The 72089-nt window shown below is 36.8% G+C and overlaps 1 pseudogene; it reads left to right on the forward strand.

Moving 5' to 3' along the window:
• Positions 1-9903: 9903 nt before the first annotated feature.
• Positions 9904-14429, forward strand: LOC100354526 (ribonuclease P protein subunit p29 pseudogene; annotated as a pseudogene).
• The last annotated feature ends 57660 nt before the right edge of the window (positions 14430-72089 follow it).

A 72089-nucleotide genomic window follows, 5' to 3' on the forward strand; every position in this document is an offset into this window, starting at 1 on the left:
AATACCAATGCCATTCCACTGAGATCTAGAAAAAAATGATGCTGAAATTTATCTGGAAACACAAGAGAACCTGAAGAGCTAATACAATCTTAAACGACAAAAATGTAACTGTAGTCAAGAAATAATACAGGGCAGTTATAATCAAAAAAATCTGGCACTAGCACAAAAGCAAACATATAAATCAGTGGAACAGAATAGAAACCTCTGAAGTTGTACACATGTACAACCAACTAATCTTTGACAGATGAGCTGAAATCAACTCCTGGAGAAATGACAGTCTTTTCAACAAATGGTGAAAATTGGATCTTTGCATGCAGAAGTATGGATCAAGACTGCTGCCTTATAACTTAAACAAAAATCAATTTAAAATGGGCCAACATTTAAATCTATGACCTTATACCCTCAAATTACTAGAGAGGAAAATATCAAGGAAACTCTGCAAGACATTGGTATTGGCAAAGTCTTCTTAGAAAAGACCCCAATAGCACAGGCAATCAAAGCAAAAATAGACAAATGGGACAAATAGACATCAAGCTATGAAGCTTCTGCACTGCAAAAGAAGCACTCAACAAAGTGAAAAGACAACCAACAGAATCAGAAAAAACACTTGTAAACTATGCAACAGGTAAAGGATTAATATACAGAATCTATAGAGAGCTCAAGAAGCTCAATAACACTTAACGAGCAATCCAGTTAATAAATGGGCGAAGAACATGAGCAGGATATTTTCCAAGGAGGAAATACCAATGGTCAACAGACACATGAAAAAATGCTTGATATACTAGCCGTCAGAGAAATGCAAATAAAAACCACAATGAGCTTTTACCTTACCTCAGTTAGAATGACAATCCTACAAAAATCAACAATAAATGCTGGAGAGAATATGAGGGAAAAGAAACCTTAATCCATTGTTTGGGTGAACATAAATGAGTACAAGTATTATGGAAGACAGTATATACATATTCCTCAGAGGTCTGAAAATAGATCTACCATGTGACCTAGCAATCCCATTCCTGAGAATTTAACCAAAGGAAATGAAATGAGCGTATTAAAGAATTATTTGTACCTCCAGGTTTATTACAGTTCAATTCACAATAGTCAAGTTATGGAATCAAACGGGATTTCCATCAACTGATGACTGTATAAAGATAATATTGTGTGTGTGTGTATATATATATATATACCTTATACTACTACTTAGTCATAAAAAATGAAATCCTGCTTTTTGCTATAGAATGGAGGCAACTGGAAACTATTTTGCTTAGTGAAATAAGCCAATTTCAAAACAACAAACATGGATTCTCTGATATGTAGCAGTTAATATAAAATACCAAAAATGTATAGGAATGAAATGGTCATATTAGGAAATTATTGTCATTTTAGTCCTTGTTTATTCTCCTGTGGAACTGTAGTTTTCCTACTTTTTACTTATTGAATATTATGATTAGTGGTGAAGTAAGCCTTTGAATATAGAATGAATTAAAATTCTGTCTTTGCTGACTGGCATTTGACCTAGTGGTTAAAATTATGTCTTTGCAAAACATTTTGAAGAGAAAGGAGGAGATGGGGGACTGGGGACGAGCTCGGGACCGAGGGAAATGTGGTTGGTTGTCTTCTTGGAACTTTACCTATAAATTATTAATAAAAATTTTTAAAGGGAAAAAAATTTGAAAAAAACTCATTCTGATAATCTCTGCCTTTTGATAAATTGACTTACATTTAATGTCATTAAAGACTAGGAAAGGGGCCAGTGCTGTGACGCAGCAGGTTGAAGCCCTGGCCTCAAGAGCTGGCATCCCATGTGGGCGCTGGTTCTAGTCCCAGCAGCTCCTCTTCTAATCCAGCTCTCTGCTATGGTCTGGGATAGCAGTAAAAATATGGCCCAAGTCCTTTGGCCCCTGCACTCATGTGGGAGACCCGGGAGAAGCCTGGCTTCTGGCTTCAAATTGGTGCTGCTCCGGCTGTTGCAGCCATCTGGGTAGTGAACCAGCGGATGGAAGACCTCTCTCTCTGTCTCCACCTCTCTCTGTAGCTCTGTCTTTCAAATAAGTAAAATAAATATTTAAAAAATAAAAAAAATGAAGATAAGGAAAAATCTCTACCCTCCTGTTTGTTGTCATATTTCTTATTTCTATTTTGTTTTCTTATTACAAATCACTTCCTTAGTTTGTGCTAAATAGAATTTTTCAAATGTGTCAGTTATTATCTCATCATTTACTTACCATACTATTTTTGAGTTTTATTCCCAGTGAATTTTCTAGAATTATAATTAACATCTTAATTTATAATGACATATTTTACATTACTATTAACTTCAATTATGTGTAGAAACTTTGTTTCTATAAAACTCTTACCCAATTTGTGCTTTTATTGGCACATACATTGCATCTTTGTACATTACATGCCTATAAATGAAATGTATTATTATATTACACAGTATTCAAAAATATATTATACTTATGTTATTTGTTTATGTATTAAACTTTAGCTATTGGTGGCCTTTATTTCTCCACATTGATTCATTACCATCTATTGTCTTTTCTTTTCAATCTAAAAAGATCTCTTTATTTTCTATTAGACTACATCTGCTTTTAGACTATGTCTACTAATTGATTGTCTCAGATTTGTCTTGGAATGTTTTCATTCTCCTTAATTTTTAAAGATAACGTTGTTGGATATAGTATTCATGGTTGGTAATCTTTTCCATTTAGTACCTTGAGTATATTGTATTATACCCATCTCAATTTTATGATTTCTCTTTAAAGAGTTACTTATTTAGTTGAAAGAGTAACAGAGAGGAGACAGACAGAAAGAGAAGAGAAAGAAAGAGAGAACTTCTATTCAATGGTTCACTTCCTAAATGGCTGCCACATCCAGAAGCCAGGAACACTACATTGGTCTCCAACGTGGATAACAAGGGCCCAATCTTGTGGGCTGTCATTGGCTATCTTCTCTGGCATATTAGTAGGAAGTTGGATAGGAAGTGAAGTAGCTGGGACTCAAACTGGCACTCCAATATAAAATGCAGGTATTGTGAACAGCAGCTTAGCACACTGTACCACAATGTATCTTATTATTTTTAAGTCAGTTACTATGCTTATTAAGGATAACTTGCTAATGATTGATTCTTTTTTCTTTCAACGTGTTGATTATACTTTGTCTATATATGGATTACTTTGAGTTTTCAACTTGGTATTTGTTAAGCTTCTTATGTGTAGAGACTAAATTTGAAATTTAATCCTGAAATTTGGAAATTTCATGCATTATTTCTTCAAATACTACTTTTACTTCTGTTTCTCCTCTTCTCTCCCCCTCTATCTCTGTGTTTCTCTATGATTTCCAATATCCACATATAGACAAGCTTCATCTCCCACATGTCTGAATATAAATTCATATTTATTTATTTTCATCCTCATCTTGGATTATTTCAGTTGATCTATCTTCAAATAGGCAGATTACTACTTCTGCCTAGGATAACCTACTATTGAGCCTCTCCCAGTGTAATTTTTATTTCAGTAACTGTAATTTCATAACAGAATTCACAGAGTTCACATTTTCTGTCTCTATATTCTGTTTCGTGAGACATCAACCTTATATTTTCCTTCCCATCTTCAGATGTGGTTTCCTTAAGTTCTTAGACAGATTTAAAATAATGCACTTAAGTCTTTGTGCAGTAAATCTAACATGTGATCTTCCTTGGGGATGTTTGCCATTGATAGCTTTTTTCCCCCGGGGGCAAGGGCATTCTTGTGAACATTTTACATTTCCAGGGTTAAGGAGAGATACTTTATGAACAGTGTTTGTATTGCTCAGTTAGTTTTCTTAAATGATTATGTAATCTTTATTTGTTGTCACATGTGGACACTAAAGTCTTTACTCAGTTAGCTTACTGTTCAGCTATTAAGTAGACAGAACTTCCCTTTGCTTCTTGGACCAATAGGTCGCCCAGTCGCTGCTGAGAGTCTATGTTGGTATTTTGAGTTCCTTCAAAATACAAGTAGGCAGTTAGCAGATCATCCTTAGCTTTTCATTCCTGTGTACTTGTGAAGATCAGTTGGAGGTGGGAGCACAGAACCTTGTCAGGGCATGTGCATGCATAGAGCCCCACACAAATATATGGCTTCCATTTTCCTAAAAACATTTCAAAGCTTTTGAAACTCAATATAGACATGTTGTTCACAAGGTTTTCTGCATAAGGTTTCGTGCTAGCCTATTGTTGGTCCCAACTATTCATCTCTGCCACAGCCATGATTGCCACTGTTTGTTATTGAAATATGTTGGGGTGAGGATTGGGGGGACTGTTGTTCACAAAATCAAATGCTGATTCAGGTCAAAAAACAAGCCTTGTGACTGGGGTCATTCACAAAACTGCCATATATGTCACATAATGAAATTTTTCTGGGGAATGGACTTTGAAGAGCCAAATATATTATTCTCCATCCTGTCGCTGCCAGGTTGCTGATGTTCACTGTTAACTGTAGGCTGTTCACTTTCAAAGCTATCGTCTGGGGAGATATGGTAGAAGTGAGGATAGGCCAACCCAAAGTGGCATAAAGTTCACTGTTCCTACTATGATTCTTCCACTGTTCTTGAGTAGATTCACTCTAGGTTGCTCTATGTCTTTGGTTAATTTCCAGAGTTTGTTCTCATTGCTTTTATAAAGGACAGGTGATTTTTCAAAGGCCCTTATCCTGGTATTCATTCTTATGACAGTGGTCTATCATTTCTCAGATTGAATTAGATACATATTAATTAAAGATGCAGTAATGAAACAAGATAAATGTGGAACTGGAGGTTGAGAAAGACAATGGAAATGTAGAAGTAACAATGCAGTGTATGAGAAAGCAGGAGCTATTTATAAGTACTTTTAGTAGTAGAATTGGGTAACATACAATTTAATCAATTTTAAACAGAGTGCTATATAACTGTAAGTAATGGTTAATTGTTTCTATTTCTGACTGTGATATATAAAAAAAGTTTTAAAGATGCAGTTCATGCCCTTGTGTGGTTTTCTGATTCCAATTCCATTAAGAAAGTGATGGGGGAAAATACAAATTCATTTGAAGCTCACATATGTGTCTTTGTAAGTTCTCTGGAAGGCTGAGGTATAAGTGACTATTTATCAGTAAAATACAAAGGAAAGTTGCCTATTTCTTATTAATGGAAATTTGCTTACATGAATATGTAAATTTTATACTAAATATTTACATCATTGAATATTTCTGAATAAAGCACTTGTCAGTATATGTTTTTTAAAGGATTTATTTATTTATTTATTTGAAAATCAGAGTTACAGAGAGAGAGGAGAGGCAGAGCAAGAGAGAAAAAGGTCTTCCACCTGCTGATTGTCTCCCCAATTGGCCCTGGCAGCCGGAGCTGCACCTATTCGAAGCCAGGAGCCAAGAGCTTCTTCTGGGTCTCCCACGTTGGTGTAGGGGCCCAAGGACTTAGGCCATCTTTTACTGCTTTCCCAGGCCATATCAGAGAGCTGGATTGGAAGCAGAGTAGCTCTGGGACTCAAATAAGCACCCATATGGGATGCTGGCATTGCAGGGGGTGGCTTTACCCACTATGCCACAGCACCAGTCCCAGCATATAAGATTGACAGGAATATTAAAGACTTTTAATGTCCTATGATAAAGAAGACAAACATCCATAGTAATATTGCTATGGTTGAGATGTGAGTTTGGATGTTGAATGCTCCCCCAGAAGCCCCTGCATTTAAAGATTTGGTCTCCAAGTTTCAATGTTAATCGTATTGAAAGGGTGAAAATTTAATCCAGTTTTGGTGTCTAAATAAGTCACTTAGGAAGTGAATGGATTTTATTGGGTCCTTAGGGAGCCCTGATAATTAAATCCTGCTGGCTATACAAAGATATCACATAAATATAGGCATACACTTGCTCCTTCCTGCCGTATGATACTCTGCACAGTCTCAGGATTTACTCAGCAAGAAAACCATCACCAGATGCTGAACCAGTGGGGCCACTCAGACTCAGACTGTACATCCTCAAAACTATTGGGCAAAATGGCCTGAGAAAGCAGTGGATGATGGCCCAAGTGCTTGGCCTCCTGCACCCATGTGGAAGACCTAGAGGAAGCTCCTAGCTCCTGGCTTCAGATCCACCTAGCTTCAATCATTGTGCCAATTTAGGGAGTAAACCAGAAAATAAAGACCTGTCTTTCTGTCTCTTCCTCTCTCTGTCTTTAACTCTGCCTCTCAGGTAAATATATAAATCTTTAAAATGAGAAATATTTATGCTGTATATTCCCATTCAAAAATTTGATATTTAGTATATATTTCAAAAATTATTATATTGATTTTTATAATTATATAAGGGATATGAATCTGCAAATGTTTGTCTTCTCAGGTCTGATATTACACTATTCAGTATTTTCTCTCCACGTTATTATTTTTTGTGGAAATAATGCAAGAAAATCTCTCAGCATGCTGACTTTTCTATGATTTTTAGGAAGTCAGTAATCCCACCTACAATTTTATATAGGAGATGAGTGACACAAACTCGCTTCCTCATAAAGGAAGCAGACCACTAGCATGTTTCGAGTGTCCATTACATGAGAAAACTGCATTTTTCCTGTTTTCCAATATTAAAGTCATCAAGAAGCTTCATCATGTACTTGTTTATATATTCTCAGGTCTGAACTCTTCTATTTTCACTCACTTCTCTTCACCTCTGCCTGTAATATCCAAAGAGATAAGCCTTCTAACTTCTTTAGCCAGTACTGTCAATCTAGTATATTGCTCCAGCTAACAAATACAGATTGTAAAGACCACAGTTATTTGAGATAAATATGAACTCAGTCTGGTTATTTTATGTTCTCTGCTGCTATTTCTTTGTTAAACTTTCTCTCTCTCTCTCTCTTTCTCTCTCTCCTTTATCTTTTTTCTTTATCCCATCCTTCCACACTCTCACCCATCCTTTCCATTTTTAATGTAGGTATATATCAATATTGTCTTCAATTTTCACCTTCCTGGTTTTTTAAAGGATTCAGTGGGATTTTGCAGAGATATTTTTCGCTGCATTATTACCAGTCAGAACAAAAATAGGGAGCAAACCAAAAACGCCTCAGAACTTCAGAAGCTGGTCTTTAGAGAATTTCTCTCCTGGAGTTCACATTAGAAATGAGTGAAGGGAAGCAGGTTACTTTCTCTTTTTCCACATTAAACCTTGGTCAGCCTTAAATACACACAGAGCTTAAGTTTAAAAGCCTGGCATCTCTATCCAATTAGTGTTTATGTGAGAGAGCTTTGTAGGATGCCTCAAAGTCCCTTTATGATGATCTTAGGGTTATCTGAAAATCCTGAAGATTCTGAAGCTGCAGTTTTCCAGGAAGTAATGAAAAGTGTCTTTGTGCTAACTGGAATAGGTGCACAGAAAGGAGAGAGGGTTAACCACTTTGGGGCAGCCAAGGATGAGATTGCCTGAACTCTGCTTCTCTCAAGTGACTACAGGGACAGTTATTCTCTACAGAATTCACAAAATAGATTACAGAGTAGGAACTAGCCTCAGAAATTATTGCAGAAGTCCATCCAAATCCCACAGTGCTCTGTCAGCTGGAGCCACTTTTGCTTTGATCTTTCGAACAGAAGATCCTCTTAATCATTCAGTTAGAAATAAGACATTTTAATTATATTTAGATAACATAGATGCTTTAAGTAATTCATGAGTTGTGATGATTCTGCTTCATTAGCTATTCCTATTTTGTATTTTAACTTCATAAGAATTCTTTTATTTCAAACAACTTTCAGAATTTGAAGAAGGCAAACCAAAGTATTTAGTCAAATTAATAAACCAATCTAAATATTTTATATACTTTATTCCAAACTTATATATATATATTTAAATTTGACAACACCTTCCTTTTGCATAATCAAAGAAAGAAGACAGGGAAAAGACATATAAAGAGAAAGATACATATCACTCTCCTGTTTCCCCTGCAGCTATCATTCCCCCAAAATCTGAATAATTAATATGAAAGATTTTTCTACATTCTTTGACACCCTCTTTATACATATTGTTTGTTTTCAATGATACAGAATCATACTGAACACATCACTTTGCCACATTCCATTTTCACTTAAGGTAACATAGAATTCTACAAAACACATATTTCTAACTAACTCTATAATTTCTTTTTATTATGATACACATATATACACATATATTTATGATGCCACACATAGATATATTTACATGAACAAGAAATAGTATACTTGTGTCTTCTCTCTTTACTTTTGAAAGATTTGTTTTTTCTTTTGCTTTGGTTTTTCACTTTCTTCCTTTCTTCTTTACATTTTTACCCCCTTACTGCTCATCTTCCAGATATATAGCAGTGAAGTATAATCCTTAAATGTATCCCAATAATACCATGGTTGTTTAGGATGTAAAGCAGATGTTATTGTAGGTATTAGGTGAGGCCTTCAGAAATCTTGTTGATGAGACTCATGAATAATATATTGTTATAGTAATCTCAAGCATAAGTGGCTATAATCACAAGGATCGACACTATGCATAAGCCCAAGATCATGGGTTCTCTTTTAACAAAGGATAGCTAGTCACTCTCACTGCTAGCACAGAAAGTGATACTGTGCCCTCAATGTATCAACACTTCTCAATGGAACCATCAAGATACTGTTAAGCACATTGATTATATTTGATCCTTTTTCACCTAGAGAAGGCTATAATTTATCCTGACCAGGAAAGATATCTGCAAAAAAGTTTTAAGATTTTTTCTGTTACATGTCCACTACCAAAGGACCTCTGGGCTGCCTCTCTCATTATACAGTAGCAGGCTAGTAAAAAAAAAAAAAAAAAAACAGTAGAACTACCTATTGAAATCTTGACTGGCTAGTCAGTTAGGTACGAACACTCTATGAGATGGGAAACTTTGTTCTAGGATGTAGTATATGCAATGAGCTAACTGATGATGTATTTTTTGTTGTGTCCTAATAGCTTGAATAAAGCATCTCAAGATGTAAAGCAAAGATGTGGAGTTTGTTTCTCTCACCATTACTTCCAGTGATGCCCATGAAGAATTTGTATTTTTCCGATATCTGAAATTGTAGACGATACTGGATAAGAGATGTTGGTTCCCAGTCGAGTAAGGCTTCCACCAAAAAGTCACCAAGACTTGATTATTTGGAACTACTCATGCCAATGTAACAGGAGATAAATCAATAAGTTACTAAGGGATACTTAGCCCCAAATATCATCAAACCTAGATTTTCTTCCATAAAATAAGGGCAGAGAGTAGTACATCTGGAATTTCATAATGCACTGAAGCATCTCTTGATAATTTTGTGCTCACAATGGTAAATGGGCAATGAATGCAATCACTGAGAAATCCAAGTCAATTGAAGACTCAAGTCCTGTTGTATAAAACTTACATAATGAAACAAGGCAAGCTACTTAAAACCTGGCTAAAGGTGAGAAAACTTTAGACCAAGTCACAAGAAGGAGTTCTTAAATGTGAATTGTACCACATCATAAGCTACAACTGCAGAAACTATAGATTGCTTCATAAACCTATTGCTTTAAGTTTTTTTGAGAAAATATAATTAACCACCAATTTGAAGGAGAGTTGAAGAAAAGAATTGGACTTCATGGGGTTAATGAGCGGACTGTACCAGATACCTTATAGGTATTACTTTTGAATGTATCAGAAACCTTTTAAGTGTCATTTTTTAGCCTCATTTCTGGTTGTTGCAGCCATCTCTATAAAAGCCAGATTTTTTTTAAAAAAAAGCTTCTGCTATCTTCATACAGGTACTACCTGACAGCATCTTGCCTCAGTCTTTTACTATGGACTTTCAATTCTCATGTTAGACCTCCATGGTGAGGATATTGGTAGAATTCATTTGTTGCTCACATGTGTACAACTATGAAGAAGGGAGCTGACATCTTTTGGAGTAGGCCTTTGACTCAACAGTGTCAAGATCCTCCAAAGGATTATTCTGAGGTGAATTTCATATGGATTATTAAACAGTATCTAGAAAAAAAATGGTATTTTTCTATAACAATAACCAATTCAGTAATATGCCTTTGAATTGACCTTCGTGACAAATACACTTCAATTTTCCATCTTTTCCCCTAATCCTTATATCAAATAACCAATAAAATACAGGCAACATATGCTAAAATACTCTAGAATTGAAGTAGAAAGGATTTTTTAAAATGGTTGGATTTTGGACATCTTCCCCATGTAGAAAGATAAAGATTGAAATTTGCTTTATCAGTACATTTTTGGTGGAGTGATGATAGTGAAAAACTGTACTGGAATAAGTTTTTATGTACTTGGAAAACAGATACAGACAAACAGAATGACAGATAGAGAAATGTTACACCCACTGGTACCTTCCCCAGATGCTCAGGATCTGAGAACTCAATACAAGCCTCCCACACAGGTAGCAGCGACCCAAGTACTTGAGGCATCACCTACTGCCTCCTATGATATCCATTAGCAGGAAGGGGGATTCAGAAATGGAGGTAGGACTCAAGCCCAGGCACTCTGGTATAGGATGTAGGCATCCCAAGCAGCATCTTAACCACTGTACCTGTCCATTCAACCCCATTTTTGTACTAGCTGGCTAAATGTTTTTTCCCTGACCTCTGTTTAACAAGGGTCAATTAACTTGTTCCATATACTGCTTCTTTTTAAACAAGGAATTTCTAAAATGGAATTGTGATCAAGCTACTACTCTGTAAGACTCAATTAAGTTACTATGGCTCAAAAGCCTTAGTAACATGTCTTGACACTATCTTCAGACTTGTGCCTTTGATATACTTGCTCATATGCTCTGTTACAATCTTTCCAATCTCCATACGGACTCTCAAAATCGCTAAAATCTCATTTCCTTCTTTATTGCAATTCATTTTGCTTGGAAAGCCCTTACCATAGATCAATTATAAAAACGGCTTGGCTTCACATCTACATCCTCCTGTTTGAAGCTGTGCAAAACATCTACAAATAGTGATCATTTTGTTTCAAAATATCCAGTAGATTCACTTTTTTGTTTCAATTCCTTATGTGTTCAATGAAATCATTTAAGAAAATGTTAATGCTAATAGCCTTTCCCCTTATTTCCATATATAATATACAATTTTGTACCATGTGTTTTCAGTATGTGTGAAGAACAAGCAGTAAAAGGAAACAGAGAGAGATGAAGAGGAGAAGAGCAGGAGGAAGAGGAAGAAAAGGAGGAGGAAAAAAATTGGGAATAATACAAGTTTTTTGCAACATAATTTAAAAGAATACTGTTTTGGGGACTGCACTTTGGTGTAGCAGGTAAAGCTACAACCTGCAGTGCCCGCATCCCATATGGGCACAGGTTAGAGACCCAGCTGCTCCACTTCCAATCCAGCTCTCTGCTATAGCCTGGGAAAGCATTAGAAGATGGCCCAAATGCTTGGGCCCTTACTAAACCCATTAGGAGACCCAGAAGAAGCTCCTGGCTTCTGGCTTCAAATCGGCTCAGCTCTAGCTGTTGCTGCCATTTGGGGAGTGAATCTGCAGATGGAAGACCGCTCTGTCTCTGCCTCTGTGTAACTCTGCATTTCAAATAACTAAATAATTTTTTTAAAAAAGAAAAAAAAGAATACAGTTTTGTTTGATTTTGGAAGAAATTCTGATAAGGCTAATTCAGAATTATCTGGGAGAATAATACAAAGGCTATTTTAATAAGTAGATAAAATACGTCACTTTTATTGTAAATATTTTATCTCTTGGGTATGAATATCAGATGTTCCTTCATACCATTTAAATATTCTCTCAATCTTGCATCTGTTCTACTGCAAGGCAGATTTCAATCTATATATCATCCAAATTATCACCAAACCTCAATTATTCTCTGGATCAATTCATATGCAGTCATCCTTAAAAAACATTTGGCACAAAGTGTCTACTAACATAAAAGAGTTTTATAAAATACTTCATTCCCATTGACTCTCAGACCTTTTATTATTTATGTCCAAACCCATTAAATACTACTTAATGTAATTGTTATGCAAAATAAACAAAAGTATTTTGAATAGATAATCAAGATGATGTAATTAAGGTACTCAACTTGGGGCAAGCTACATTTGTCAAACATATCATCTTATAAAATATCTTTCTTTAATAAGTATCATCTTTGTGATATTTCTTAATCTGTTTCTGCCTCCACTTAGAATTTCATAAAAGAAGATGAGAATATGTGGGGAGCAACCCGGACTGGACTGGGTTACTGGAATTAAGACTTATTCTATGCATCTGCTCTCCCACAATATGGCGCTGGGAGAGAAGAAAACAGCTTCTACGCAGCTGCCTCTTGCCAACTTGAGTGATGACCTCCAGGAGCTGATCCTGCTCCTGATTGGAGGAGAGCAGCGTACTCGGCGTGTGGGCAGCCGAGTTGGGATTGGCGGAGGAGAACTATAAAGGAGAAGAGAGACGGCATGCACCAGGAACATCTAAGGGGAACATCTATCTGAAGGAACACCTGTGCAGCCCCCAAGAGAGCCGGCCGGCGGTGTGCCGCTCCCCCACGGAAGTGGGGAATGTGGCAGGGGGAACCGCCCTTCCACGGAGGTGGAAGGGATGGTAGCCAACCCGGGAAGAACCAGCAGCAAGCCCGGGGAGGGCCGAGCAGACAAAAGAACAGCGCAGGGTCCTGTGTCGTTCCTCCACGAAGACGGGGAGCGACAGAATAGTATATAGCTCAAGTGGTATATTAACTAGGGGAGGAAGGTATGAAACACTCTGAGTTCAGATGATAATGGTGTTCATCAGTTGCTGGAAGAAAACATAGGGGAAACACTCCAAGACACTGGTGTAGGGGATGGCTCCTTGGATAAGACCCCCCCAAAGCAACGGCAACAAAAGCAGAAATAAACAAACTATATCAAACTAAGAAGCTTTTGCACAGCAAAGGAAATAATCAACAGAGTGAAGAGTCATCCAACAGAATGGGAAAAAATATTTTCAAACCACCTATCCAACAAAGAATTAATATCCCTAATATATCAGCAGCATAAAAAACTCAACAACAACAACAACAAAAAAACAACTAATCCAGTTGCGAAATGGACAAAGGACTTCAAAAGACAATTCTCAAAACAATGGCCAACAAATACATGAAAAAATGCTCAACAACAGTTACCATCAGGGAAATGCAAATCAAAATCACAATGTGATCTCACCTCACCTGCTCAGAATGGCTAAAGGTCTCTTGGGTAGCTCAGGATTGAGTGCAAGTATCCATTCCACTGGAGATTTCCAAGAGAGTGGTTGCAATGAAGAAGAGCTGGTAAATACCATGTAGAAAGGGAGAGAGTGTACAGCAGCTGAAGGAGACGCCATCAGAGTGCACTGGAAGGGCCCCAGAGTGAAGAGTGTGATCGACTATGGCTTATGTCAGAAAGAGGAAACAGGATTTGATGTGCGGCACCTGGGAGCCCAGTGGGCTGAGGTGTTTGTGAAAGCCTTCCTGAAACAGAAACCTTCATGAGCCAGAAGGCACTAGAGAACGAGATGCAGCACAAGGCCATGGTTCTGAAGTATTTCACCTGTTAGAAACCAAAGGAGAAGGAGAAAAAAAAAAAATCCAGGGGGCCAGCGCTATGGTGTAGTAGGCTAAGCCTACACCTGTGGCATCAGCATCCCATATGTGCAATGGTCCCAACTGCTCCTCTTCTAATCCAGCTCTCTGCTATAACAATGGGAAGGCAGTGGAAGATGGACCAGGTGCTTGGGCCCTTGCCTCAACTTGGAGGACTTAGAGGAGGCTGCTGGCTCCTGGCTTCAAATCAGTCTGGCTCTGACCCATTGTAGCTATTTGAGGAGCGAACCTGTGGATGAAAGGCCTCTCTCCCTGTCTCTCCCTCTCTCTATAACTCAACCTCTCAAATAAGTAAAGAAAAATCTTGAAGAAGAAGAAGATGAAGAAGAGGAGAAGGAGGAGGAGAAGGAGGAGGAAATCCAAAGGCTTGTCTGCCAGGCTGAGGAGGGACCTGTGGTTCTTTGACATTAAACCAGAGCAGCAGAGGTAAAGTATTTATCTCCCACTACATGAACTTTGGAAACAGTATGTCCAGGACCTGTGCAATGGTCTCAAGCCAGACAGGCAGCCCCTGATGATTCAAGCCAAGCTGTTAAAGGCAGATCTTCATGGAGCTATTATTTTAGTAGCAAAACCCAAATGACCCTTGTATGTAGATGTCACAGGAATCCTTCTACAGGAAACAAAGGACCTATTTAAAATTATCACCAAAGAAGATTGCCTGACAGTTATGCCCGCAATAAACCCAGTCTTCACTGTGGAACTAGATGGTTTTATTCCCTACATTTACCGGAGCAAATTCCAGTTGCAGTCAACTGAATGATCTGCAAAGAAGTTCAAAGCAAGATGTGGACCCTTCTTTGCTACTTAAGGTGGTTGTTCAAGACAGCTGAGAATTAGAAATACCCTAAATGCCTACTTTGCAGTGAAGATATTCTGATTCTTGACTCTCTCCAGCCAGTGAAAATCAGAGTTAAGGCCATTTAATTAAGTAGCAAGGGATGCCACACAGAGTATGGAGGGAGAAAATCAGGGAACAGAAGAACTGATATTTCTAGTCAATTTTGCATTACCCCTGTGGAGAGAGAAGACTGGTTGACTGGAAGCATGGGGTTATTAGGGTCTTTCTTTCTCATACTTCCCTGCGTCTTCTAAAGAATCAATTGTTTCTGTCACAATGAAGCTTACATGTCATTACAAACAGACTGTAAAGGAAGTCTCCCTGCTGTTCTAAATGCCAGGTTGGAAGGAAAGGGCTATCCAAAGTCGCACCTGGATGGTGCTTTTTACCTGTCTTTTGGGAAGCACTTGTCTCTAGCACTGTATTTCACAGTGGTGAGGCCTGACACATTCCTTCAAACTTTGCCTGCTATTGTGCTCTCTGACCTAGCTACGGTTTACTTTGCTGTTTCAGGAAAGGTGAAAGAAAATCGGGCAGTTGTTAGGTGACTTACAGCTCATTTATTTCTGGAGTTAGATGTGAGGTGACATGGACCACACAGGCAAGATGCCAGGTCTAGTTGTGCTTATCAGTGGTTGTTCTGGTATAGACAGATGGAACCTACAACAGTGCTGTCATTCCAGAGTGTGCTAGATCCCAGAGGTGGGTTGCCTGCAGGAAAGTGACACCCTGCAATATTTTTCCAGGGTCCAGCAGCTAGGAAAGCCACAGTCCCCAGCAATGGAATCTTTTGGCATCTTGGTTGCATTATTGTTACTGGAAAATGTGACTTTTCAGTCTGATTCTAGTTCTGTGTTTCAGTGTGTCTGTAAGGCCAAAAACAGGTCAGGGACTGGCGTGAGAATAGGGAGGGCGCCAGCCTTGCACAGTCTGGGGTTAGGAGAGCTACAGGGGTTAGGATTCATGTGCTTTTCCTCTCTCTCTCTCTCTCTCTCTCTCTCTCTCCCTCTCTGTAGCTCTAACTTTCAAGTAAATAAATATATTTTTAAAAATGACTCAATGTCAGTCTGCTCTTTTGTTTTCATCATTGCTATGATTTGGATGTGGTTTGAGTTTGTGCCCCAAGGCTTCATGTGTTGGAAGTGTGGTCCCCGGTGTGGAACTGCTGGAATGTGATGTGGAACCATACAGATGTAGGGCCTATAGTGAGAAGTGATTGGGTCATTGGCAGTCTCAGGAGCGACTAAGGTTTCTTGTGGGATCATGAGTTAGTTTATATGATAAAGTGTACATAAAAAAAGCAAGAATGGACCCTCCTCAGTCTCTCTGACTTCCTGTTTTGCCATGTGACATCTCTTTCTTGTACCTACTGCTACCACAATGTGAAGCAGCCACGCTACTTGGACTTCCAGCCTTCAAAACTGTAAGCTTAATACACTTGCTTCTTTTATAAATTATTCAATCCAGGTACTTCAATATAGTCTCAGAAATTGGACTATTATTGCCATGTAGTGGAAGTTCTAAAATATATCAGTGACAATACTTAAAAAAAAAAAGTCATTCTTGCAGTCATGAAGAATAGTCATGTACATCTCCCCAACTTAACCTTCAGTAAAACACTGATTTTGAAGAAAATATAATTATGTGATGTTTATGAAATATTTAACATACTACTTCACCCTTGGTACATAATTTTTAAAATTATAAAAGTGCCTGGTATTGTTTATCATAGAAATTTATATAGGGTTTATGGTATAAAAATCCAAAGATCTGTTATGCAAATCTCAAGGAAATTTTTTTTTTAGTTTGGGGAAAAGGAACAGGTTATCTTTGCATACATTTTTTGTAGGAAACTGGACTCATAAACGTCACCATTAAGTAGAGGATCAGAAGGGCAGAGCCTGTTGCCAAGTCAAGACATTGCAATTGTAATTGCTGGTAGCACTTAACTGTCCTGGGACACTGCTTCAGATCTGACACTGCTCTTACATATCATTACCAGAACAGGTAACTACAGAAACAGTAAGGATCAGGGACCCAAGAGTATTAGCAGAGTTCTGGGCCAGGAAATTTAGAAATGCAACAGAAGTGTCCTTTTATGCCAGATTTTTTGATTTCTGCAAGACAACCAAACTTGCACTAATAGTCTGAAAATTAAGAATGCTGTAATTTAATGATCCATGAGTAAGGGGATTGATGAAAATGACAATTGCCTCAGCATATGCTGGGACAGTACAATTCTAACTTAAGTTGAGTAAATAGTAAGACTTCCAAGCAAGAAACCCAGAGGATTTTCAACTCTGACCAAAAAAAAAAAATTAATCCCTAGAAATAATTAAATTTGTATGTAATACTCTGCATAAGGACTAAGGATGGTTTTAGGTCACAGAAAATATAGAACTAACCTTGCATTTCACGTAGAAGGTCTACAATCTTCCACAAATGTGATTCTAGGCTTTCTTCTGAGTATTGATCTTTGCTTTACTGAGCTTCAGAAATTCCTCAATTAGCTTAAGACACATAAACCAGGGATACCCTGGATCATAAGTAAAGCAGAGAAAGCGAATTTGAATTGGTTTGAGTAGGAATAAGAATGGTATAAAAACTACTTGTATTCTCCATTTCAAAATAAGGATAGGGAGAATTTAGTCCTCACTAACCAAAGGTTTCCAAATATGTTCCTGGCTAAGTAGAACTATTTAATTCATAAAAATTGATATAATAAATTCTTATTGTTTATATTACCCAGCCATTAATTTCTAAGTCATAAAAAACACATATCATATAACAATTGATATACTATCTCAGGCTCAAATTTTCAGGTTAAGAAGGGATAGAACCAAAACTTGATTACACAGGAATAGATTACGAATGATTTTCTTAAGTAGAAGAAATACCTATTCTGTGTTCATAGTTACATAGATTGTTTTCTATGGTCTTTACATGAATGAGTAAAAAAATAAATTTGTCTTATTTTGTTATTATTGTTCCTTTCAATACAGTCTCATGTAGGGTCAGAATATGAGTATTGGTCTTACAATTACTAAAATTATTTTAAACCACTTTTAAAGTAAATTCTGGTATAATTTAATATGCCCAGTGTTGAATTTATTTACTAAGGCAGGAGGACACAAAATATATGAGTTCTGGGCCTGGCTGTATGAGGCAGTGGATAAAGCCATCGCCTGTGGCGCCAGCATCCCATATAGGTGCTGGTTGAGGTTTAGCTGCTCCACTTCTGATCCAGTTCTCTGCTATGGCCTGGGAAAGCAGTGGAAGATGGCCCAAGACCTTGGGCCCCTGCACTTGCATGGGAGACCTGGAAGAAGCTCCTGGATCCTGGCATCGGATTGGTACAGCTCTGGCCTTTGTGGCCATCTGGAGAGTGAACCAGGGGTTGGAAGATTTCTCTCTCTCTCTCTCTCTCTCTTTCTCTCTCTTTCTCTCTCTCTCCCTCTCTCTCTGCCTCAACCTCTCTGTAACTCTGTCTTTCAAATAAATAAATAAATCTTTTTACAAAAGAAATATGAACTTTTTAAAATATTTCATTTATCTAGAGGCTGGAGTTATGATTCAAATTATTAACTCGCCACTGTGCAACATCAGCATCCCATACTGGAGTGCTGGTTTGAGTCCTGGCTGCTCCAATTCTAATCCAGCTTCCTGCTAACACACCTGAAAAGGCAATGGATGGTGACTCCAGTACCTTGCTCCCTGCCAACCATGTGGGATTCCAGGATGCAGTTTCTGGCTCCTGGCTTTGGTCTGGCCCAGACCTGGCTTTTGCCACCAATTGAGAAGTACATTAGCAGGAAACTAAATCAGAAGTGAAACAACTGGGACTCAAATTGGGTACTCTGATAGGGGACAAAGACATCCCAAGGGACAACTTCACTGCTGCACCAAATGCCTGCTCCTTAACTCACCTTGTAAGAAAAGGAAATTTTATATGAAAGGACACATGCATGGCAATTGCAGATTTTAAGAATTCTATAAATTGTTTCCTTCTCTTTAGAAACTGAAATATAGTTTTCAAAAAACTAGAACACCTAGTAACATAAAGACTAAAATATAAGCAATAATTCACAATGTTTGTTATATACTCTTATAAACCTATGAGTGTTTTCCCTCTGTTCTACCTTATAAATAGAGATCTGTAAGTTCCATGTGTTCTGTAAGTTTTCCATGTTCTTGTTATCTCTGAATAGTACTGTGTAGTCAGTAGTCTACACAAAGACTTTGCTGTTCATCCGATATCAAGACACACTCCATTTTTATGATCATATGGGAGTTGGAATTTGTACTTCTATTTAGGACATTGGATCTCATGTGTACCTACCAGAAACTATGATGAATTAGTCCACAAATAAAAACTATAAGTAAATAGCAACAGCAGAAGCATTAGCACAACCGCTAACAATACCAAGTAGAGAGTTTCATGCAAAACATATATATATGATATAAAACATATAAATATATATAAATATACATATAAATATGATATAAAACATATATATTGATAGTAGATTGAACATGTTTATTAGTTTCCATTTCCTCCACAAAATAAATATTTTTAAATAATAAAATTTTTCATTTTCTTTCTCTTTTTCCTTCCTCATATTATTCTGATAGTAGTCATAAAGATAAAACTAATTGGTAGTAAAAATAGTAGTAGCTGGGCTGGTGCTGTGGCACAGCAGGTTAACGCCCTGGCCTGAGGTGCCGGCATCCCATATGGGTGCTGGTTCAAGTCCTGTCTGCTCCACTTCCAATCTAGCTCTCTGCTATGGCCTGGGATAGCAGTGGAAGATTGCCCAAGTCCTTGGGCCCCTGCACCTGAATGGGAGACCTGGAAGAAGCTCCTGGCTCCTGGCTTCAGATCTGTACATCTCCAGCCATTGTAGCCAATTGGGGAGTGAACCACTGGAAGGAAGACCTCTCTCTCTCTCAAATAAATAACTAAATCTTTTAAAAAAAAATTACTTTCTTGGGGAAGTTAAGACAACCAGATGTCTGCATCCCATAATAGGATTTTTGGGGTTCAGTTACTAACAGGCTTCTGATTTCATCTTTTTGCCAATTTAGACCATGGAAAGCAGCAAATGATGCCTCACGTAGTTGGGTTTTCCCATCCACATGGGAAACCTGCATTGAGCTCTTGGCTTCTGGCTTTGGATTGTTCTCCTAACTCCACTCAATGTAGGAATTTAGGGAGTGGAGCAATGGATGAGAGTTCTGTCTGTCTCTGTCTCTTTATCTCCCCTCTGCTTCTTGAATAAATTTTTTTAAAATTACTCTCTCCAAAGTACTCATCAATATTTTCAGGTTTTTTTTAATCACTGATTTCAGTTCTTCTAAAATCCACTAAATCAAGTTGCATCATCTTTGGATACATGTATTCCATTCAATCTTATTTTCCATGCCATTGAATTAATGATAATTTTAATAACACACGCATCGAAGAAGGGTCAGACTATCAATATTTGTAATGTGGATAATTTATTGTTATTTAATACTCACATTATTTGTTATTTCTGGTCTATTGCCTTATGTAAAAGCAACTTATTTAAAATTTGGAAACAATGTTATGAACTCTTCCAAAATGTTGGCAGTTTCTGAGTAATGAATGCTAGCTTTGGAGATCAGATTAATTGTGCCAACTACCAGTTGTTGAGTTTTTATTATATCATTACATTATTTTATATTAAATTCCTCCATATATGTAATTACAGGTTTTCAAAAGCTGAGCCCTGAATTCCCTTTCTTTTTTAACATTCAAAGAATTTTATTTGTATTTGTTCATGAATTTCTGACTCTCTTAACTACTTTTTTTTTGGGAGGTTTGGTGTATTTCTAATTTAATTAAGAGGAGAAGGAACAAACCTACATATGTCAAGTTTAAAAAGTAGATTATGTAAAATATAACAAACATTAGGAGATTTTTCATCTCTGCAGAAGCAAATTCCAGAACAAATGTTTGTACTTTTTAGATTTTCACATAGAACACTGATACAGATTGATCATATGGTGGGCCAGAAAATAATATTTGATATATTTCAAGATATCAAAGTCACACAGAGCATGTTCACTGACTGTATGGTAATTGATCAGAAATCAATAATAATAAGGTATTTTCAACTTTTTAAAACAAATATTTATTTTACTTATTTGAAAGTCAGAATGACAGAGAGACAGGAGAGATAGATCTTCCATCTATTAGTTTATTCCCTAAATAGTTGCAAACACTGGGGATGGTCCAGTTTAAAGCCTGGAGCCTGTAACTCCATCCAGGTCTCTCACACGGGTGGCAGGGGGCCACTTCTGCTGCCTTCCCAGATACATTAGCGGAGTGCTGGTTTGGAAGCAGAGTATCTGGGACTCTCACACGGATGCTGACATCTTAGCAGACAGTAGCTTAACACGCTGCACAACAGTGCAGGCCCCAAAATATTTACAATTTAAAATAAACTTATGGCTTGCTTAGTAACCTAAAGATCAGAGAGAAATCACAAAGGACATTAAAATAACAGTAATATTAAATATGGAATCTGCCAAAATTCGTGTGCAGAATCTAAAGCAATGCATAAAGGTAAAATTAAAGATTTAATGGTATATTAGAAGATAGTGAAGTGCGTACAAAATCAAATTTCCAAATCTGACATAACACAAATCAGAGAACTTACTGAACATCAGGTTTTAAATAATTTCTTTCTTTCTTATTTTTTAGTATTTGACAGGTAGAGTTATAGACAGTGAGAGAGAGAGAGAGAAAGAAAGGTATTCCTTCAGTTGGTTCACTCCCCAAATGGCTGCCATGACTGGCGCTGCGCCAATCTGAAGCCACGAGCCAGGTGTTTCCTCCTGGTCTCCCATGGGGTGCAGGCACCCAAGCACTTGGGCCATCCTCCACTGCCCTCCTGGGCCACAGTAGAGAGCTGGACTGGAAGAGGAGCAACTGGGACTAGAACCCGGTGCCCAGATGGGATGCTGGTGCCGCAGGTGGAGGATTAACCAAGAAAGGAGAATGTTTTGTAAGACTCTGTGTGTGTGTGTTGTGTGTGTGTGTGTAAGAGAGAGAGAGAGAGGCAGAGAGACAGAGAATGACAATTTTAGATTATTAGTATTTAAAATCAGTACTTTTCAATGGAAACAACTTGACCAAAAATCTGTCACAAAATTTTGAGACGCTTTAAAACAAAGTTTAATGAGAAAATTTTTAAAGATTTATTTATTTGAAAGGCAGAGCTACAGAAAGGCAGAGGCAAAGGGAGAGAGAGAGAGAGCTAGGTCTCCCATCTGCTGGTTCATTCCCCAAATGGCCTCAATGGCTAGGGCTGGGCAAATCTGAAGCCAGGAGCCTCAGGATCTCCCACATGGATGCAAGGGCCCAAGGACTTGACCATCTTCTACTGCTTTTCCAGGCTATAAGAGAGAGCTGGATCGGAGGTGGAGCAGCTGGGACCCGAACTGAAGCCCATCTGGGATGCCAGCACTACATGTGTCAGCTTTAACTGTTACATCACAGTACTGGCCCCAATATGGAACATTTTAAAATCTTGAAGTTAAAGTACCTCTTAATATTAAGGATTGGATATTTCTTAAATACATGTAATATTAAAATATAAAATGATATCAGAATGTATATAAAATTTTTAATAAAATATTTCAAACTGACATGAAAACAATAATATAAAGAGAAAAAGTACAAACTGAGCTTCACTTTCATGTTGCTTGGAGGGGCAATTTACTTTAACAGCCGCTGGCTGCTGGCAGTCAGCTCATTCAAGTCCTACTCCAGTTGTACTGAGCAGCCTTTTCTTCCTAAGGGCTCACACTTTCCAGGATTGGATACTCGCGTTGAGTTACTGATAGAGAAGATGGCATAGGATAATCATTTTTGTTCAACATGGGAGAACCATGATGAGTCAAAGCTCCAAATTCATTCTCTAGGTAGCATCAAGACTGAATTGTGAAGTAACTTCTCCCTCTACTCAACCTCGCTGGCTATCTTACTTTCCATGGGTATTGATCTCTAAAAATAAATCTTGCATGCTAAAATCTGTCTTAGTATTCAGTTCTAAAGAATTTGAATTGGCCGGCGCCCGCCGTGGGCCAATAGGCTAATCCTCTGCCTGCAGCGCCAGCACCCCAGGTTCTAGGCCCGGTCAGGGCACCGGATTCTGTCCCGGTTTCTCTTCTTCTAGTCCAGCTCTCTGCTGTGGCCTGGAGTGCAGTGGAGGATGGCCCAAGTGCTTGGGCCCTGCACCCACATGGGAGACCAGGAGGAAGCACCTGGCTCCTGGCTTCAGATCAGCGCGGTGCGCTGGCCACAGCACGACAGCCGCAGCGGCCATTGTGGGGTGAACCAATGAAAGAGGAAGACCTTTCTCTCTTCTCTCTCACTCTCTCTCACTGTCCACAAAAAAAAAAAAAAAAAAAAAAAAAAAAAAGAATTCAAATTACCAAAAGAGTTAGCCAAGAAAGTACTTACGTGTTTTATTTAAAGCCTTCTAGATCATTTTACACATTTTATAATGAGCATGTTTTTCCGTGTTCTTCTTTTAAATTTAATATTGTATGAGAATTACATAAGTTACATTCTTTTTATCATTATGCAACTGTCTAGAAATTATAAACAAAATTTTAAGTGGCATGTTATGCCTTATATGTGGGAACTAAAATTTAAAAACAAAAGCAAAAACAAAAAAGTAACAACTGTGTGTATCAGTATTGCTGCAAAAATAGTTTTGTGTAACTGTTTTATACCTATGTGAAATCAATGATTAAGAATCTTATACTGGTATGGTTTTAGTGATTTGTGATTACTTTAAAATTTACTGTATATGGGTGAAATGGTCATTTTTGCATTCAAATATTGCTTGTAGCCATAATCTATATTCCCACTAAACTAGGGTTTCTTTGCTTTTCATTTCTTAAACTTCTTATTCAGTGAAGTATTAATCCTTTTTACTGTAAAGTAATTTAAAATATTATCTCAAAAACTGAAGAAAGAAGAGAAAAGGAAGAAGGGAGGGAGGAAGAGAAGGTCGGGAAGGAACAAGGCAAGGAGGAAGGAAGGGAATATCTTTATATTCTTAAAATTGTATCTATAAATCATATTGAGTATGTTAAAAACTAAGTAAAATTTTTAAAAAGAATTCCATTAAAGCAACACCATATATAAATTCATTTAATGAAAATATTTTTTAAGCCAAAAGAAAATCCCCAAATTTAAAACAATTTAGTGATCATGTGCTGGTACAAGAAATCCAGTCATTTGCAACAAAATGGAGGAATCTGGAAAACATCATGCTGAGTGAAATAAGCCAGTCCCAAAGGGACAAATATCATATGTTCTCCCTGATCAGTGACAGCTAACTGAGCACCAAAAAGGAAACCTGTTGAAGTGAAATGGACACTATGAGAAACAGTGACTTGATCAGCCCTTGTCCTGACTGTCAAGGGACAACTTACTATTTTATTCCTTTTAGTATTTTTTTGTTCTATGTAATACCATTGGTTGAACTCTTTAATTAACATACAATTATTCTTAGGTGTTTAAATTTAACTGAAAAGTGATCCCTGTTAAATACAAGAGTGGGAATAAGAGAGGGAGGAGATGTACAATTTGGGACATGCTGAATCTCACTTGCCCCAAATGGTAGAGTTAGAAACATGCCAGGGGATTCCAATTCAATCCCATCAAGGTGGCATGTACCAATACCATCTCACTAGTCCAAGTGATCAGTTTCAGTTTATAATTGATCATAATGATAGGATTAAGAGTCAAAGGGATCATATAAACAAAACTAGTGCCTGCTAATACTAACTGATAGAATTAAAAAGGAGAGAACAATCCAACATGGGAAGCGGGATACACAGCAGACTCATAGAATGGCAGATGTCCTAAACAGCACTCTGGCCTCAGAATCAGATCTTAAGGCATTCGGATCTGGCTAAAAAGCCCATTAGAGTATTTCAGGCATGGAAAGCCAAGACACTATGACCAAAAAAAAAAAAAAAAAAAAAAAATGACCTAAATGAAAGATCTCTGTGAGTGAGATCCCAGTGGAAAGAATGGGCATCAAAGAAGGAGGTATCTTTCTCTGAAGGGAGGAGAAAACTTCCACTTTGACTATGGCCTTGTCTAAATCAGATTGGAGTTGGTGAGTTCAAGAGGCTTCCATAGCCTTGGCAACTCATGACAAGAGCCTCGGGTGATTACTGATGTCGTAAATAAGAGTGTCAAATAGTTAAATCAACAACAGGAGTCACTGTGCACTTACTCCCCATGTAGGATCTTCGTCCTTAATGTGTTGTATTATGTGAATTAACAGCATAACTAATACTCAAATAGTACTTTATACTTTGTGTTTCTGTGTGGGTGCAAACTGTTGAAATCTTTTCTTAGTATATACTGAATTGATCTTTTCCGTGTATAAAGATAATTGAAAATGAATCTTGATGTGAATGGGATGGGAGAGGGAGTGGGAAATGGGATGGTTGCGAATAGGAGGGAGGTTATGGGGGGAAAGCTGCTATAATTCAAAAGTTGTACTTTGGAAATTTAAATTTATTAAATAAAAGTTAAAAATAAAATAAAATAAAATAAAATTGTAATAGCAACATACATATGTATACATAGTCACATATTCATTGATATAAATATATTCATATATGGTTATATTTTTGCACACACATATGCACATACAAACACATATAAAATGCATATTTGTATTGCTTAACTTCCTATTACAATATATTTAATTATATATATAAATGTATTTGTTTTTAAATCTTATATTACTTTTATTTATTTATTTATACTGTTTCAAGAATTTTTAATTTAAAAGGCACAGAAAGGGTGAGAGAGAGATCATCTATATACAATTGCCAGGGATGGGCAGAATCCAGAAGCTTGGATCTCATCCAAGTCTCCCAAAGAGATGTCAGGGTCTAGTGCTTCCTAGGATGTGCACTAGTGGGAAGTTGGATTGGAAGTGGAGATAGGATTTGAACCCAGAGACTCTGCTATGGGAAATGTGCATGACAAGCAGAATCTTAAATATTTCACCAAATTCACTCCCAAATTATGCTGTTTTATGTTAAAATAAGATGCATCATATTCCCTTTAAAGATTTATTGATTTCTATCCACTGGCTCATTGCTCAAATGCTAACAGCTTTTGGGCAGGCTGAAGTCAGGAGCCAGGAACTTCATCCAGATCTACATAACAGGCAAGAACCCAAGTACCTGGCCCATCAACTGTTGTCTTCCAAGGTGTACATTAGCTGAAAACTAGATTGGAAGCAGAAGTGGGACTCAATTTCATATACTCCAATATGGGATGTGGATGTCTCAAGCAGCAGTTTAACCTGCTGAACCACAGCACTTGTCCCTATCATGTTCTTGTTGGGAAAAACTAATAATTATAGAGATGGCAGCTTTCCTCAAAGTGTTATATAACATTATATAATTCAGTTTTAACAATCCTCCAGACTGATAGAGATTTAAAAGATTCATACTTATGCACTCTCACAATCATTGGAGTACAATGTGATGTAGCCTGTTTACAAAATAATCTGTAGTTATTTATCATATTTTAATAAGTAAGGGATATATCTCTACTCAGAAGCTCTACTGTTAGTGATCTTGAATACCTAGTCAATTGTACAGATTAGCACAGAGGGACTAAAGCTTGGGCTTCAATTTGCAGGCTTGAGAAAGGACAGTTCTATAACTCATTATAAACACATCTTTAATATACTTAGATTCATATAAATACACATCATGTGCATTTCTAGATTAACACATATAATTTTTTTTTTTTTTTGACAGGCAGAGTGGACAGTGAGAGAGAGAGACAGAGAGAAAGGTCTTCCTTTGCCGTTGGTTCACCCTCCAATGGCCGCCGCGGCCAGTGCGCTGCGGCTTGCACACCGCGCTGATCCGATGGCAGGAGCCAGGAACCAGGTGCTTTTCCTGGTCTCCCATGGGGTGCAGGGCCCAAGCACCTGGGCCATCCTCCACTGCACTCCCTGGCCACAGCAGAGAGCTGGCCTGGAAGAGGGGCAACCGGGACAGAATCCGGCGCCCCGACCGGGACTAGAACCCGGTGTGCCGGCGCCGCTAGGTGGAGGATTAGCCTAGTGAGCCGCGGCGCCGGCCCAACACATATAATTTAATATAAGCTTCAAATAAAATTAATGCTACAGAAAACATAAATAACATAGTGATTTAAAAGAGATACAAAAAAGAGGCTGGCATTTTGGCATAGCAAGTTAAGCTGCCACCTGTGAAGCCAGCATCCCACATGAGCGTGAGTTCATGTCCTGGCTAACCTACCTCCAATTCAACTCTCTGCTAACTTGCCTGGGGAAGCCATGGAAGATGGACCAAGTGCTTGGACCGTGTCACCCATGTGGGAGGCCCCGATGAAGCACCTGGCTCCCGGTTTCAGCCTGACCCAGCCCTGACCATTGTGATCATTTGGGGAGTGAACCAGCAGATAGATCTCTCTGTCTTTCTCTCTGTCTCTCTCTCTCTCTGTCTCTCCCTCTCTCTCTATTTCTGCCTTTCAAGTAAATAAATACATCTTTTAAAAAGATTCAAAGAATTTACTGATAATGGATATAAATATTAAAACAATTATGATAATTTTTTCTTTGGAAGTGATTTTAAATTAATTTTTAAAAGTCGCCTATGAAAAAATAGAATATTTATTTTATAATTTTTTTAATTTAGGAGGTCAAGAGAAAAAGAGGGGAGACAGAGAGAGACAGAAGCTGAGAGAGAGAGAGAGAGAGAGAAGAGATAGCAGTCATACATTGATTCATACACTGAATACTCGCAGTGGCCAAAACACTGGAAGCCCAGAATTCAATCCAGTCTTCTACATGGTAAGAGTAGGTACCCAACTACTTAAACCACCACCTGCTATTTCTCAGGGTGTACTTTAGTAAGAAGCTCGAATTGGCAGCAGTGAGGCTGGGCGTGCAAGTCAGGCACTCCATAATGGGATGTGGGTTTCCCCAAGGGTGATGGATTAATTGCTAGGCCAGTTGCCTGCCCCAGGAAGCAAACTGCAATGTCCATTACTGGGTGAAAGAAGTCAATCTTAAAAGGCTACATAAAGTATTATTTCAACCATATGGCAATCTGTAAAAGGCAAATCAAGACAGTAAAAACATCAAGGCTTGTCAGAGGTTTTGTGGTAAAGAAAGATGATCAGATGGAATACAGATGGCTTTTAGGGCAGTGCAGCTACTTTGTATGATGCTATAATGGTAGATACATGTAATTATAAATTTGTCCAAACTCGCAGAATATACACCAAGAGTGAATCCTAGGGTAAAATATGGACTCTGGCTGATAATGACGTCTCCATGTAGACCCCTCGACTGTAGCAAATGCACCACTCTGGTAGAGAGTATTGATATGGAGAGGAGGGCTATGTATGGGTGAGGGTGTGTTAGAAATCTCTAGACCTTCTGGTCAGTTTTGTTGTCAACCTAAAATATCTCTAAAAATAAATCCCATTAAAATAGTATGTAATATCCTGCGGTTCTATTGCTCATGACTTTCATGGCTCTACATTTTACCAACTAACCTCTGTATTCTGGCCTTCAAAACTTTGCTTAATCTGTTCCTCAATTCCTCTCTGCCTCATGTTGTTTTACTACACTCCTTCCTTACCCAGCTCCAGCCACAATGGTCTCCTTACATTTCTTTGAAGATGTCATGTTCTCATGTTCTATTCTTCATATTGGCTCTTTTTTTCTGCCTGAAATGCTCTTTCCTCTACATAGAATTTTGTTCTGCCCAGTAGATTACTGCTCACATAGATTGTTTCCTCATCTCTGGCAATTCACCTTCAATCCATGCCTGCCCTCTCAACGCTATTTACAAGTGCAACCCCTTCCAATTCAAAGAAATCTTCCTTCCAAAAATAGAAAGAAATCCACAAAGATTGTGGAAGAAAGAAAAAGTGTTTCATGTTGATCATTCTTATTTATTGATCATAAATTTTTGGGGGGCCAGGATTTGGCACAGCAGATTAGCCTGCCACTTGCAATGTGGGCATTCCATACGAGTGCTGGCTCATGTCCTGGCTGCTCCACTTCTGATCCAGCTCCCTATAAATGACCTGGGAAAAGCAGAGGAAAATGACCCAAGTATTTGGGCCCCTGCCACCCACGTGGGAGAATCAGAAGAAACTCCTGCCTGGTTCCTGATTTCAGCCATCTGGTGATTAAACCAGCAGTGCTCTGGGGTAGGACCTGGGAGACTTAGGGAAAACCTAGCATAAGACTCTAGAAGTAGTCCCAAAAGAAACACTAATTTCACTGGCAGCCATTGGAAACATTCATTTGCAGTGAGAAGAAAGAGGCTGCAACAATTAATTATATTCATATATTTGGCTCTTAATCTAGGACCACCTAAATCCACCATTGAGTTAACTTTTATCTCTGTGATTATATTTTTATTGTATTTTATTTTTCCAGTTACTAAGATAATGCATTCTATTACAAGAAAGTTCAAAATAATGAGAAGACATAAAGACATTGAGTTTTTGTAAATGATTTATTTATTTTGAAAGTCAGAGCTACAGAGTGAGAGGGAGAGATGGAGACAGAAAAAGAGGGAGATTTTTTCATCTATTGGTAACAAAATAGTATTGTATATTTTGATACAACATGGCTGAATTATTGGATGGCAAAAAAAGTATTTTAATAAAAATTCTTTTTTAAAGACTTATTTATTTCATTTGAAAAGCAGAGTTACAGAGAGGCAGAGGCAGATACAGAGAAAGAGAGGGAGAGAGAAAGGTCTTCCATCCACTGATTCACTCCCCAGATGGCTGCGAAGGCTAGAGCTGCGCAAATCCGAAGCCAGTAGCCAGGAGCTTCTTCTGGGTCTCCCACATGGGTACAGGGGCCCACGGACTTGAGCCATCTTCCCCTGCTTTCCCAGGCCATAGCAGAGAGCTGGATCAGAACTGGAGAGGCCAAGACTTGAGCCAGTGTCCATATGGGATGCCAGCACTGCAGGAGGAGGCTTTACCCACTATGCCATGGGACCGGCCCCATTATAGATTCTCAATCATACTTAAAGTCAGTAGCTAAAGGCTTTCATTATTATATACTAAAACTCATGATGATACTATTAATAATTTTTTATTCTATCATTTTTGAACTATTGTCATCAGGCATAAGATATGATGTAATGAAGGTAACATTAAATCTTTAAATAGGTTATGGATTAAACCCACCACCACCATTCTAAGACAATAACATACCAAATATTCATCCCATTGAAAAATGAATAGCAATTATCATTGTGCAGCATTTAAGAAAGGGAAATTATTATTTGACTAGAACTTGATTTGAGTAAAAAAGTGAAATACCAAATAACAAATGAAGACTAATATTAATCTCTACAGAAATAAGTCAGTATGTGGCAAATGAGTTCATGAAAATGAGCATTTTTATGTAAATAGCAGAACTCAAGAATTTCATATACAAATTAAAGAAAAATGCATTTCTGAACATAGTATAAAGACCATTTTAAAAAATTCTTTTCCACTGCAGGTTGGAAAGATATTGAATATGACCACTGTATTTGCAAATGAGCAGATAGACACAGGAGAATGAAAACTTCATTCTATTTATATTGGTTGACTACAATTAAAACAACACTGCTGATTTTCTTTGAATTTCTTCACTGAAGTTCTTGTGATGTTAATTCTCCCACAGTAAAATATGAGCTAGTGGCGTGGGCACCAAGATGGTGGAATAGGGAGGGAGCTCACTGATAGTCCAAGAAGACGGTTAAATAACTGAGATAGTGTAGTCTCAGGGAAGAGTTAGGGAAAAAACTGCAGAGGAAACTCTCCCGGAGTTAGAGGGACACGGTGGATCTATATGGAGGACATGGGTGCCCATGGCTCAGGAGCCGAGAGTCTTCTCCTCTACACCAGCGCTGGAAAGAGAGATGAGGCAAAACCGCAGTAGCCCAAGACACTGGTGGAAAAGCAGCAGGATGAGCCAAGAGGGAATAAAACTCATCTATTTCCTACTTACAAGAAACGCATCTTTCCAATAAAGACGCATGCAGACTGAAAGTGAAAGTTAGAAAAAGATATTCCATGCCAACAGAAACCAAAAAAAGAGCTGGCATAGCCATATTAATATCAGACAAAATAAACTAACACAAAAATTGTTAAGAGAGACAAAGAGGAACACTATATAATGATTAAGGGATCAATTCAACAGGAAGATGTAACTATTATAAACGTATATGCACCTAATTACAGGGCACTGGCTTATTTAAAAGGTATGTTAAGAAACTTAAAGGGAGACTTAGACTCCAAAACAATAGTACTGGGGGACTTCAATACTCCACGCTCAAAAATAGATCAACCAGATAGAAGATCAACCAGGAAACAGCAGATTTAATCGAAACTATAGACCAAATGGATCTAACAGATATCTACAGAACGTTTCTTCCTACTCTTAAAGAATACACATTCTTCTCAGCAGTACATGGACCTACTCTAGGATTGACCACATACTAGGCCATAAAGCAAGCCTCAGTAAATTCAAAAGAACTGAAATCATGCCATGCATCTTCCCAGACCACAGTGGAATGCAGCTGGAAATTAGCAACTCAGGAATCCCTAGAGCATATGCAAACACATGGAGACTGAACAACATGCTCCAGAATGAACAGCGGGTCATAGAAGAAATCAAAACAGAAATCAACAATTTTCTGGAAGAAAATGAGGATAACAATGCAATATATCAAAATTTATGAGATACAGCAAAAGGAGTGTTAAGAGGAATGTTTATAGCAATAGGTGCCTACATCAAGAAATTGGAAAGGCAGCAAACAAATGAGCTATCAATGCATCTCAAGGATCTAGAAAAACAGCAGCAAACCAGACACAAAACAGTAGGAGAAGAGAAATAATTAAAATTAGAGAAGAAATAAACAGAATTGAATTAAAAAATATTCCAAAAGATCAGCAAAATGAAGAGCTGGTTTTTTAAAAAATAAAAAAAAATTAACACACCATGGGCCCTACTAACTAAAAAAAGAAAAGACCCAAATCAATAAAATCAGAGATGAAAAACGAATGTAACAACAGACACCACAGAAATAAAAAGAGTCATCAGAAATTACTACAATGAGTTGTATGCCAGCAAACAGGGAAATCCATAAGAAATGGATGGATTCCTGGACATAAACAACCTACCTAAATTGAACCATGAAGACATAGAAAACCTAAACAGACTCATAACTGAGTCAGAAACTGAATCAGTAATAAAGGCCTTCCCAACAAAGAAAAGCCCAGGACCAGATGGATTCACTGCTCAATTCTACCAGACATTGAAGAATAACTGGCTTCAATTCTTCTCAAACTATTCAGAACAATCAAAAAGAAGGAATCCTCCCAAATTCTTTCTATGAAGCCAGCATCACCTTAGTTCCTAAACCTGAAAAAGATGCACCAGAGAAAGAGAATTACAGACCAATTTCCCTGATGAACATAGATGCAAAAATCCTCAATAAAATTCTGGCCAATAGAATGCAACAACACATCAGAAAGATCATCCACCCAGACCAAGTAGGAATTATCCCTGATATGCAGGGATGGTTCAGTATTATAAAATCAATCAATGTGACACACCACATTAAAAAACTACAGAAGAAAAATCATATGATTATCTCAATAGATGCAGAGAAAGTATTTGATAAAATACAATACACTTTCATGATGAAAACTCTAAGCAAATTGGGTATAGAAAGAACATGCCTCAATACAATGAAAGCAATTTATGAAAAATTCATGGCCAGCATCTTATTGAATGGGGAAAAGTTGGAAGCATTTCCACTGAGATCTGGTACCAGACAGGGATGCCCATTCTCACCACTACTATTCAATATAGTACTGGACATTTTAGCCAGAGACATTAGGCAAGAAAAAGAAATTAAAGAGATAGAAATTGGGAAGGCAGAAGTTGAACTATCCCTCTTCTGCAGTTGATATGATTCTTTATTTAGGGGATCCAAAGAACTCTACTAAGAGACTATTGGAACTCATAGAAGACTTTGGCAAAGTAGCAGGATATAAAATCAATGCACAAAAATCAACAGCCTTTGTATACACAGGCAGTGCCATGGCTGAGAAAGAACTGTTAACATCAATCCCATTCACAATAGCTACAATCAAATACCTTGGAATAAACTTAACCAAGGATGTCATAGATCTCTACGATGAGAATTACAAAATCTTAAGGAAAGAAATAGAAGAGGATACCAAAAAATGGAAAAATCTTCATGCTCATGGATTGGAAGAATCAATATCATCAAAACGTCCATTCTTCCAAAAGAAATTTACAGATTCAATATGATACCAATCAAAATACCAAAGACATTCTTCTCAGATTTGGAAAAAATGATGATGAAATTCATAGAGAGGCACAGGAGACTTCGAATAGCTAAAGCAATCCTGTACAACAAAAACAAAGCCAGAGGCATCACAATACCAGATTTCAGGACATGCTACAGGGCAGTTATAATCAAAACAGCCTGGTACTGGTAAAAAAGCGGAAGAAACAGATGGATAGACCAATGGAACAGAAAAAAACACCAGAAATCAATCCAAACATCTACAGCCAACTTATATTTGATCAAGGATCTAAAACCAATTCCTGGAGCAAGGACAGTCTATTCAATAAATGGTGCTGGGAAAACTGGATTTCCACATGCAGGAGCATGAAGCAAGACCCCTACCTTACACCTTATAAAAACATCTACTCATATGGATTAATGATCTAAATCTATGACCCAACACCATCAAATTATTAGAGGACAGTGGAGAAACCCCGCAAGATATAGGCACCAGCAAAGACTTCTTGGAAAGTATCCTGGGGGCACAGGCAGTCAAAGCCAAAATTAACAATTGGGATTACATCAAATTGAGTAGTTTCTGTACTGCAAAAGAAACAGTCAGGAAAGTGAAGAGGCAACCTACAGGTTGGGAAAAAATATTTGCAAACTATGCAACAGATAAGGATTAATCAACAAAGAGATCAAGAAACTCCACAACAACAAAGCAAACAACCCACTTAAGAGATGGGCCAAAGACCTCAATAGACATTTTTCAAAATAGGAAATCCAAATGGCCAACAGACACATGTAAAAATGTTCAGGACCACTAGCAATCAGGGAAATGCAAATCAAAACCACCATGAATTTTCACCTCACCCCAGTTAGAATGGCTTACAAACAGAAATCAACCAACAACAGATGTTGGCGAAGATGTGGGGAAAAAGGGACACTAACCTACTGTTGGTGGGAATGCAAACTGGTCAAGCCACTATGGAAGTCAGTTTGGAGATTCCTCAGAAACTTGAATATAGCCCTACCATACAACTCAGCCATTCCACTCCTTGGAATTTACCCAAAGGAACTTAAATTAGTAAATAAGAGCTGTATGCACCTCGATGTTTATTGCAGCCCAATTCACAACAGCTAAGACATGGAATCAACCTAAATGCCCATCAACAGAAGACTGAATAAAGAAACAATGTTATATGTACTCTATAGAATACTATACAGCAGTAAAAAAAAAATGAAATCCAGTCATTTGCAACAAAATGGAGGAATATGGAAAACATCATGCTGAGTGAAATAAGCCAGTCCCAAATGGACAAATATCATATTTTCTCCCTGATCAGTGACAACTAATTGACCACCTAAGAGGAAACCTGTTGAAGTGAAATGGACACAATGAGAAACAGTGTCTTGATCAGCCCTTGTCCTGACTGTGTAGGAACAACTTACTATTTTATTCTTTTTAGTATTTTTCTACTTAATACCATTGGTTGAACTCTTTAATTAACATACAATTATTCACCGGCACCATGGCTCAATAGGCTAATCCTCCGCCTTGCAGCGCCGGCACACCAGGTTCTAGTCCCGGTCGGGGGGGGCACCGGATTCTCTCCCGGTTGCCCCTCTTCCAGGCCAGCTCTCTGCTGTAGCCCAGGAGTGCAGTGGAGGATGTCCCAGGTGCTTGGGCCCTGCACCCCATGGGAGACGAGGAGAAACACCTGGCTCCTGCCTTTGGATCAGCACAGCGTGCTGGCTGCAGCGCACCGGCCGCGGTGGCTATTGGAGGGTGAACCAACGGCAAAGGAAGACCTTTCTCTCTGTCTCTCTCTCTCACTGTCTACTCTGCCTGTCAAAAAAAAAACATACAATCATTCTTAGTCATTTAAATTTAATTGAAAAGTGATCCCTGTTAAATATAAGAGTGGGAATAAGAGAGGGCAGAGATGTACAGTTTGGCACATGCTCACTCGGACTTACCCCTAATGGTAGAGGTAGAAATGTGCCAGGGGATTCCAATCAATCCCATCAAGGTACATGTACCAATGTCATCTTACTTGTTAAAGTGATCAGTTTAAGTTCATAATTGATCAAAAAGATAGGATTAAGTGTCAAAGGGATTATACAAATAAGACCAGGTCTGCAAATCATAATTGATAGAATTAGAAAGGAGAGAATGATCCTACATGGGAAGCAGGATACGCAGCAGTCTTATAGAATGGCAAATGCACTAACCAGCACTCTGACCTCAGAATCAGCCCTTAAGGCATTCCGATCTGGCTAAAAAGCCCATGAGAGTTTCACAAGCCTGGAAAGCAAGACACTATCGCAAAAAAAGAAATGACCTAAATGGAAGATCTCTGTGAATGAGATCCCTGTGGAAAGAATGGGCCATCAAAGAAGGCAGTACCTTTCTGTGAAGGGAGAAGAGAATTTCCACTTTGAATATGGTCTTGTCTAAATCAGATTGGAGTTGGTGAAATCAAGAGGCTTCCATAGCCTTGTCAGCTCATGACAAGAGCCTCAGGTGATTACTGACGTCATAAATAAGAGTGTCAATTGTTAAATCAACAACGGGAGTCACTGTGCACCTGTTCTCCATGTAGGACCTCTGTCCTCAATATGTTGTGCTATGTGAATTAACGGTAAAACTACTACTCAAACAGTACTCTATACTTTGTGTGTCTTTGTGGGTGCAGTCTGTTGAAATCTTTACTTAGTATATACTAAGTTGATCTTCTCTATTTAAAGATAATTGAAAATGAATCGTGATGAATAATGGGATGGGAGAGGGAGTAGGAGATGTGATGGTTGTGGATGGGAAGGAGGTTATGGGGGAAAAGCTGCTATAATTCAAAAGTTGTATTTTGGATATTTATATTTATCAAATAAAAGTTGAAAAAATATTAGCTAGAATGGAGCTCTATCCATGTGTGACACTGTCCCTCATTACATAGCTCCTACAATATGTGAAATCTATTCTTAAAAAGATTGAGCTGCATTGTTGGTTTTTCAAAAGTAATACTGGAGTTTCTTTTAAAAGTAATAAGAAATTAACTACCTACCATGAAAAAAAAAAGGCATGGTCCCTTTAATCCAAATTTGTTTAGCTTAGAATTTCACTTGATATCTTTTTTCTCTTTGGATATAAATATAACAGTAGTACATTTAAATCATACTCTGCATAGGGTTTTTATTATAAGCTGGGTAATATTCTTAATATTTCCTCTTGATGAAAAAAAAAATCCCTAAAATATTTAACATAGGAACTAACACATAGAGTTTAAAAAGTGTTTCTTGGGGCTGCTACTATGGTGCTTTTATTCTATACTGGAATACTTGAAAATACCTGGGATCAAGTCTTGCCTACGCTGCTGATCCAATTTCCTGGTAATGTGTTTGGGAGATAACAGGTGATGGTCCAGGTAGTTGGGTCCTTGGCACCCACATTAGAAATTCAGATGGAGTTCTTGACCCCAGGTTTTGGCCTGTCCCAGCCACAACTTTTGTGGGCATTTGGGAAGTAAATTGGCAGAAAGAAGATCTCTTTGTTTCTTTTTCACTCTCAAAAAATAAACACATCCTTTAAAAAATAAGAAGAGTTTCTTAAGTAGCGATGTATTCTATAGACTAACCTGTGTCCATTTTAAAATTCAAATTTTGAAACTCTAGCCCTCAATATATTATATTGGAAGTTGGAACTTTTGGGGAAATATCTGTTTAATTGAGGTCAAAAGGTTAGGATCTTCATGATAAGATTAATGCCTTTGTGGACAGACTCCAGAGTTCTCTTTCCACCGTCTAAGCATACAGGAAACTGGTGTCTGTCTATAAACCAGAAAAAGAGCTCCATCTAGAAGACAGATATGCACCATGATCTTGGGTTTCTCATGCTCCAGAATTGAGAAATAAATACCTATTGTCTGTGTTTCTCTGAATGTGTCACATTGGTATAACAGCATGGGTTGACTGTTCATTTGGTTATAAGTTATGAGAGAATTTTAAAATGTTCACAGAAAATTAAATTAAATGATAAAACTTATTTTAGTACAAAAATTTTTGAAATTCATGACCAGCTTCTTCATAATATGCATTTCCATGAACTTTTTCAAAGCCTCTTTTATTCTTGAATTTCAAGTTTTGGCATCAAAATAAACTTGTCTTTTAATTCTATTTTCTATAAATGTTTTAATTACCTTCATATTTTTATATATTACTATATTCTGTTTGATAATAGTTTCTTGAAGATTCTCATATGCATGTTATTAAGAAGTATTTTTTATAATTTTACTTAATTATATTTTCACTAGCTTTAGTATCAAAACAATACTGACCTCATATAATTGGTAGGAAATATTCACTTCTCATCTACTTTCTTCAAGATATTTTATAGAATTGTTATTAAATTTTCCATAACATTTTTTAGAAATGACTAAAAGACCACATTGAGCTGAAGATTTCTTGGTTGGAAACCTTTTACTTATAAATTCAATTCTACAAATATTAGGTCTTCATCAAGTTCACTGAAAATTCATGTTGTAAACAAACTGTGTGATTTTAAAAATGCTTTTATAAAATATTTTACTTATTTTTAAAGTCAGAGTTACAGAAAGTGAGGGAGAGAGTGAGACATATCTTCCATCTGCTGGCTTACTCCCCAGATGGCCTCAAAGGCCAGGCCTGGGCCAGACCAAAGTCAGTAGCTTCATTTGGGTCCCCCATATGGGTGCCGGGGCTTAAGTGCTTGGGCCTTTTGCAGCTTTTCCTATGCCATTATCAGGGAGCTGGATCAGAAGTGGAGATTACGGAACTTAAACAACGCCTTCCTTCCAAATGCTTTTGCAGGGGTTGGCGCTGTGTCGTAGCTGGTAAAGCTACCACTTGCAGCTCTGGCATCGCAGTGGGTGCTGGTTCATGTCCCAACTGCTCCATTTTTGATCTAGCTGCCTACTAATGAACTTGGAAAAGCATCAGAAAGTGACTCAAGTTTTTGGGCCTGTGTACACAGTGCAAGATCTGGATGAAGTTCCTGGCTCCTAGCTTGGGCCTGACCATTGCGGCCATTTGGAGAGTGAACCAGAGTATAAACAATCTGTCTCTCCCTCTCTCTTTGTAATTCTCACTTCCAAAACAAATAAATAAAATATTTATAAAGATGCTTTTGGAGCAAATAAACTTCTCTGTTAATTCCATTTTTCCAAGACCATTTTGAAGGGCCCTCATACATATACCACAAATCAGACTATGCATTTCCTTTTTTAAGAAAAAATTTTTATTTATTTGAAAAGCAGAGTTAACAGAGAGAGAGAGAGAGAGAGAGGAAGACACAGAGAAAGAGGTCTTCCATGTCCTGGTTCATTCCCCAAAGCCAGGAGTCAGGAGCTTCTTCCAGATCTCCAGGCAGCTGGATCAGAGGTAGAGCAGCGAGTACTAGAACAGTGCTTTTGTGGGATGCCAGTCAATGGCTTTTTCTGCTACACCACAATGCTGGCTCTGACTGTATATTTCTTAATAAACATTTGTTAGGATTTTATCCATTTAATAAAATTGTTGGATTTAGGAGATTAGGATTATTTATACTATTTACTTTTTTATATTCTTTTATTGTTTGTTAGGCCTGCAAGAATGTTGATTATATTCCTGGTAGCAGTAATTTTGGCACTTCTTTCATCCCCCATGCGTCCCCTTCTCCCTCTCTCTATTTCTGCTTATTAAGTTTGATGGAAGTTTTTTTTAATTTTATTAATATTTTCATTGAATTAATTTTTTGGTTGATATTCTGTGTTGATTTTTTACTTTCCATTTCATTGATAACTAATCATATCTTAATTACTTTTTCTGCTTGTTTTGTGTTCAATATTTTTTCCAACTTACTTATGGTGGAATATTATATAATTTATTTGAAATCTGATGCCTTTTACAAATCATGTCATATTATGATTTTATTTATATTAAAGCTAAAATTAATATTTCACATATAATCAATGAACAGAATATTCTATAATATTAAAGAATATTTTAAATGATTGCATGTAGGTTGATATCTTTGTAGCATTTAAATCCATCACCTTGCTAGTTAATTTATTGAGCTCTTTATAGATTCTTGATGTTAACCCTTTATCAGTTGTGTAGTTTTCAAATATTTTCTCTTCCCTGTTGGTTGCCTTTTCACTTTGCTGATTGTTTCTTTCGCATTGCAGAAGCTTCTCATCTTGATTTTAACCGATTTTGACTTTGATTGTCTGTGCTTCTGGAGTCTTTTTCAAGGCATCCTTGCCTATGGCAACGTTGTGCATAGTTTCCCCAATGTTCTCTAATGATTTGTTGTTATCAGGATATAACTTTGATCTTTGATCCACTTTAGTGGATTTTTGTGTAAGGTATAAGGTAGGGGTCTAATCTGATATTTCTGCACATGCAACACTATTTGTTTAAGAGACTGTCTTTGGTCCAGGGATTGATTTTAGCTCCTTTGTCAAAGATAAGTTGGTTGTAGATGCATGGACTGATTTCTGAAGTTTTTATTCTTTCCATTGGTCTACAAATCTGTTTTTGTGCCAGAACCAGTCTGTTCTGATTATAATCATCTTGTAGTCTTGAAATAAGGTATTTAGATGCCTTCAGCTTTGTTTTTCTTGTATAAGATTGCTTTAGCTATTTTGGGTCTCTTGTGTTTCCATATGAATTTTAGGATCATTTTTTCTACATCTGTTAAGAACGTCATTGGTATTTTGATTGGGATTGCATTGAATCGGTAAATCACTTTTGGTAGTATGGATATTTTAATGAGGTTAATTCTTCCAATCCATGAACATGGAAGATTTTTCCATTTTTAAACATATTTTCCTATTTCCTTCTTTAACATTTTGTGATTTTCATCATAGAGACCTTTGACATTTTTGGTTAAATTTTCCAAGCTATTTGATTCTTTTTGGAGCAATTGTGAATGAGACTTATCTTAAAAGTTCTTTCATAGCCAAGACATTGTCAGTGTATACAAAGACTATTGATTTTTCCATGTTGATTTTTTGTCGCTCCACTTCACCAAACACTTTTATGAGTTCCAATAGATTCTCATTGGAATTTTTGGATCCCTTATAAAAAAGGATCATGTCATCTCCAAATAGGGATAGTTTGATTTCCTCCATTCCAATTTGTATTCTTTTGATTTCTTTTCTTGCCTGATGGCTCTCATTAAAACTTTTAGTACTATATTAAATAGCAATGTTGAGGTGGGCACTTTTGTGTAGTTAAAGATCTTAGGGGGAGTGCTTCTATCTTTTCTATGTTCAATGAGGTGCTGACCATGGGTTTCTCATAGACTGCCTTGATTGTGGTGAGGAATGTTCCTTTTATACGCAATTTTCTTAAGTTTTCATCATGAAAGGATGCTATTTTTTGTCAAATGCTGTCTCTGAATCTATTGAAATAACCATATGGTTTTTGTTCTTCAGTTTGTTAATGTGATGTGTCACATTGCTTGATTTGTGAATTTTGAACCATCCCTGTATAACAGGGATAATCCCACTTGGTCTGGGTGAATTATTTCTATTGTGTTGTTGGATTCGGTTGGCTAATATTTTGCTGAGGATTTTTGCATATATGTTCATCAGGGATATTGGTCTATAGTTCTCATTCTCTGCTAGGTCTTTTTCTGGCTTATGAATTAAGGTAATGCAGGATTCATAGAAGCAGTTTGAAGGTTTCCATCCCTTTCAATTGTTTTGAATAGCTTGAGAAGAATTGGAATTAGTTTTTTTCTTTAAATGTCTGGTAGAATTCAACAGAGAAGCCATCTGGTCCTGGGCTTTTCTTTATTGGGAGGGTCTTTATTACTAATTCAATTTCAGTCTTGGTTATCGGTCTGTTTAGGTTTTCTGTGTCTTCATGACTCAATTTTGGTAGATTGCATGTATCTAGGAATCTGTCCATTTATTTTAGGTTTCCCATTTTCTTCATATTTTTTAAATAGCCAGGCACTCTGGCATTTGAGGACAGAAACATTTAGTATAGTCTTATCTTCCTGTTGAATTGATCCCTTAATCACTACACTGCTTTGTCTGTTTTAACAATTTTTGTGTTAAATTCTATCTTGTCTGATATTAGAATGGCTACACCTTGTCTTTTTTTTTTTTTTTTTTTTTTTTTTTTTTTTTTTTGCAGAAAAGTTGTTTAGAACTTACAGGAAGGATGGGCAAATATTTTTCTCCTTTTCACTTTTCTTACTTCTTGGAGTATGACTGTAATAGTTGGAATTCTACCAGCTTCCTTTGATCACATAATACTCTGCTTAATAGGGCAGAACAGAAAGACAAAAGTCTGACTTCCTGATAAAATTCTGAAATGACCATTAGAGCTCTAGTCTTCTTTTATGCAAATTAAGCATTTTAACTTTTTAAGGCATTAATAAAATATTTTTCTGTTGTAGGCTGAAAATATAACTTGTTTTTTTTCATGTATATATTTTGGATAATTATAGTGACACTGTGGTTGGGTTTATTGTTATAAAGTATAATTGAAATAATGTATGAAATTGTATAGTCCATGGCCTGGCAAAAGATGGAGGAATTTGGAAAACATCATGCTGAGTGAATTAAGCCAGTCCCAAAGGGACAAATATCATATGTTCTCCCTGATTGGCGACAACTAACTGAGCACCAAAGGGGAAACTCGTTGAAGTGAAATGGACGCTATGAGAAACAGTGACTTGATCAGCTCTTGTCCTGACGGTTGATGTACAATGTAATACTTTATCCATTTTAGTATTTTTTTTTTGTTCTAGTACCATTGGTTGAACTCTGTAATTAACACACAATTATTCTTAGGTGTTTAAATTTTAACTGAAAAGTGATCCCTGTTAGGAATTTGGAAAGCATTATGCTAAGTGAAATAAGCCAGTCCCAAAGGGACAAATATCATATGTTCTCCTGATTGGTGACAACTAACTGAGCACCAAAAAGGAAACCTGTTAAAGTGAAATGAACACTATGAGAAACAGTGACTTGTTCAGCCCTCACCCTGCTTGTTGATGAACAACTTAATATGTTATCCCTCTTACTATATTTTTTGTTTGTTCTACTTAATACTTTTGGTTGAATACTGTAATCAATACACAATTCTTCTTAAGTGCTGAAACTTAACTGAAAAGTGATCACTGTTAAATATAAGAGTGGGAATAAGAGAGAGAAGGGATGTGCAATTCGGGACATGCTCAAGCTGACTCACCTCAAATGGTAGAGTTAGAAACACACCAGGGGATTCCAATTCAATCCCATCAAAGTGGCATGTACCAATGCCATCTCACTAGTCCCAGTGATCAATTTCTGTTCACAATTGATCATAATGATAGGACTAAGAACCAAAGGGATCACATAAACAAGACTAGTGTCTGCAAATACTAGCTGATAGAATAAAAAAGGGAGAGAACAATCCAACATGGGAAGTGAGATACACAGCAGACCCATAGAATGGCAGATGTCCTAAACAGCACTCTGGCCTCAGAATCAGCCCTTAAGGCATGCGGATCCGGCTGAAAAGCCCATGAGAGTATTTCAGGCATGGAAAGCCAAGACACTCTGGGAAAAACAAAAACAAAAACAAAAAAAACCCTAAATGAAAGATCTCCGTGAGTGAGATCCCAGTGGAAAGAACGGGTCATCAAAGAAGGAGGTACCTTTCTCTGAAGGGAGGAGAGAACTTCCACTTTGACCATGGCCTTGTCTAAATATGATCAGAGTTGGTGAACTCAGGGGGCTTCCATAGCATTGGCAGCTCATGACAAGAGCCTAGAGTGATTACTGAGGCCATAAACAAGAGTGTCAATTTGTTAAGTCAACAACAGGAGTCATTGTGCACTTACTCCTCATGTAGGATCTCTGTCCTTAGTGTGCTGTACATTGTGATTTAATGCTATAACTAGTACTCAAACAGTATTTTTTACTTTATGTTTCTGTGTGGGAGCAAACTGTTGAAATCTTTACTTAATGTATGCTCAACTGATCTTCTGTATATAAAGAGAATCGAAAATGAATCTTGAAGTGAATGGAAGGGGAGAGGGAGTAGGAAAGGGGAGGGTTGTGTGTGGGAGGTACGTTATGGGGGGGAAGCCATTGTAATCCATATACTTTGGAAATTATATTCATTAAATAAAAGTTAAAAAAAGAAATTTTTTACATATTAGCTATTTTATGCATTATAAAATAAATGTTAGAGTGGTTTCTTCCTTCAAGAACTTCATACATAGTGAAGCTTATTTTCGCTTCCTTTTTATTATCCTCAATTAATGCAGCCAATAACAATGTAATGACAAATAATTTTTTTTGACAGGCAGAGTTAGTGAGAGAGAGAGAGAGAGAGAGAGAGAGAGAGAAAGGTCTTCCCTTTCCATTGGTTCACCCCCCAAATGGCCACTGCAGCCCTGCACACTGTGCTGATCTGAAGCCAGGAGCCAGGTGCTTCCTCATGGTCTCCCATGCGGGTGACCAGGAGTGTGGTCACTTGGGCCATCCTCCACTGCCTTCCCGGGCCACAGCAGAGAGCTGGAATAATTTCACTATAAACATGCTCATCAATTAAACATGTGGTTATATCCTAATAAACTAACTATAAATTGAAAATATTTTAAGTCAAAATTCAAACATCATAGAATAGTGTGTTTTAAATATGTTCAGATTGCTTACATTAGCCTATAGTTGGAAAAAATTGTCTAAAAAAGTCTATTTTATAATAAAGTGCTGAAAATCTTACATACACACACAGATGAGTGTTTTGTAGACATTATAGGGAGCAAAAAGATGAAACATAATATTTTGAAAACACTGGCAACGAAGAACAACCTAGAGTACTGACTGTATATGCTCATGACTGGGAACTGCTACTCAATGGACATGACCAGAACAGAGTAATGTACTGCATATCTCTAGTCCAGAAAAACAAAATTCGAATTTGAAATGTGATTTCTTCTGGATGTGTATCAATTCATTCCAATATAAATTTCAAAGATATTAGTCAAATTACTTGTAAGTTAGAGACTGTCTGACTAACATTATGTAAAATACATTTTAGAATAAAGCTAACGAATATGTAGAAATCTTTTGAAGCCGTTTGATTAATTTTTTAAAATGAAATTTTGATTATTGTTTATATGCAGAGGACATCTATACTGACATAGTAGTAGATATTAATCTTTTAATGCTAAAAATACAGACTACCCAGATATTCACAGATGTAGAGTACTGTTAAAATTTTATGTAGTGTTATTTAAATGAACATGTATATATATATATATATTTGAAATTTTTGAATAAAGTATGATTCTTAAATGTCTCATAAAATTTCTTAATTTACATTGTAGTGTAACCACAAAATTTCTACAAAATGTCCCTGGAAGATGAAACCATTTGTTATATGGAGTGAAAGATGTACAAAAACCAAAAGTTATCTTTTTGGCCTACTTGAAGATAACTATTGAAATTTCACCTCTCTACCAGCTGTTTTTCTACTACATGAATCCAGTGTTATTGGCAACCTTTTTATTATGCTGCCTGTGTGATCACATACTCTAAACTGGCCAACAGAAGATATCTGAAGGTCAAACATGAGTTGTATTCTTGTGAGTAAGTGTCCATCTGCATTGGGAGTAGGCTGAGGAGCAGGGAGAATCCATAAGTCTTGTCTTTTACTCCATGTAAGGGACCAACTTGTCTTTTGAACCCATATGAATCTCAGCAGGTGCTATGTCACAGAAGTCTTCAGTGGTCACCAAAAGAGATTTAGTGATTTGTAATAGAGTACGCGTGTTCTGTTAGGGAGGCTGTCTTATCAGAGATCTTGCTTACCTAAGCTGGACATCTGCAATCACTCTCACAAGTGCTGCTACCTGTCTTACTGAAAAGTAGAGAAAGTAGAGGCATAAATTCTGTGTAATTCAGTGGCATGTAAGCTAAGACCTCAGGCAAGTCACTGCTTCTTTTGTCCTGTCCCCCACACTTGCTCAGTAATCCCAGAGTAAAACCACTCTACACTGAGAGGGCATTTTACATGCTCACCTCCCAAAATAATTACTACCAAACATGCTTTATTTTTTCTACATATTACATTTGATCCTTAACCTATTTTTTCTTTCTCATTTGTATTAATCTTAAAGTGTAGAATTGAGTCGATAAAAGACACACCTTTTAAAAATAAAAATAAAGAAAAAGTAAGATTGAAAATAATATTTTACAAACTTGGAAAGAGAAAGTGTTAATTATCCTGCACTGCAATAGCGCTTACCTTAATACTGATGTGGAGACAGATACCATATTTATCTTAAACCGCCCCAGAGCAAAGAACCTGTGAAGAAGACAGTTACCTTGAGACCATATTTATCATGTAAATAGCTCAGAAAAGGAGACTGCCAGTTACATCTTTAAAATACAAAAATGCATGCATTTCACTATTTTGTAAATGCCAGAGAGATGCAGCATCCGTTAGAGTTAACGGTGCGGCACTTTTGTGTTCAGTAGCATGAATCATTAATCATGAGACAGGCCATATTCTTGTACTGCTTCTGCTTTCATTACTTGGCCTAATTAAACAGTTCTCTGAACTGGAATCTCAGATTCCTCTGTTACAGATTATCATTAATTATGGTGAAAGTGCTCAGAGATGTTGGACTCAATTATATTCTACTCAACTCTGGCACCGTGTGATTCATTGCGCAGCCTGCTTTGCAGATGTACTCTTTTCTTATCTCGCACTCCCACTTTTGTAAATTGGGCTTTGGCAGCCAACAAACTAAGAGTTATGTGCTGCGTTTTCATTAAAAACATGTTGGAGAAGCACAGACCAATTAAGGATTCTGTATTTTATAAGGAGTGATGAGATGAACAGTGAATTCTGGGAAATTAGCTCAGTGAAGAAGCAATCTCAATTGCATTGTATTTCTGTATTGGTGCCTAGTTTTTGTTTGGGGTTCAACTGGTTAAGTTTCTGGCTTGAAACTTTTTTTAAAATTTCAATAAAATAATTTGTTACTAATCGGTGTAAAGAAACTACAATTTTGTTGGGTGCTGTTGAGAATGGAAAACATTCCCAGTGACATATGTCACACACATTATCTTTCAAAAGACAATTTCATCAGTTTTGCAGTCACTTTCCTTGTGATGTAATGAAATCTGCTCCAGCATCCTAGATCCAGGCAGACTGGGCTAATATTTTGGCAGACAAAATCAGAATACAGGAGCATGCTTTTGGTAGTGTTTGGGGTATGCATTTGGGGGAAGGGGAGTGAATGATTTGACATATGGCACATACAAATCAAATTATCCAAAGTACTTCTACTACATTTAAACTTTGTTTGTTTACAGATTCTCTTTTTTTGCTCCCCTTCCTACTTTTTCCCTTCTACCCTTCATTCCCCCATCCTTCTTTCCTTTCTTCTTGTCTTCCTCTCTCCCAGTCTCTTTCTTTTTTAATCAAAGGTTCCACTTTTTTCCAGATTATAAAGTTTATGTGCACTTCCAACGTGTGTTTTAGTAATTAAAATAGAACAAAGTTTATAACAAAATAAATTCTCCAGTTTCTTCAATTGGCTTCAAAAAACACACACACAAAAAGCAAATGTTTAAAATGAACAGTATTTCAGCATTTTATGAAAGAAACTGTGTTTATCTCATTTAAATTGAAAAATACTAAAAAAATAGAATGAGATAAATTTTAATTTGCAAGTTGTTCAGTGGGAAATTAAATAATTTTTCATGTCTCATGGATAATAATACAGAGAATTTATACAAACAAAATTTCAGTCTAAGAAATATATTCATTTTCTCTCCTTATCCTATTGTCATTTTAAATTACTACAAAAATGATCTGCAATTAGATCACTTACCCTAAAAATGGAATCCACTGTCACTCAATTTATTTCTGCTTTAATTTAAAAAATATAGCAAATTATCAATATACATAAATGAAAATATTTCAGTAAAAATGAATATTGAGAGTAATTTGTATAATGTGGAAAGTTTGTTATCACTGATAAGAAAGCATAATTATGCTTTTCTTTCAAAAAATGTCATGGGAGGATAGGATTTCACAATTTAATTTACAGGAACAAAAGAAATATTTAAGAGCTATACTTATAAACCAATCTTGTATTTAAGACTGTATTAAGCAAATGGATTAAAAACAATGTTTATTATCTTGTAAATATATTATTGCTACTAATATGTGAGGAAAATGTATAAATATAATTTGCTCAAAGTCAACATGAGGTTAAGGGTTCACTGTTCCCATATTTTTGATTCTACTTTAAAAGTATGGTACCAAATCAAATACATACAACTGCTCTGTTTGTCTCCCTTTGTTTCTCATTTGAGAGGTTAACAAAAATAGCACACAAGTAGCTCTGACCACAGTGCTACTCTCAGGAGTGAAACATGGACAACATTGTTTTGGTCCAAGTCAGCTCAGCCATCACATATCTCATGACTATTGCTAGATCTCTATTTGTATAAACATCACCTTTGTTGTATATAAAAAAATTGTCCTGATCATTTTCATAAACCTATTTTTCTACATTTTAAGGTACATACGCAATATACCTACTTGCAAGAGCAGGACAAAATATAAGAGAAAAGTACATCCTTTCCTTTCTCATTTTTATTTTGCTCTAGAAGTTTCTATTTTTATTTTTCCTAAGTGAACATTATTTTTTATGCATTTCCATTGACTATATGTCCACTTCTCCCAAATGCAGGTCAGGAAGAGAATACAATTAAAACCATGTGGAGAAAAAATAGTTCTAGATGTAAGCCTTTTGGCTTAACAGTTTGTAGGTTTTCATATCCTGCAGTAGTTTCAGGTTTTAATATATATGAAAATCAGTGGTCTTGTATCTATGCATATGTGTCGTCTATAATATAATTTTGACAGATGGTGAGCTGGATAAATCTAGTCCCTGACTATAGAAAACCGTGGCTTGACTTGCACTCTACCAAAACTTGTTTAAAAAGGCATTCACATGTATTTATTTTTTAAATAAAGATTCAGTTTTTGGCCTGCCCTTTTTTCTCATTGAGATGCTGGCATCCTCATCTTTGATAGTCCCATATACACATTTTACCTGAGCTGTTGTGATTTTTTTACAGGATTATTCCATGCATAATGCTGATGACTATACTCTTCTACATCTCCTCCTTATTAAAAATAAATATGTTACCTTGCCCCTGATTGCACCATCTAAAATTCTGACAACAATATCTTACTTAAAAAAATACAAACCTAGAAACCAGGAAGCAGTTTCTCCCACGAGCAGCTCCAGACAGACTGCTCATTGAAAATGTAATACACTGCTGCTGTGTCACAGGTCAGCTGGCAAATGGCAATCTGAATTTTAAAAGGAATATGAATAAAATTCTGTTTTATTTTGAAAATGAACTTTCTGCCCTCCATCATGAATCCAATATATGTCTTAATCTTCTATGCTCTTGAAGCCTGCGGCTCCTGGCTGAGTCCTTTGACTCCTGAACCTAATAAGGAAATAGGTTGTTTTCTCATCCTCGTCTCATTTTTAGAAGGGCTGAAACAAACAGTCCCCTATTTCAAATGTAATTGACAAAGCATAAAAACATGTATGTTATATAATTTTAGGTTTACAACCAAGCTCAGCACTGGGATGTTTTATTTTTAAATTTGATTAAGATGTTATACCTTTGGAAATGTGCTGTCAAGATTTGAAATCAAAATTTCCAAGTGTACAGTGCATGTTTACCTTGGAACTGTACATGGGAAGCTGATAAAGGAGAGAGTGGATAATGGTGCACTTCAATTGGGAACATTTTCATTTAACCTGGACATTATTTATGACTGTTCAGAGAGATGTATAGGCAGAATTTCTAAAATGTATTTATGGCTATTGTTGCTGCTTAAAAATCAGCTGGGTGTGTGCCACATCCATGTCTACATTTGCTGTTTTTCCTAAATAGAAGTTAGTTCATTATGCTCAGATATTTTTAAACTTATTATTTCCACATTCATTTAAATTCATGACTTCTAATTAGAAAATAAAATGATCTTCTTTTCAGGAAAATAGGATTTTGATTTTTAAGTGTGTTTGGCCTTTTTTTTTACTTAAAAATCCTGGAAATGTGGCATGATTACTCTTCTCTTTTTTTATAAAATAATTATAGAAACTACTTTTAAAAAAGAGAAGTGGTAGAATATGAAACACTTAAAATAAGTGCAATTAGGCATGCTATGCTACTATCGTTTCTTATAATCATATTTGTATAGCATCATCACAACCTAACTGATTAGTCCAAGAAAATAAGTGCTGACATTTCAATGAGTGTGTGTGTGCATGTTGTGTGTGTGAGAGACACGAAGACAGAGAGAGAGGCACACCTACACTTAAGCAAAGGGTGATTTCAATGATTGTATTTTGTTTAATCTAAAATTGTCAAATGTTTTTCAGAATATAATTACATTTTAAATTTCTTTTGCTATTATATGTCCATTGTAAGCTTACAGCAATTATTGTATTTAAATAATTCTTTATTAATTACAAGAAATGCAAGAAACTTTATCTTTTATTTCATATAAAGTATACAAAATTCAGGTATTTTATATATACAGATTAAGGAACATAGTGATACTTCACACCCTTCTGCTCATGCTCACACAATTCCTCCTCTTTCTTCTCCCACTCTCTTTCTTAATTTTTATAATGATCTAATTTTAGTTTACTTTGTACTCATAAGATTAACCCTACACTAAGTAAAGAGTACAACAAATAGAAGAAAAAAACACTGTTCCTCAACAGTAGAGACAAGGGCTGTGAACAATCATCAAAGCTCAAGATATTAATTTCTATCCCATACATTACATTCTTGATACTTTATTAGTTACCACAAATCAGGGAAAATGAGATATTTGTCTTTTTATGTCTGACTTATTTTACTAAGTATAATGGTTTCCAGTTGCATATATTTTGATACAAAAGATGGGATTTTATTCTTTTTTATAGCTGAGTAGTATTCCACAGTGTGTGTGTGTGTGTGTGTGTGTGTGTGTATATATATATATATATATAGTAATTTCTTTACCCAGACTTTAGTTAATAGACATCTGGGTTGATTACATATCTTAGCTATTGTGAATTGAGTTGCAATAAACATGGGGGTACAGATTACTCTTCCATCTGCTGACTTCATTTCCCTTGGGTAAATTCCCAGCAGTTGGATTGCGGGGTCATATGATAGATCTTTTTCAAGCTTTTTGAATTATCAGAATACCCTCTTCTAAAATGGCAGTAATAATTTGCATTCTCACCTATGGTGGATTAGGGTACCTTTTTCCCCCACATACTCACCAATATTTGCTGTTTGTTGATTTCTGTATGAGAGTCATTCTAACTGTAGTGAAGTGAAACCTCATTGTGGTTTTGATTTGCATTTCCCTGAAGGCTAGTGATTCTGAGCACTTTTTCATGTGTCTGTTGGCAATTTCAATTTTCTCTTTCGAAAAATGCCTGTTCAGGTCCTTGGTTCATTTTTGTTTGTTTTGTTGTTGTTGAGTTTCTTGAGCTCTTTAGTTATTCTGGGTATTAATCCTTTATCAGTTGCATAGTTTGCAAATATTTTCTCCCATTCTGTCCGTTGCCTGTTCATTTTCTGAGTATTTCTTTCGTAGCACAGATGCTTCTCAGCATGATGTAATCCCATTTGTCAAATTTGGCTTTGATTATCTGTGCTTATGGGGTCTTTTCCAAGAAGTCTTTGCCTATGCCAGTGTATTGTGTAATTTCCCCAAGGTTCACCTTTCCTAAATTGATGATACAGGTAGTAGATTTACATTGTTCATCCATTTGAGTTGATTTTTATATAAGATGTAAGGCAGAGGTCTTGTTTCATTCCTTTGCATACAGAGATCCATTTTTTCCAGAACGTTTTGATGAAGAGACTGTCCTTTCTCCAGAGATTTATTTTAGGTCCTTTGTCAAAGATTAGTTGATTGTAGATAGGTGGATTGATTTCTGGAGTTTATATTCTGTTCCATAGTCTACATGTCTATTTTTGTGCCAGTACCAGGCTGTTTTGATTATACCTTCCCTGTAGTATGTCTTGAAATCTGGTATTGAAAAGCCTCTATCTTTGTTTGTGTTATATAAGACTATTTTAACTATTCAGGGTGTCTTTTGTTTCCATCTTTTTTGTGGATCTGAGAAGTATGCATTGAATCTGTAAATTGCTTTCAGTAGTATGGTTATTGTGATGATATTAATTCTTTCAATATGGAATATTTTCCTATTTTTGTGTTTTCTCCTTTTTTTTTCTTTAATATTTTGCAGTTTTCATTGTAGAGATCTTTCACATTCTTGAATTTATCTTACAAATTCTTTCTTAGCTGTAGCATTGTCTGTGTATACAAAGACTACTGATTTTTGTGTGTTAATTTTATATCCTAGCAATTTACCAAACTTCTTTATGAGTTCCAATAGTTTCTTAGTGGAGTCTTTTTGTTACCCTATAAATAGAAACAACTCATTAGCAAACAGGGATAGTTTGACTTCCTTCTTTCCAATTTGTATCCCTTTGATATCTTTTTCTTGTCTAATATAGATATTAAATATGTATTTATATTTATATAATATATATTTTTATATATTTATAAAATATATAAATATTTATATATTAAATGGCAATTTAATATATATGTCTAATTTAATATATAAATGTCTAATATATATATTGAATATATATTTAATATATAAATGTCTAATATATATATTAAATATATATTTAATTTATATAATATATTTTTATATATTTATAAAATATATTAATATTTATATATTAAATGGCAATGGTGAAAGTGGGCATCCCTGTCTGGTTCCAGATCTTAGTAGGAATGCTTCCAATTTCTGTGGGTTTGTCACAAGCTGCCTCATTGTGTTGAGAAATGTTCATTCTATACCCAATTCACTTAATGTTTTTATCATGAAAAGATGTTGTACTTTATCAAAAGTTTTCTCTGCATCTATTTAGATAATCATATGGATTTTATTCTTCAGTTTGTTAATGTGATGTATCATCTACTGATTTGTGAATGTTGAACCATCCTTGTATATCAGGGATAAATCTCAGTTGGTTCAGTTAAATTATCTTTCTGATGTGTTGTTGGATTCTATTACACAGTATTTTATTGAGGATTTTGGGATCTATGTTCATCAGGGACATTGGCCTACAGTTGTTTTTCTCTCTTGCATCTTTTACTGATTTAGGAAGCTTGGAGATACTGGCTTCATAGAAGGAGTTTAGAATAATTCCCTCTCTTTCAAAAGTTCTGAATAGCTTGAGAAGTATTAGAGTTAGTTCTCCTTTAAAAGTCTGATAGAATTCAACAGTGAATCTATCCAGTCCTTGTTTTTCTTTGGAGGGTCTTTATTACTAATTTAATTTCCATCTGGGTTCTTGGTCTATTTAGGTTTTCTAGGTCATCATGACTCAATTTTGGTAGATTGTGTCTAGGAATCTATTCATTTCTTCTAGATTTTTCAATTTGGTGGCATTTAGCTCTCTGTCCTAGCCTATGATTTTTTTAAATTATGATTTATTTATTTTTAAAACAAAGCTACAGAGAGGCAGAGGCAGAGAGAAAGAGGGAGAATTCTTCCATCCGTGGTTCATTTCCCAGATGGCCTCAATGGCCAGAGGTGAGCTGATCTGAAGCCAGGAACCAGGAGCTTCTTCTGGGTCTCCTATGTGGGTGCAAGGGCCCAAGGAATTGTGCCATCTTCTATTGCTTTCCTAGGCCCCTACAGAGAAGGATTAGAAGTGGAGCATCTGGGACTTGAACCAATTGGTGCCCATATGGAAAACTGAAAATCTGGACTACAGAGTCCATATAGTGGGTGATTTCATGATATTCATTTTATTTCTTCCCTACAATTTAGCAGCCATGTTGCTTGGAAGAGATACATGTTGCTCAGCTGAAACTAATGAGAATAGTTGCATTTCCCCAAAGAATAACTGTTCAAGAACATAGGTTTATATAAATCATCTTAAAATGATACATAAACTTCTTATCTTGGTTCAGATGTGGACGTATAATAAGATTGATTAAGTAGGAATTTATTTCATGACTATCAAAATGACAAATTTTCTATCTTACTAGATATGAAGGTAGCAAAGATACTGTAGCCCACATCATGTCCGTATTCTAAGAATGAAAAGAAGGATAAAGAACAAAATGATACACGTGTCAGTGGAGTCAACCTTCCATAAAACTTCCCAGAAACCACATCCAATTCACTGAATTATGCTTGTATCTCATTGACCCAAACTACACCAATGTTCTCTTCTAGCTGCAAAGCAAGCAGAAAAAAGTGTTTTTGAGGGTCACACACCTACCATAAATAAATGTGAGAATTTACAAGTGAATAAGGAGAGAAAGGCAGGGTGCTAACAGTTATATGACACATCGATCCCTCTGTATCCACAGGGGATTTGTTCTAGGACACACACAAATTCCAAACACCACATGCACTCAAGCCCCTTAAGTACAATAGTGTCATATTTGTCAGCAAGATACTGCAATACTCCCAGATGCTTTAAATCACTTAAAGATTATTTTTAATATTTAACACAATATAAATTCTATGTAGACAGTCATTATTGTATATTTTAGAGAATAATGACAAGAAAAGGAGTGTGTTCTTGTTCAGTACTGATGTAAATGCTTAAAAATCATTTTTGATCCTCAGTTGACTGAATTAGTACATACAGAGCCTGTGGATATGGAGCAATAGCTGTATATAGTCCCTGACCTCACATGTTCATAGGAAATAGATATATTAAACATTTTTAAGAGTGGGTGTTTAGAGTACCTGTTAAAATGTTTCAGTCCAATCTCAGAGTACCCGGCTCCAATTTCTTGATGCAGGTTCTCTGTTTCAGCTTCTGGGCATTGAAGTCTCCGGGGAAAAGCAGTATTGGCTCAAGTAATTCCATGTAGAAAATCTGGATTGTGTTCCCTTCTCTTGGCTCTGGTGCCAACCCAGCCTGGGCTATTTCAGGCATTTGGGGAGTGAATCTCTCTCTCCCTCTCTCTCTCTCTTTCTCTCTCTCCCTCTCTGCCTATTTCCCTGTATCCTTATGTTGAAAAGAAATGACTCTTTGCATGATGAAATGATGAACTTCTGCCTTTAAAAAAAGAGATTATTATTCAGTATATAGAAATTCAAGACAAACTCCAGCTTGAAGAAACAATAAACTCCAATATGGAAAGGAAATTGATAACTTCTGAAAACCAATAAAGGGCTAATGTATAGACTGATACATGGTCTGAGAGAACAACAAAGGAAGATTCAAGGTAATAAGCCAAGCAATAACCTGAGGATTTCCTCAGCAGCACCCTGGGTCAGTTACTAGGAAGATGGTGAAGCAAGGTGCCTGAGGGTACCAGTGGTCAGCCTCTCCTGAGGGCTATCATGAACACTGTATTAGAAAGTTCCGGGAGCCAACTCATGGGAAATGGCCACACTGCCTTAGCCAGGAAGTGACAACTGGTCTCTGACTGCTATAGAGAACTCCAACACACTACTTTTTGCAGAACACAAACAAACCCTATCAAGCACAGAAGTTTCATGTGGTAGATAAAAAGCACCTATCACCAAACATCTGGTGTTGCAAAACAATACCTTGTTATTAAGTGAATGTAACAACCAAGGAAATACATACACACACACAAAATTACAGCAAACTGAAAAACATTGCTAATTTAGTAGCTAACTTACATATACATGATATAAAAACAGGCCATGAAAATAGAAATTCAGAAATGAAAAAATATGGGCCGGTGCTGTGGCTCACTAGGCTAATCCTTCACCTGTGGCGCGGGCACCCTGAGTTCTAGTCCCGGTTGAGGCGCCGGGTACTAGTCCCGGTTGTTCTTCTTCCAGTCCAGCTCTCTGTGTGGCCCGGGAGGGCAACGGAGGATGGCCCAAGTGCTTGGGTCCCTGCACCCACATGGGAGACCAGGAGGAAGCACCCGGCTCCTGGCTTCGGATCATTGCAGTGCCGGCCGCAGCGGCCATTAGGGAAGTGAACCAACGGAAGGAAGGAAGACCTTTCTCTCTGTCTCTCTCTCACTGTCTGTAACTCTACCTGTCAAATAAAAAAAAAGAAAAAATATGCTCATGAAACACAAATTTTAACTCTAGGAACCCTGGATAGCATCATGAATGTGGATTAGAAGAAAAGACAGTCTTCCAGAAGAACATAGGAATATGTAGAGATAAAATATCAAGTAAAGTTAGGACACATAGAGGATATACAGAGGCTTTTCAATGCACATTCAATAGGAGATTCAAAATGACAGAATGAAATGAATAAAAGGAAGAAAAAAACATAAAGGTGGTTGCCTGAGACATTCTCCCAAAACTTAACAGGATCCTTATTTTTTAAACAATTAATAAGAAACAAGCAGATTATTTTTTCAAAACCAAAGTTTTTACCACTAATATCCATCAAAATGAGAATAATTCTGGCCTCAAATTTCCAATGTATCCATATGCTGTTTCACTTCCAAAGCTATACATGGATAATACTTTTTCTATTTATGCAAGAGCACTGAAATAACTTTTTATGTACAATTGTATAGAATGTGTTTCTGCAAAAAAAAGAGGAGGAAAAAATAATACAAAATGTGTTTCAATAAAAACTAATGAGCACACACTGTTTCAATAAAAACTAGTTAATATGATTTAAATAGGAATAAACATTGATAATATTAAATAATTGCTTAAAAACTTTCAAATAAATCCCATATTATATCAACATAGGTGGTGGTTAAATAATGTTTTTAGCAAAAATCCTAGAAAAATAAAATTGTGATAAAACTTGTCTTAAGGGAAGTATGTGCGGGATTTAGGGATGGAGAATAATTTCATAGGCAAAGAGAGTTTTCTTAGGACACAAAACATATGTTCATAAAGGAAATTTATCCAAGTTAAATAGAACTAATCTTTTTTGTACACATTTAGTTTTATTGTAACAAAGTAACTTGTACACTTTTAATGTTTAAAACTGAACATCATCTTTCTTTTCCAGTGAAACAAAAAGAAAGTTTAAAAATAAACCAGAACAAAATTACAGTAGAAATTGTCAGTTCCAAATAATATCCAACAGGTTTGGCTGGTTCTTCCATCGAGTGGCAGGGCTCTGGTCATCATTATGAGAGAATTTTATTTTTAAAAGTGTCATCTTAACCTGTAAGGATGTCCATTAAACATCACAATTAAATGTGCCAAAGGAGAAGCCATGTTGTCAAAATGCCCACCTGACACACCCAAACATCTCAAACACATCCTTTGGTGACTTTCTTTTTTTTTTTTAAATATTTTTTTATTGATTTGAAAGAGCAACAGCAAGACAGGGAGAGACGGAGACAGATTTTCTATCCACTAGGTCACTCCTCAGATGCCTGCAACAGCCAGGTTTGAGTCAGGCTGAAGCCAGGAACCAAGAACTCCATCTGGTGCCTTCCCATTAGCAGGAATGCTGGACCAGAAGCAGAGTAGCCAGAGTGGAACCAGTGCTCCTACATGGGATGCTGCACTGCAACGTCAGGTCCTCATTGCTTTTTATAACTCACTTCATTAACAAAGGGTCTGAGCTGGCGGTGGCTTTCTACAACACCATTTTTAAGGTTTCTTTTTTTCCTTTTTTTAAACAATAGAAAGTAGACAGATATATGTTGGTAAATGCTAAGTGTCCATATTAACATAGAGACACAGTGTAATCTCTGAGCCCAATATACAGAAAAAGGATGAGAAAAGCTAGAATTCTATGCACTATTATGCAGGGACCTGGCACCCTCTAGCTTCCAGCAGAGCCAAGAGAGCAGATTTTCTTTTCTCCCACAGAGCATGGTGGTGTTGATTCCATACAGTTTCTGTCAAGACAAGAAGGAATAAAAATGAATTTGGAGCAGAAAGGGATAGAGATTCTTTTTCCATTGTATCTGCTTAAGGTGTTTTCCCCATGATAAGGTGAGAACCATGGTGTAGAGAAAAGAGACCTCAAAAATAGGGAGACTGAGCATAAGAGAGGAAAAAATAAAAATAAGAAGATGACAACTTGCTCCCAATGACTGGAGAAAATTCAAAAAAGAAAGTTGTAATCCATCAGTGTTTTCTATTAGTCATTTTCTCCTTCATTCTCCTCTCCTTTTTTCCCTTCATCATCCTCCTAATCTTCCCCTCATCCTCATCCCCTTCTTCATCAATTTCTTCCAATCCTTCTTCTTCTTCTTCTTCTTTGTCATCATCATCATCATCATCATCATCATCCATATCAGGAACCAAGCAGTACTGTAACGGGTTTGGGCCAATATCATCCTTGATGTCATCTCCTACTCATCTGTACCTGCATCAGAATGGTCAGTAAACCAGGTGAAGAAACTCTCTGGCTTCTCATGCTGCCTCTTCTTACTGGCTTTGTTCTGTGTTTCTCAAATCCTTTCCGGATTTCCATTTACTTTCAGTGGACTTTGAAGATGGACCACCACCCTCATTTAGAAGAAATTCTTTTGAGAGAACTTTATTTTAAAAGTATGAATTTTCATCAAAATAAAAATCTATTCCCTAACCTGATTTTTTTTTTTTAATTTTTTGACAGGCAGAGTGGACAGTGAGAGAGAGAGACAGAGAGAAAGGTCTTCCTTTTGCCGTTGGTTCACCCTCCAATGGCCGCCACGGCCAGCGCACCGCTCTGATCCGTTGGCAGGAGCCAGGTGCTTCTCCTGGTCTCCCATGGGGTGCAGGGCACAAGTACTTGGGCCATCCTCCACTGCACTCCCTGGCCACGGTTGCCCCTAACCTGATTTAATAGCTTCAGATTCTGTCATTTCAATCTGGTCAGATAAAGCATTTTCTTTTCATCCTTCTCCCCAAGCAGTACAGACACTTGCGGATGGTTGACAAATATTGCTACCCAAAAGTTTGGGATTTTGGCAATCATTTCTGACCTCTTCTAAAAAAATGGTTGGCAGAGTTTGTTATATTTCTGTTCTACTTTCAAAATCTCCTCACTGGCTTGTTCATTAAGTCTATCTATTTCATTTTGTACTTCATCAGTATGTCCAATTGCTTCCTGTTCCTTTTCTCCCATCAACAAACCCTGAGAGGCCCATGTGTCCGCTGGCCTCAGGCCAAGAGCTTCTCTAGGATTCTTCATTAGAGAAAGGAGTGAGGATGGGCGTTTGGAGGCCATGCTTCCACAAAACTCTGAGCCCCAGCCCAGGCAGGAGGAAGCTCTAAGAACTGGAATAGAACTGTTCTTTTAAGGGTAGTGTTATAAAGATAAGAAATCAGCTTCATAGAAGCTATTTGTAGTTTTAAGTGTCAAAGTTCTAGTATATGTAAACTTTAACAATAAGGTAAAAAGTAACGACTTGAAAATTTATAAAAATTTCTAATAGACACTTCACAAAATCAAATAATTGAATTACTGAAAACCAAAAGTGGAAATTCTCAATGTTAATATCCATCAAAAATACAAATTGGAAACACAATGTTGTGCTGATATACAATCTCCAAAGTAATTAAAATTTAATGGATTGAGAACATCATATGTTGGCAATAACATGAAACTGAAACCCTACTGGTTTAAATGCGGAAATCACTAACTAAAATTAAAATAATGACAATACCTACAAGGTGGTCAAATAGAGATGCCCAGCAGACACTTCCTTCTCTACAGAGAAGAAGCAAACCAACAAATAAGTGGCCACACCCATAGGTGAGAGACAGGAAGAAGACTGGAGCTCTGTAGGGCAATGAGAACCTAGGAGACAAGGGATGGAAGCACAGAGGGGGGAACAAACCAAACAGCAACTGGTTCCTCACCCAGTGAGCAGGAGGGGATGCCAACCACAGGGGAAATGATAGAGGCCTGCAGAGCCCATATGCATGATCACCTTGGCCGGCAATCCTAGCTACAGGGGGACACCAAAGACTAGGAGCCCAGTGAGGACCCTCGCATCCAGGTGGTAGACCCGGAAAAAGCTCCTGGCTCCTGGCCTCAGAATGCCTCAGTTATGGCTGTTGTGACCATTTGAGGAGTGAACCAGAGGACAGAAGATTTCTCCCTCTGTCTCTCCCTTTCTCTATCTGTGACTCGGCCTCTCTAATGAATGCATAAATCTTTAAAAATACCGTGTATATAGAGAAAATACAGGAAAAAGCTACTGTATCTCCTGATATTGGAGGTCACATAAATTCTGTTACCTTAGCAACAAAAGACTGAAGCCTCACAGCTAGACTGAGGGCCTGAGTGCCAAGGACCCAATCAACACCACTGAGGCCTAGGAGAGCCCTAGACCACTGTCACTGCTACCACTAAACTCAGTGAAAGAAGGTTTAGGAAGATGATACCACGGTCTCAACTAGAACTAACCCCAAAATAGCCTGTCAAACTGACACAAGAAGACACACCTTTAGAGAAAAAGGCCCTGGTGGAAGTTGAAGTGCAGTAGTTTAAGCTGTTGTTTGGGACATCCACATCCCACATTGGAATACTAATTCGAGTTCTGGTTACTATTCTTCTGATCCAGCTTTCTGCTAATGGGGTTACAAAGACAGTAGATGATGACCCAAGTACTTGTACCCCTGCCAACCATGTGGGAGACCAGGTTGGAGTTCTGGGCTCCTGTCTTGTCCTAGCCTAGCCTCAGCTATTGAGAGTATATGGAGAATGAATCAAGGGATGAATCTCTCTCTTTCTCTCACTCTCGCTCTCACTCTCTCACTCTCTCTATCTCTGCCTTTCAAGTAAATAGATATTTTTTAAAAAAAAAAAGACTTTCAATCTATGAAAGCATCTTTATAAAAAAAATGCTAGAAACAATGCATCTACCAGATGACAAAAATCAATGTAGGGGTATGGAAAAAGTATAAAGAGGTATGAAAGAAAAGCAAGACAATACATTCACCAAAATGAACAGAATAATTTTAGCATCAAAACACCCACACAAAAGGAAAATTAGGGGCTTTTGCTCTGGTGTAAGCCTCTGCCTGTGGCACTGGTATCCCATATGGGCGCCTGTTCAAGTCCTGGCTGCTCCACTTCTGATCCAGCTCTCTGCTATGGGCTGGGGAAGCAGTGAAAGGTGACTCAAATTCTTGGGCCCCTGCACTCACATGAAAGACCTGGAAGAAGCTCCTGGCTCCTGGCTGCAGATTGCCTCAGCTATGGCCGTTGCAGCCATTTGGGGAGCGAACCAGTGAATGGGAAGATTTTCTCTCTTTCCCTCCCTCTATCTGTAACTCCACCTCTTAAATAGATAAATAAGATCTTATTTTTTAAAAAGGGAAATTAATGAGATACTTGATAAAAGATGTAAAGGAATGATTATGAGAATACTCAGATTCAAGAGAATGCAGAGTTAGATGAAATTAAATAATCAATGTATGGCAAGAATGAAAAATTCAGTAGAGATTTTGAAAAGCAATCACATAGAAATCTCAGAGATAATGAATTCAGTAAGTCAAATTAAAAATACAATTGAAAGTCTCAACCACAGACTAAATCAAGCAAAAGAAAGAATAACTGAACTTGAAAATAGGTTATTTGATATTCTAGTCAGACATAAAACAAGAAAAATGAGAAGAATGAAGACAGCCTCTCTGATCTTTGGGACACCATTAAATGAATGATTATTCACATAATGGCACTTCCTGAATGAAAAGATATGAGTAGAGTCACAGAAAACCCATTCAGTGAAATAATAAAAATGTGCACTATTATATGTTATTGAAAAATGTAAAAATAAATATAATAAAAGTAATGACAGGGCTAAGCGTTGGAACTAGAAAAAGGTACAAATTGCATAAGTTTGAGTGAGAATGTAAATAGCACAATTACTTTGAAATTATTTTGCAGTGTCTCATATACATCAATGTATACATTTTTAGGCCAGAAATTACATTCCTATATATTTCTCCAACAAAATGAAATATATCACCACAGAGCTAGCAGGTATTAAAATTATGAGAGAATAGGGTTTACAACTTAATGAAAATTAACTCAAAATTTAGATAAAATGGAACAAATCCTAAAAAATACACACTATTCAACACAATCAAGCTGAAATAGTTCCCCTGAATAATCCTATACTATTAAAGAAATTAAATTTATAGTTGAAAATATTCTGACAAAGAAATCTGTAGACTGAAATATTTCATTGGTGAATTCTAACAAATATCTAAAGAATAAATGCAGCCAATTTTATAAAATATTTTCCAGAAAATATTTTTTATAATTTTTGTAATACAAGAGGAGGGAGCCTTTCTTATATAATTTTATTAGGCCAGAAATACCCTGAAACAAAAATCAAAACTATACTGATGAAAAAATTACATCCTTACACATGTAGTCAGACAAAAATCTCAACAGACTACTAACTAGTCAAATCCAACAATTAAAAATAAATCAATACAACATGACTTAAGTGTATTTATTACAGAATGCAATATTATGTTTTTAATATATTTTAGTATAATCCCCATTACCATATCAATTGATGTAGAAAAGGCATTAGACAAAATTTAATGGTCATTTTTGTTAAAACCTGCAGCAAATTAATAATATAAACTTCCTGAATCTGATAAAAGAAGCTAGGAAAAACATTACAGTGGTCAAGTACTAATAATATTAATGGCAAAGGATTGAATGCTGTCTCCCTAAGACAATGAAAAAGGCAAGATATCCACTTTCATCACTTTTGTCTAATCAAGTAGATGATCCAGCCAATTCAATATGGCAAGCAAAAGTAATAACATAATGGAAGCAAAAAAGTAAAATTTTCCCTCTTCATAGGGGACATGATTGCTGGAAAATCTCAAGGATTCTACCAAAAATTTATAGAACTAAAGAAGAGTTTAGCAAGGCCACAAGATGCAAGACACATGAACATACAAGCAAACAAAAGTTGTGTTTCTGTCTGTTGATAATATGTTGATAATAAATAATTGGAAATAGTTTTAATATTTATGATAAGTTCTAAATCATAAGATACATACCAACAAATCTAAGAAAAACATGCACAAAATCTGTATGCTGAAAACTATAAAATTCTCATAAAAAGTAATCAAAGAAAACCTTCGAAAAAGAGAAAATAATATGTTCTTGAATTAGAAAACGCAACTGACTGAACAAAAATGTCAGTTATACACATCTACAAAATTTCTGACAAACAGCCTTCAAAATTGTCAAAACAAGCAAAAACAAGGACAATCTGAGAAACTATCACAGTCAAGTGGAGCCTAAGAAGACATGACAATTGGCATCATTGGCACATCAGCTTAAGCTCTGCCTGCCATGCTGGCATCACATATGGGCACCAGTTTGAGCCCTGGATTCTGCACTTCTGATCCAGCTCCCTGCTAATGCACCTGGGAAAGTAGCAGAAGATGGTCCAAGAACTGGTCCCTGTATGCAAGTGGGAGACATGGAAGAAGTTCCTGGCTCTTGGCTTTACCTTGGTCCAGTCCTGGGTGTTGTGGCCATTTGGGGAGTGAACCAGTGCATGGAGATTCTCTCTCTCTACCTCTTCCTTTCTCTCTATAACTGCTTTTCAAATAAATAATTCTTAAAATAAGAAGACATGACAAATAAAAGTAATATAGTGATGAATGAAATCTTGAAACAGAAAACCAACATCACATAAAAATTAAGAAAATGTAGCTCACATATGGAATTTAGTTAATAGTATCATATTAGATTTTTTATTACAAATACACTATAGTAATACGAGATAATCAATACTAGAAGAAATTTGGTTACGGGATATGGGAAATTTCATATACTCTCATGGATTTCAAAAAATGCTTTGGACCCAAATAAACTTTCCTTAAACTTTCTGAAATTCCCATGGTCTATCTCATTATTTTTATATAAACCTGCTACTATCTTAGAATGAAGTATTCATTAAAATATTTTAGCTGCATTGAAAAACATAATTAAAAATAAAAATGAAAAGTTAAAATCAAAAGAACAAAGATTCACACACACACATCAACAATGTGATTGAATCACAGACATGATTTTTAAAAGAGAACTGACCTCAAAAAGCTACATACTGTGGCTGGCATTGTGGTATAACAGGTAAAGCTGTCGCCTGTGATCCTGGCATCCCATATGAGTGCCCCTGCCAACCATGTGGAAGATCCAGATGAAGCTCTTAGTGCCTTCCTGGCTCCCCTTGCCCAGCCCTGGCTGTTGTGGCCATCTGGGGAGTGAACCAGAAGATGGAATCAATCTTTCTCTCTCTCTCTCTCTCTCTCTTTCTCTCTCTCTCTCTCATTCTCTGGCCCTCCCTTTCTGTCTGCAACTTTGAATTTCAAATAAATAAATTTTTCAAATAAATAAATTAATCTTTAACAACACAGAAAAAAGCTACATACTGAATGGCTCCACTTATGTTTGCAAAAAGACTATTGTGATGACTATTAATGATGATATAAGTGGCCATCAGTAATTGGAAGATGCTGGAAGATTTGGTTACAAAGTGAAAAAATACAAAAAAATTTATGGAGTTAGGGAATTATATTTGTTGTCATAACACCAGAAAATTATATGGAGTTAGGAAGCTATATTTTTTGTGATGATGTTTATATAAATCTATACATATGTTAAAACCAAGTTATGATGCATCCAAAAAGATAATTTTATGTTGATTTAAAAAGTGAAATAAATAAAAAATAAAGTGAGTTATAGAAATACATGTATGGTGTGCTGCAGTTAGGAGAGAGTGGGGAGGAATAAAGAACAAACAGCTCTATGGTCTTTTACCTGCATAAAAATCACCAGAAAGCATCAAGGAAAACCAATGAACCATAATTATTTATGGCAAGCTGGCAGATTATTAATGTTTTATTTATTTTTACTGTTCATAGCAGAGTTATTTATGATATCCAAACCTCAAAAATAAGTTCAAAGAAGAATGAGTATACAAATTACTGCATAGCTATGTAATGAAATACTATAGGGCTTAAGAAGTAATATGAATGAGGGGCCGGCACTGTGGAATAGTGGCTAAGCATCTGTCTGTGGTGCCTGCATCTCAAATGGGCATCAGTTCTAGTATGGACTGCTCCTCTTCTGATTAAGCTCTTTGCTATGCATGGGAAAGCAGTAGAAGATGGCCCAAGTGGTTAGGGTCTTGCACCCATGTGGGAGACTCAGAAGAAGCTCCTGGCTCCTGGTTTCAGATCAGCCCAACTCCAGCCTTTGTGGCCATTTGGGAAGCTAACCAGTGGATGGAAGACTTTTTCTCTGCCTCTCCCTCTCTGTCTGTAACCCTACCTTTCAAATAAATAAATAAAATCTTAAAAAAAAAATGAATGGAAGCATTGTGTTACACAACTTGACACAGTTACAAAAGACTGTATACTATGGGATTCTGAAAATGCATTAAATTCTTGGAAAGGCAAATCTCCATTTAAAAGCAAACAAATCATATGGAGTGAAGCAGATAGTACAATCTAGGGAGGAGATGGGCTGAAGAGAACTCTGGGATGATGAAGTTATCCTAAATGTTAACTTTGTTAGTGGCTACACAACTAAATATATCTGTCAAAATTTATCAAACTACACACTTAAGTGAGTGTGTAAATTATCCCTCAACACTGATTTCTTTTAGAAAAAAATGAACCTTATTTAACAACATGGTCATTAAAAGAATGCAATTATTGAAAGGTAGATGACTTGGAGAAATTTATCTCACTTTGTTTTCATTTAGTTTCATATACCCTATATACGAACTTCTTTTAATTTTTAAATTCCTGGATGATCAACTGAATCTTGCATATAAATAATAGACATTGATGTCAGAAATTAAAGCTTAATCATAAATTCAAAGCCTTGCTGTAGTTGTTATCTCTTATTTTTCAGCATGACAAAAGTCTGTAACATTGTTCAAGCAGCATAAGAATCAGTTATCATTCATTTGACAAAGAACAAAAGAATGACAGTACAAGTAGTGTGATGGAGGATTGGGGTCCCCAGAGAGCATGGCCCAAGAAAACTTGGTAACAGATAAAGCCCTCACTTATTCACTATTTCTAGTGCTGCTTTTTTTCTCTTTATATTCCTTTCTTTTAAAATTATATGAAAGTACTCATTTCTCCTCTTACCTCATCTTTTTATTTTGTTATTTTATTGATATAAAATATAATTGTGATCTAATTTAAATGTTCTTGATTAATAGTAAATTAAATGGCTTATCTCATGTTAATTGGCTACTTGAGTTTCACCCTATATGAACTCCCTATTCAAAACTTTTTTGCTTATTTTACTGGGATTTTTTTTACTTTGTCTATGCAATCTTCATAATACTAATTGTCTGACAGTTGAATATGATGCACAAATCTTTTTTGTGACTTGTGTCATTCTATTTTTATTTCAAAATGCAACTTTTGACAAATCTGTTGAAAATTCATTGATTCCTATTGATTTTAATGTCTCCATTTGAATATATCAAATTTAAATACATTTACATATGCATACATGTATACAAATATATGTATATGCATCTGAATCATTGGTTTATTTACCCATCCTTTACCAATGGTGAATTACTAGAATCATGTTAGCCTTACACTTCTTTATTTTTCTCAGGGTATTTCAGATTTATTTAAAAATAAGTTTTATTGAGCACTGTATTTTCTTAAAATCTCAATCATTGAAACTATAATCCTAATGATCGGAACCAAAATAGTAAGTTTAATAAAGTAAATATAGATTGCATACCAAGTTGTATTAAACATTCAAGTACTTTTTCGGAAATGAAATACTTCATAGAACTTTTAAGTTAAACCAGAAGTTTGAAATCTATCACTCACTGCACTTTATTTAATTAAAGATTTATTTATTTATTTGAAAGTCAAAGTTACAGAGAGAGAGAAGAGGCAGAGGGAGAGAGAGGTCATCCATCCACTAGTTAACTCCCAATTGGCCACAAAGGCCAGAGCTGAGCTTATCTGAAGACAAGAGCCAGGAGCTTCCTCTGGGTCTCCCTGCATGGGTGCAGGGGCCCAAGGGCTTGGACCAGCTTCTACTGGTCCAACAGAGAGCTGGATCAGAAGTGAAGCTGCCAGGACTTGGACTGGCACCCATATGGGATGCTGGCACTGCAAGTGGCAGCTTTACCCACTATGCCAGTGCCAGTCCCGCTCACTGCACTTTTAAAATAGAATTATAAAACTAAATTCTTCTAATTGTAGAAAAGATTGCCAACCTCATCCCTCTACAAATCTACTATTTGTATTCTTTGGTCCTTACTATTATTTTTTTCTTGAGAGGAAGAGCAACAGACAGGGGAATAGAGAGATTCCATTCACTGGGTTCCTTCCCAAATATCTGCAGGAGGAGCCATTCACCACTGCCTCTGAGGGTGTGCATTGGAAAGGTGTTGCAAGCAGAAGTCACAACTGGGATTTGAACTCAGGCACTCTAAAGCAGAATATGAATTCTTAATCACTAGGTCAAATGTCCACCATTGGTATTTGTATCTTGTTATTGATTGCATTAGATTTGTTGACCACTTTGGGTATTAAGGACATTTTAACAGTATGGGTTCTTCCAGGCAGGGGCATTGTGGCTTAGTAGAGTAAGGCACCTTCTGGAATGCCTATATCCCATATCAAAGTTCTGGTTTGAGTCCTGGATATTCTTCTTCTGATACAACTTCCTGTTGGTGCATACCCTGGGAAGACACCAGATGATGACTCAAGTACTTCTGTCTGCCACTCACATGAGAATCTTTTTTTTTTTTTTTTTTTTTGACAGGCAGATTGGGCAGTGAGAGAGAGAGACAGAGAGAAAGGTCTTCCTTTGCCATTGGTTCACCCTCCAATGGCCGCCGCGGCCAGCGCGCTGCGGCCGGCGCACCGCGCTGATCTGATGGCAGGAGCCAGGATCCACGTGCTTTTCCTGGTCTCCCATGGGGTGCAGGGCCCAAGCACCTGGGCTATCCTCCACTGCACTCCCTGGCCACAGCAGAGAGCTGGCCTGGAAGAGGGGCAACCGGGACAGAATCCGGCGCCCCAACCGGGACTAGAACCCAGTGTGCCGGCGCCGGTAGGTGGAAGATTAGCCTAGTGAGCTGCGGCGCCAGCCTTCACATGAGAATCTTGATTGTGTTCTGGGCTCCTGATTTTGGCATGGCCCAGATGTGGCTGTTGAGTAAACCAGCAGGTACAAGATCAGAAGATCACTGTGTATTACCCTACCTTTCTAGTAGATAAATAATCATTTGAAAAATGTTGATTCTTACAGTCCATGAATTTGAAATGTCTTCCATTGTTTTGTGTACATTCTTCAATTCACCAATGATTTATAGTTTTCATTATAGATATTTTTCACACTTTTAGTTGTATTTATGTATCTGTAGTGAGTTTTTTTGGTAGCTATTGCAAATGGTATGCTTTCTGGATTTCTAAATTGATTGGTAGAAATGCTACTAATTTTTGTGTTTTGATTTTTTTACACTTTAAATTCATTCATTTAGAGTTCTAACAATGCTTTGGTGGAATCTTCAGGATTTTCTATACATAAGATCATATTTTCTACAAACAGAAGAAATTTAAGTCTTTCTGATTTTGAGGCTTTCTTTCCCCCTTGAGTAATATAGGTCTAGATGGTGCTCTTTACATGTAATCTTATTTATTATCTCTAGTGGCATTTAATACTGCCTCACCTGTTTTGTAAACTTCCTTACAATATTTTTAATATTTTTCTTATGATTTACTGTGAATTATGAGAATTCATGGGATAATAATCTCACTTATGAGAATTCATGGGTTAATAATTCTGACAAATTTTTAACCATTATCTATTTAAACAATATTACCTTTCCTGTTCTTTCTTTCTGAATAGATGCTACTCATTTGGGCTATCCTTACCTTAACTTATTCCTCACATTTCAGATTTCATCTCTGATTCTCTGTGTTATATTCAAATTAACTTTTATACCTTCTCTTTCATTATACTAAATTTCTATTCACCTATGTTTAATCTACTGGCTAACTTTTCTATTAAGTTTTTAAAAATGTTTATTAACTTATTTTCATCCTCATAGAAGGCAGAGTGAGAGCAAGAGAGTGAGAATAAGAAGGGCGGGGGGAGAGAAAGAGAGAGAGAGCGAGCGAGAGAGATTTCTTATATCCACTGGTTTACTTCCTAAATGTGCATCACATTTAGTTTTGCCATGCCAAAACTAAGATCCTGTAACTCTATCTAGTTCTCCCAAGTGAGTGGCAATGTATCAAGCATTTGAGCCGTTATATGCTGCCTCCCAAGACACATGAACTGGAATGGCTGGGCATCGTGGCACTGCTAGTTAAACTACTGCTGGTGATGCCTGCATCCCGTGTTGGAGTGCCTGGTTCAAGTGCTGGCTACTCCATGCTTCTGATTCAGTTTTCTGCTAGTGCTCCTGGAAGGCAGTGGATGATGGATGACCTAACCATCTGGAATCCTGCCTCCCACATGAGAGACCTGAATGGAATTCCAGGCTACTGGTTTTGACCTAGTTCTGCTCTAGCTGTTGTGGGCATTTGGAAGTGAACCAGTAAATTAAAGACATCTTTCTCTGCATGTGTGTCTCTTTCTTTATAATTCTTCCTTTCAAATAAGTAAGTAAACCTTTCTTAAAAAGATGTGTTAGTAGTTAGCTAGATGGGAAGCAGAGTAGTTGGGACTCAAACTGGCACTCCAGTAAATAATGTGAGCATCCTAAGAGATGGCTTAGCCAGCTCTGTCATAATGCCCAACTCTTCCACTAAGTGTTTGTTAAGTGGTTGTTTGATTTTTTTAAAACATCTTGAAGTTCTATTTAATACTTTTTCAATCAACTTATGCTTTATTTTATAGTGTTAATCTACCTTTTCTAAATATTTGTTTTCAACATATGAATTACGTTATCTGAAGCTTTATCCTGCTTAGATGGATGGATGAGTGGATGGATGGATGGATGGATAGATAGATAGATAGATAGATAGACAGACAGATAGATAATAGAATGTTTCTAGTGAATTATTTGTCATATTTCATGGGACATGTTTGCCTTTCAAATATCTTTGGTTGTAGAACTATTTTTTAATTCAACTTCATTATATGTGTGCACTTTTCTAAATAAAATGGAAGGCATCTCTAGGGGAAAAATGAATTGAACAAGAAAAAACATTCGGTTTTTGAAAAATGTTAGGTCAATTTTATATTAATTACTCTGACAAATTACCATTATCCATTTTGCCTTTTTTCATTTTTTATTAAAAAAAAAGAGATAGAGACAAAGAGAGACAGAGAGAGGGTTTTAATTTGCTGGTTAACTCTCTGAATGCCCACAGAGGCTCAGGTTGAGTCAGAATGAAGCCAGGAGAAGGAAATTCAATGTGATTCTCCCACATGGATGACAGGGATCCAAGTATCTGAGCCATCGTCAGCTGCCTCAGAGAGTAAACAGTTGTAGGAAGCTGCCAGGCCCTCCAATGTGGGAGGAAGGTGCCACCACATCTTAACAATTTCTAACATTCTCATCACCCTCTACTTTATGTTATTACTGATAAGTAGAAAGCAGTTAATAAACTAACTCCAATACACAGATCACATTTTAAGTAGCACTCTGCAGTACTTTTGTATTTGTTTCTCTATTGTTCAGATTTGTCATTAGTATGAGTCAAATCTTATCCTTAGTTATTGATCGACACATTCTCATATTATATAATTTGAATCTCACATTTGCTTGAAAGCAAGCCAAACCAATGCTTATGTGATATAGACTAGATAGTAAAAGGCAAGCTTCTCTTTTTTTTGTCATAATGAACAATGAATATTTTCCTTATTATATCCTTTTTCTTAAGGTATAGGCATTTGAAGTTCCCTATTGTTGTTTGTTTTATGGTGGACAAGTGGTAACAGTGCATGTTGCATGGTCACAGACTTACCCTACTCCTGAGACAGACCACAACTTCCTGTCCTATTGACCAAAGCTTATGAAACGGCAGAGTCAAATGAAAACTTTTTTTTTTAATTTTGACTCATCCCTTCATTTTTCATCTCTATGTTTAAAAGTATGTATATTGAATTATATTATTTAAACAATGAGTATTACCATTATTCAGTTAAAATATTTTTAGAATCTCTAGAATACATTTTTTTTTTTTTTTTGACAGGCAAGTTTAGACAGTGAGAGAGAGAGAGAGAGAAAGAGAAAAGTCTTCCATTGGTTCACTCCCCAAGTGGCCGCTGCAGCCGGCGAAGCCAGGAGCCAGGTGCTTCCTCCTGATCTCCCATGCAGGTGCAGGGCCCAAGCACTTGGGCCATCCTCCACTGCCTTCCTGGGCCACAGCAGAGAGCTGGACTGGAAGAGGGGCAACTGGGACAGAATCCGGCGCCCTGACCGGGACTAGAACCCGGGGTGCTGGTGCTGCAGGCAGAGGATTAGCCTAGTGAGCCGCGGCGTGAGCCTCTAGATACATTTCTAGAAACAATTACCTCTGATCTTGAATTTGAAGAACTTTCATTATTTGTGATTTTTCTCTAAAATGCCTAAATTTTCATTTAGGCTCTTCTCCGTACAAAAAAACGTGGTGGTTTCTTGTGTGCAAATAACTAACTTACTGATGACAGTAACATGAAATGTTGTTACAAGATGTTAAGTATTAAAAAAAAGATAATCTATATAACAAAAGACAAAATAAATAACTAAAACTCTTGCATTCTCCCAATTTCAATAATTATTGGAACTATAGTTAATCATGGGCTATATACAGGAGAAATGTAAAACAAGGTCATACAATGGTGTAAAAAGCTAAGGGAGAAAAATATATCTTTCAAATTAAAAAAATTAAAAGTCAGCATTAATAACAGATTATATTAAATTTGTTAAATGAAACAGAGTATGAGTACAATTCATTGAATTAAGTTACATATATTGTTCTAGGCAACTGAGTCACAACAGTAAATAATACATGGCAATACATACTAGTAGGAGAAATCAGACCATAAGCAATCATAATTTATAGTCATAAATATATGCCCACATTGAGGTTGATGACCCAAAGTGTGGAGGCCCAGTACATGATAGAGTCAAAGAAGACTATTCTCAGGTGATTTTTTGCGTTGTTATCAGAGATCAGGTAGAAGCCAGTATAGGAATATTAAGGGCAGTGTACTGCTGCTATGGTTGCACATTGAATCAACTAGGGGAATTTTGTTTAATGTTTATTTAATTATTTTTATTTACTTGAGAGACAGAGTGACAAAGAGATATCTTCTATCCACTGGTTCACACTTCAAGTAACCACAAGAGCTGAAGTTGGGCCAGGTTGAAGCCAGGAGCCCAGAAGTCCAATCAGGTACTCCAAGGGAGTGGCAAAGACTCAAATACATTAGCAAGATGCTGGATCAAAAGTGAAGTAGCTGAGACTTGAATTGGCACTCTGATATGGGATGTTAGCTTCCAAAGCAGTGGCTTAACCCAGAATGCCACACACTTGCCTCACCCAGAAAATTAACAACAAAATACTCTTGACTATTTCCTCCTCATACATCCAAAATTCTGATTTTAGGGGCTGGCACTGTGGCATAGCAGGTAAAGCTGCCGCCTTTGGAGTCAGCATCCCATATGGGCGCCAGTTCGAGACCTGGCTGCTCCACTTCCAATCCAGCTCTCTACTGTGGCCTGGGAAAGCAGTAGAATATGGCCCAAGTCCTTGGGCCCCTGCGCCCATGTGGGAGACTGGGAGGAAGCTCCTAGCTCCTGGCTCCAGATTGGTGCAGCTCCAGCTACTGCGGTCATCTGGGGAGTGAACCAGTGGATGGAACATCTCTCTCTCTCTCCCTTTCCCTCTCTCTCTCTCTGCTTCTCCTCTCTATGTGTAACTGTGAGTTTCAAGTAAAATAAATAAATCTTTAACAACAGATAGTGTCTCAAGTGTTTGGGTCTAGTCACCCACGTGGGAGATCCAGAGTGTTCTGGGCTCCTGGCTTTGATCTGACCTTAGCTGTTGCGAGTATTTAGGGGGAGTGAACCTGTACCCATGTGTGTTTTCACACAGCATTCTAAAATAATACATTAATTAACATATAAGCAAAGATACTTAGCAGGATTGAAATTAGTAGTTCTACATAAGAACAAATATTTAATCTAACATCTCACTAACATTATGTGACTTCTATCTGTTGC

The sequence above is a fragment of the Oryctolagus cuniculus genome, chromosome 3, assembly GCF_964237555.1.
Source record: "Oryctolagus cuniculus chromosome 3, mOryCun1.1, whole genome shotgun sequence".
In the NCBI taxonomy this organism is placed as follows: Eukaryota; Metazoa; Chordata; class Mammalia; order Lagomorpha; family Leporidae; genus Oryctolagus; species Oryctolagus cuniculus.